At 34.0% G+C, this 72,089-nt stretch overlaps 4 protein-coding genes and 1 non-coding gene across 9 annotated transcripts; all 5 read left to right on the top strand.

Annotated features, from left to right (window-relative positions):
- The first annotated feature begins 2,322 nt into the window (after positions 1–2,322).
- Positions 2,323–2,430, top strand: LOC148563450 (small nucleolar RNA R71). Its single transcript, XR_015884102.1, has one exon. It is a non-coding gene; the product is annotated as a small nucleolar RNA R71 (small nucleolar RNA).
- Positions 2,431–30,654: 28,224 nt separating this feature from the next.
- On the top strand, positions 30,655–38,070 carry OWL1 (DNAJ heat shock N-terminal domain-containing protein). Of its 2 annotated transcripts, XR_002362434.2 has the most exons (14): positions 30,673–31,030; positions 31,127–31,413; positions 31,777–31,974; positions 32,073–32,187; positions 32,488–32,574; positions 33,780–33,868; positions 34,304–34,388; positions 34,694–34,747; positions 35,343–35,423; positions 35,810–35,887; positions 36,529–36,768; positions 37,365–37,472; positions 37,578–37,722; positions 37,848–38,070. XR_002362434.2 is itself a non-coding variant. In XM_016346580.3 (13 exons), the coding sequence occupies exons 1-13, from the start codon at positions 30,887–30,889 to the stop codon at positions 37,632–37,634; spliced, it is 1,623 nt and encodes a 540-aa protein (XP_016202066.1). In that variant the 5' UTR covers positions 30,655–30,886; the 3' UTR covers positions 37,635–38,070. The 2 variants fall into 2 exon arrangements, 1 of the variants encoding a protein (XP_016202066.1); XM_016346580.3 differs by having other exon boundaries at positions 30,655–31,030; positions 37,578–38,070.
- A 1,750-nt stretch (positions 38,071–39,820) lies between these two features.
- Positions 39,821–41,702, top strand: HINT4 (histidine triad nucleotide-binding 4). Of its 2 annotated transcripts, none has more exons than XM_016346577.3 (6): positions 39,821–40,133; positions 40,201–40,247; positions 40,325–40,401; positions 40,480–40,546; positions 41,216–41,293; positions 41,384–41,702. In XM_016346577.3, exons 1-6 carry the CDS (start codon positions 40,056–40,058, stop codon positions 41,463–41,465), a joined length of 429 nt encoding a protein of 142 aa, XP_016202063.1. In that variant the 5' UTR covers positions 39,821–40,055; the 3' UTR covers positions 41,466–41,702. The 2 variants fall into 2 exon arrangements, with proteins under 2 accessions (XP_016202063.1, XP_016202064.1); XM_016346578.3 differs by having other exon boundaries at positions 39,911–40,133; positions 40,210–40,247.
- Positions 41,703–45,485: 3,783 nt separating this feature from the next.
- Positions 45,486–47,575, top strand: LOC107643041 (Eukaryotic aspartyl protease family protein). The gene has a single exon (XM_016346576.3). It carries the CDS (start codon positions 45,854–45,856, stop codon positions 47,306–47,308), a length of 1,455 nt encoding a protein of 484 aa, XP_016202062.1. The 5' UTR covers positions 45,486–45,853; the 3' UTR covers positions 47,309–47,575.
- Positions 47,576–65,247: 17,672 nt separating this feature from the next.
- Positions 65,248–68,240, top strand: LOC107643040 (phosphatidylinositol/phosphatidylcholine transfer protein SFH11). Of its 3 annotated transcripts, XM_021123114.2 has the most exons (12): positions 65,248–65,444; positions 65,571–65,778; positions 65,859–65,958; positions 66,040–66,306; positions 66,390–66,467; positions 66,536–66,661; positions 66,894–66,943; positions 67,047–67,155; positions 67,271–67,360; positions 67,449–67,589; positions 67,686–67,727; positions 67,891–68,152. In XM_021123114.2, the coding sequence occupies exons 1-12, from the start codon at positions 65,384–65,386 to the stop codon at positions 67,933–67,935; spliced, it is 1,317 nt and encodes a 438-aa protein (XP_020978773.1). In that variant the 5' UTR covers positions 65,248–65,383; the 3' UTR covers positions 67,936–68,152. The 3 variants fall into 3 exon arrangements, with proteins under 3 accessions (XP_020978773.1, XP_016202061.1, XP_088344525.1); XM_016346575.3 differs by having other exon boundaries at positions 65,248–65,778; positions 66,560–66,661; positions 67,891–68,240; XM_088488399.1 differs by having other exon boundaries at positions 65,248–65,778.
- The last annotated feature ends 3,849 nt before the right edge of the window (positions 68,241–72,089 follow it).

Here is a 72,089-nt window from a genome sequence, read left to right as displayed (position 1 = left end):
AATAGTAGAAGAAGAAGAAGATATGGAGGAGATGGAGGGATGTGTGTATTCGGCTATTTGGGTGGGCTTGGGTGGGAAAGAGATTTTGAATTTTGAAGGTAGGTGGGGTGTATGGATGTGAGTGGTGAATGGAGAGAGAGGGTGATATAGGATTATGAGGAGGTAAGGTGAGTGGAGGTATGTGGGGATCTTGTGGGGTCCACAGATCCTGAGGTGTCAAGGATTTGCATCCCTGCACCAATTAGGCATGTAAAATGCCTTTGCATGTAATTCTGGCGTTTAAACTCCCAATTGATGCTTGTTCTGGGCGTTTAACGCCCAGATGCAGCATGTTTCTGGCGTTCAGCGCCAGCTTTCCTCACTGTGCATTTCTGGCGTCTGAACGCCAGGATGCTGCTTGTTTCTGGCGTTCAACGCCAGATCCATGCTCTATTCTGGCGTTGAACACCAGCCAGATGCTCCTTACTGGCGTTTAAACGCCAGTAAGATCCTCCTCCAGGGTGTGATTTTTCTTCTGCTGTTTTTGATTCTGTTTTCAATTTTTATATTTATTTTGTGACTCCACATGATCATGAACATAAGAAGACATAAAAAAAACGATAAAATAAAAATAAAATTAGATAAATAAAAATTGGGTTGCCTCCCAACAAGCGCTTCTTTAATGTCAATAGCTTGACAGTGGGCTCTCATGGAGCCTCACAGATGTTCAGAGCTTTATTGAGACTTCCCAACACCAAACTTAGAGTTTGACTGTGGGGGCTCTGGTTGACTCTGCTGTGAGAGAAGCTTTTTATGCTTCCTCTCCATGGGTACAGAGAGAGATCCTTGAGTTTTAAACACAAGGTTGTCCTCATTTAATTGAAGGATCAATTCTCCTCTGTCCACATCAATCACAGCTCTTGCTGTGGCTAGGAAGGGTCTTCCAAGAATGATGGATTCATCCTCATCCTTCCCAGTATCCAGGATTATGAAATCAGCAGGGATGTAAAGGCCTTCAACCTTTACTAACATGTCCTCTACTTGTCCATAAGCCTGTTTTCTGGAATTGTCTGCCATCTCTAATGAGATTTTAGCAGCTTGTACCTCAAAGATTTCCAGTTTCTCCATTACAGAGAGTGGCATGAGGTTTATCCCTGACCCAAGGTCACATAGAGCCTTCTCAAAGGTTATGGTGCCTATGGTACAAGGTATTAGGAACTTTCCAGGATCTTGTTTCTTCTGAGGCAATCTCAGTTGATCCAATGCATTTAGTTCATTGGTGAACAGGGGAGGTTCATCTCCCCAAGTCTCATTACCAAATAAATTGGCATTCAGCTTCATGATTGCACCAAGGAACTTGGCAACTTGCTCTTCAGTAACATCCTCATTCTCTTCAGAAGAGGAATACTCATCAAAGCTCATGAAGGGCATAAGGAGGTTCAATGGAATCTCTATGGTCTCTAGATGAGCCTCAGATTCCTTTGGTTCCTCAGAGGAAAACTCCTTATTGATCACTGGACGTCCCAGGAGGTCTTCCTCCTTAGGATTCACGTCCTTCTCCTCTCTTGTGGGTTCGGCCATGATGGTCAATTCAATGGCCTTGCACTCTCCTTTTGGATTTTCTTCTGTATTGCTTGGGAGAGTACTAGGAGGGATTTCAGTGATCCTTTTACTCAGCTGGCCCACTTGTGCTTCCAAATTTCTAATGGAGGACCTTGTTTCATTCATGAAACTCACAGTGACCTTAGATAGATCAGAGACTAAGTTTGCTAAATTAGAGGTATTTTGTTCAGAGTTCTCTGTTTGTTGCTGAGTGGATGATGGAAAAGGTTTACTATTGTTAAACATATTTCTTCCACCATTATTAAAGCCTTGTTGAGGCTTTTGTTGATCCTTCCATGAGAGATTTGGGTGATTTCTCCATGAGGGATTATAGGTGTTTCCATAGGGTTCACCCATATAATTTACCTCTGCTATTGCAGGGTTCTCAGGATCATAAGCTTCTTCTTCAGAAGATGCCTCTTGAGTACTGTTGGATGCAGCTTGCATTTCATTCAGACTCTGAGAAATCATATTGACTTGCTGAGTCAATATTTTATTCTGAGCCAGTATGGCATTCAGAGTATCAATTTCAAGAACTCCCTTTTTCTGAGGCGTCCCATTACTCACAGGATTCCTCTCAAAAGTGTACATAAACTGGTTATTAGCAACCATGTCAATGAGTTCTTGAGCTTCTGCAGGCATTTTCTTTAGGTGAATGGATCCACCTGCAGAAGTATCCAATGACATCTTAGCTAATTCAGACAGACCATCATAGAATATATCCAGGATGGTCCATTCTGAAAGCATGTCAGAAGGACACTTTTTGGTCAGTTGCTTGTATCTCTCCCAAGCTTCATAGAGGGATTCACCTTCTTTCTGTCTGAAGGTTTGAACATCCACTCTAAGCTTGCTCAGCTTTTGAGGAGGAAAGAACTTGGCTAAGAAAGCCGTAACCAGCTTATCCTAAGAGTTCAGGCTATCTTTGGGTTGAGAGTCCAACCACACTCTAGCTCTGTCTCTTACAGTAAAAGGAAAAAGCATGAGTCTGTAGACTTCAGGATCTACTCCATTAGTCTTAACAGTATCACAAATCTGCGAGAATTCAGTTAAGAACTGAAAGGGATCATCAGATGGAAGTCCATGAAACTTGCAGTTTTGTTGCATCAGAGAAACTAATTGAGGTTTAAGCTCAAAATTGTTTACTCCAATGGTAGGGATGGAGATGCTTCTTCCATGTAAATTGGAATTAGGTGCAGTAAAGTCACCAAGCATCCTCCTTGCATTATTATTATTTTCGGCTGCCATCTCCTCTTCCTGTTCGAAAATTTCTGTAAGGTTATCTCTAGATTGTTGTATTTTAGCTTCTCTTAGTTTCCTCTTCAGAGTCCTTTCAGGTTCAGGGTTTGCTTCAACAAGAATGTTCTTGTCCTTGCTCCTGCTCATATGAAAAAAGAGGGAACAGAAAAATAATAATAATATGGATCCTTTTTACCCAGGTATAGAGGTTCCCCTGTGTGAGTAGAAGAAGAAAAGAATGTAATGTAAAGAAGAGAAGAAGAGAAAATTCGAACACAGATGGAAGAGGGGGTTCGAATTTGGGTGAGATGAAGTGTTAGTAGATGAATAAATAAATAGAAGGATATGAGAGAGAAAGAGAATTTTCGAAAATAAAATTTTGAAAAGGGGTTAGTGATTTTCGAAAATTAGGAATGAAATCAAATTAAAATTAAAAATTGAAACAATTAGTTAATTAAAAAGAATTTTTGAAAAAGAAGGAAGAGATTTTCGAAAATTAGAGAGAGATAGTTAGTTAGGTAGTTTTGAAAACGATAATAAACAAACAAAAAGTCAATTAGTTAGTTGAAAAAGATTTGAAATTCAATTTTGAAAAGATAAAAAGATAAGAAGTTAGAAAAGATATTTGAAAAAGATAAGATAAAAAGATATTTTTGAAAAGATATGATTGAAATTAGTTTTGAAAAAGATTTGATTTTTAAAATCACAATTAATGACTTGATTCACAAGATATGATTCTAGAACTCAAAGTTTGAATCTTTCTTAACAAGCAAGTAACAAACTTGAAATTTTTGAATCAAAACATTAATTGTTGATGATATTTTCGAAAATATGATATAAAATTAAGAAAAAGATTTTTGAAAAATATTTTTAAAATTTTCAAAAATAAATAAGAAAGATGAAAAAGATTTGATTTTTGAAAAAGATTTTGAAAAAGATAAGATTTTTAAATTGAAAATTTGATTTGACTCATAAGAAATAATTGAGAGAAATGAGGGAAAGATAATTTTTTTTATTTTTGAATCTTTAATGAAGAAAGAGAAAAACATGAAAAAGACTCATAACATAAAAATTATGAATCAAAACACACAATGCATGCAAGAACACTATGAATGTTAAGATGAACACCAAGAACACTTTGAAGATCATGATGAACATCAAGAACATGTTTTTGAAAATTTTTCTATGCAAAGAAAACATGCAAGACACCAAACTTAGAAATCTTTAATGCTTGGACTCTAACAAACGAAAAATGCATATGAAAAACAAGAAAAGACACAAAACAAGAAAATTTAAAGATCAAACAAGAAGACTTACCAAGAACAACTTGAAGATCATGAAGAACACTATGAATGCATGAATTTTTCGAAAGTTTTATGCAATCTTTAAAACATGCAATTGACACCAAACTTAAAATCTGACTCAAGACTCAAACAAGAAACACAAAAATATTTTTGATTTTTATGATTTTATTAATTTTTTTTGGTATTTTTTTTTCGAAAATTATTTGAAAAAGAAAAATAAGGATTCCAAAATTTTTAATATGAATTCCAGGAATCTTGCACTCTTAGTCTAAAGCTTCAGTCCAGGAATTAGACATGGCTCACTAGCCAGCCAAGCTTTCAGTGAAAGCTCCGGTCCAAAACACTAGACATAGCCATTGGCCAGCCAAGCTTTAGAATACACATCAGGCATACAGCAGCAGGTGGATCAGCAACAGCTAGCTTGCTCTTGTGATGGTGGTTTGGAAGCCTCAGTCTAAAAGAATTTAGACATGGCTTTACAGCCAGCCAGGCTTCAACATGCTTCATGAAACTCTAGAATTCATTCTTAAAAATTTTGAAGAACATAATAAATTTTTTTTTTTCAAAATTAAAAGGCTATAAAAATAAAATAAAATAAAATTACCTAATTTGAGCAATAAGATGAACCGTCAGTTGTCCAAACTCGAACAATCCCCGGCAACGGCGCCAAAAACTTGGTGCACGAAATTGTGATCCCTACTTAAATTGTTGTTCGAAATTGATTCCCTGGTAATGGCTCCAAAAACGTGTGCACAATACCATGGTCCAGACATAACTTCACAACTTCGCGCAACTAACCAGCAAGTGCACTGGGTCGTCCAAGTAATAAACCTTACGTGAGTAAGGGTCGATCCCACGGAGATTGTCGGTATGAAGCAAGCTATGGTCATCTTGTAAATCTCAGTTAGGCGGATAATAATTGATTATGGAGTTTTCGAAAATATATAATAAATAAACAGACATAAAGTAAAGATAGAAATACTTATGTAATTCATTGGTGAGAATTTCAGATAAGCGTATAGAGATGCGTTCGTTCCTCTGAACTTCTGCTTTCCTGCTATCTTCATCCAATCAATCCTACTCCTTTCCATGGCTAGCTTTATGTAAGGGCATCACCGTTGTCAATGGCTACATCCCATCCTCTCTGTGAAAATAGTCCAATGTACTGTCACTGCATGGCTAATCATCTGGAGGTTCCCGATCATACTGGAATAGGATTTACTATCCTTTTGCGTCTGTCACTACGCCCAGCACTCGCGAATTTGAAGCTCGTCACAGTCATTCAATCCCTGAATCCTACTCGGAATACCACAGACAAGGTTTAGACTTTCCGGACTCTCATGAATGCCGCCATCAATCTAGCTTATACCACGAAGATTCTGATTAAGAGATCCAAGAGATACTCATTCAATCTAAGGTGGAACGGAAGTGGTTGTCAGGCACGCGTTCGTGGGGGAATGATGATGATTGTCACGTTCATCACATTCATATTGAAGTACGAATGAATATCTTAGAAGCGGAATAAGTTGAATTGAATAGAAAACAGTAGTACTTTGCATTAATTCATGAGGAACAGCAGAGCTCCACACCTTAATCTATGGAGTGTAGAAACTCTACCGTTGAAAATACATAAGTGATGAAGGTTCAGGCATGGCCAAATGGCCAGCCCCCAAACGTGATCAATATGATCCAAAGATGAACTAAAAAATCATAAGATGTCTAATACAATAGTAAAAAGTCCTATTTATACTAAACTAGCTACTAGGGTTTACAGAAGTAAGTAATTGATGCATAAATCCACTTCCGGGGCCCACTTGGTGTGTGCTTGGACTGAGCTTGAAGTTTACACGTGCAGAGACTTCTTTTGGAGTTGAACGCCAAGTTGTAATGTGTTTTTGGCGTTCAACTCTGGTTCGTGACGTGTTTCTGGCGTTTAACTCCAGACTGCAGCGTAGAACTGGCGTTCAACGCCCTTTTGCGTCGTCTAAACTCGGCCAAAGTATGGACTATTATATATTGCTGGAAAGCCCTGGATGTCTACTTTCCAACGCAATTAGAAGCGCGCCATTTTAAGTTCTGTAGCTCCAGAAAATCCACTTTGAGTGCATGGAGGTCAGAATCCAACAGCATCAGCAGTCCTTCTTCAACCTCTGAATCTGATTTTTGCTCAAGTCCCTCAATTTCAGCTAGAAAATACCTGAAATCACAGAAAAACACACAAACTCATAGTAAAGTCCAGAAATGTGAATTTAACATAAAAACTAATGAAAACATCCCTAAAAGTAACTAGATCCTACTAAAAACATACTAAATGCCAAAAAGCGTATAAATTATCCGCTCATCACCGGCTTAAATTCCGCGAGTTGTGGCTAGATCCTTATGATATTATACTATGATATTTTGATATAAATTGTATCTATTCCTTGTGCTTTAAGTTAGTTGCTCCGTTTATGCGTTTTGCGCTTTTCATACCCTAACTTTGAGCTTTATTTCTTCATCAGACTTCTAAATTATATTATTCTTTCTATATAAATATGTATAAGCCTTAGAATTGTGGTAACCTTTGGTTAACCCTTACTTTACGGCTAGAGGTAAGGCTTGAGTTAATTGGGGTGTTACATGTTCCTCCTCTCATGTTGCCACCCAAAACAAGGGCAAAGGTGCTGAAATAGCGCCACCATCTCCACCAGCCCTTCGCATTCTCAATCAAGTCAATGATGAAGTCATTGATGATTCCCATTTGCAAGCTAACGATACCAGAATCTTAATCCCCTTCACAATCGGTGCAGATACACACTGCTTCCTCGGACCGATTGAATCTCTTGAGAGAGCAAACAAAAAATCTTCTTTCTTTCCAAGCATTGAAGGGGAAGATTTGTTAATAATCTAAGCTTTTAATATCTCTCATTTCATCAATCAAAAATCCTTCAGGAATAATCTAAAAATAAATCCTCGAGGATTCGATTTTACAACTTGGTACCAACGCCTTGAACCTACAAAAAGTGCTGACTAGGGAGCTTTAGGAATACACGAACTACTAAGACTCTCTCATTTCTCACTTACAACATACCCTTGGATGATTGGAGCTGTGACCTATTTCTGGAATAGGACAACCAACAACTTCCACCTTCCTTGTGGAATGATCGAAATGTCTCTCCTCGATGTGGCTGCTATTACAGGACTCCCAATCAATTCTCCAGACTGTACCCATGACATGCAACCCAAGCGCCAATATAATGTTATCTTAACCAACTCCTACAGCGACTTCATTGCCCATAACATGGGTGCAGAAGGTACGAGAATCACAGATGAGAAATACGTAGCCTTCTTGTTTTATTTGTTAAACGCAATTATGTTTTGCTCTCGAAGCGTACAAATGTCGAAGCTTTTCCTTCCCTTAGCCACTCTTCTTCATGAAGGAAAAGTTCTCAATTTAGCCAAACTCCTTCTAGGGCACATTTTTGAAGAACTTGGTCAATTTGTTTGTGACCTCCAAGACAATAAAATAATCAGTGCAGGAGGCCATCTGTGGTTCCTTCAATTATGGCTCAATGCCATTTTTGAAAATTTTATGACAAAACCTGTAGGTGGCAGTACTGACAAGCAACACATTGAAGGTTTTCGATTGTCTAATTACAAACCCAAATTTCTAAACACCCAATCAGATGAAGACAGATTCTGGGCTATTTTCTCTCTTTTTCATTCTTGCAAAGATTTTGAAAATGATCAACTCAGTTTCACTCCTTTTCTACGTTGCAATCGCGGCCCTGCCTGGCTTGATAGTTTACTCTTCCCAAATACCAATGAAGAGAGTGAGCTTGCAAACCGAAGTTGGGCAAACCTGCTGGCTGTTCAAGTAATTCCGATAGGGCTGCCTTTACACAAAAAGGAAAGGTTTAAAATAACCCTATATGCTCCTCATTTAACAGCCAGACAGCTGGGGTTTTCTCAAGCCATTCCAACACCACAGCCTCGAAATGATGATCCATTCTGCCATATTTCTTTAACAACTCAAGAAGATTTCAGTACTTGTTTAGGGATCGTTTCAATTTCTTGATCTACGAACGCAGCTCCTACATCACCAAATCCTGTTTCGAATGGTGGACTGCTTACTATTCAAGGTACACTCATACCTTAGAAGAAATTTAATAAACTGTTGTTCGAACAATCCCTATTGCCGAGAGTTCCCCAAAAAGAACTCACAAGAGAAAAGCTGATACTGCTCGGCCACCACCACATAAAAGCAGAAGGACTCTTACCAGAACTTCTCGAAAGGTAACTTACTTTTACTCACAACTTTTCCTTTTAACTTGGAATGTTCTATAAATTGTATTTTCTTAACCATACTCAATTCTATGCCTCTTACCAGTTAGTGCTGCCATCATCAAGTGAGAGTTCTGATGAAAGTGAACCAACCAATAAGGATACTTCTGCTGCCTCCTCCCAATCAGAAGACATGGTCGATTCGGATACCGGTCCTCAACCAATTCGGCAACAAAGACTTAATCTAGTAACACTTAACATTTTCATGTTTGTCTTATTTAAATTGAAATGGTTTTTAACTCACAATTATGTACCTTTCGTATCAGCCTGTAACTGCTTCTCATTCAATCACATCTTCTGTGATACCTGACCAGCCAATTCTGCAACAGCATCATGATCAAGGGCATTCTTCATCCCATGATTCCATTCAAGCTACAAGATCCATTCAACCACTCGACGCTATTTTTCCACCTTCTCATGTAACATCAGTGGTCGATTTGACAAAAGACCCTCCACAGTATTCTCCAACTCAAACTCTCATACTTGAATCAATTTCACCCAACAACCAGGCCGCACTTTCTGCGGAGAACCAAGTGGCTTTGGATTTTGACTCTCCCTCTCGAAATGTTGATACAACAAATTCAGATTCATCTCGGTCCAGAGTCTTGGAAACCCCTCCAAAACTAGTCCTCCTCACCAAGTTGATTTTCAGATTTCTCCTGGTCTAAGACCTGAAATATCAAGTGCTTCTACCACTCCTACAAGTGCTACCTTAGCTAACTTGATCTCTGTTTTAATCAAGTTATCCAAAAAAATGCAGTACCTATGCCAGTGCCAACGCTCTCAAGACCTGCTACATCAAGGCCTTCCTTCGAATTGAATACTGACACTCGAGAGAAGCTCCAATCACTCATAAAGCTCTTGGATCATCCACCTATTGCATGGGTTAATGACACAATTCTTAACCAACTCTTGGCTGATCTTTTGAGTTCTTCCTTTGAACTCCCGGCTAACACACCAAATTCTGCCTCAATCTAAGAGTTTAAACAACTTCTTAATGAGAGCGTCGCTTCTCAATTCCAACTCCAAGAGACTGAAATTGAGGAAACTGAAATCAAAACCAATACTGAAAGTTGTTTTGCAGCCGCTCAACCAATCCAAGCTTTCCGTGAAGAATTTGATCTGAGAATCTCCCATGCTATTTTTGTTCAAGCTTTTCATGACAAAGAAGAAGAAAAACTCGAAGCGGAATTGGCTCGAATCAATGAAAAGCTTGCAAAAGTACGCCAGAGTCGAGCCACTATAGTTAAACCTCTGGCAGCTGCCCAACAAAAACAACAGCACCTCATTCAAGAGTTTGTTTCAATCGAAACCAAACAGGAAGAATATGAAAAACAACTTGAGAAAGTCCAATTTAACAAATTCAAACAGATGGAGGCACTTTCAATTCTGGACAACAAAAGGGCAAAGCTACGCTCTGATCTAGCAAAACTAGTAACACCTTGAATTTCTTTTTTATCTCAAGTTTTACTTCTTGTAATGGTTTCCATCTTGTCTGGACTTATGCATGTTGAATTTCTACTTTTGCCAATAATAGAAATATTTCAAGTATTTTCCATTAATCGAGTTAATCACCTTTCCTGACTCGATATCTTTAATCTGGTAGGCATTTCCAGAATACGTCCCTATTACTTGAAAAGGACCTTCCCAAACATGGGACCATTTGCCTAGAAATCTCGATTTCTTTTCCATCGGTAAAATGACTTTTAAAACTAACTCACCTATCCTAAAATATTTCCCTTTGATTCGACGATTATAACTTTGAGCAATACTTTCTTTTTGTCGAATCACATTATCGAGTGCCAGGATTTGTTCTGAGTCTAATTCATTTAACTCATCAAACATTGCATTCCAATAATCATCAACTGGCAAGCCATTCTGTCTTGATACTCTTAAAGTATTCAAATTAATTTCTAATGGTAACACTGTATCATGGCCATACACCAATTTATAAGGTGAAGTTCCCGTCAAACCCCTTGGCGAATTTCGATAAACCCATAATACTTGGCTCAAAGTTTCATGCCATGTTCGAGGCTTGTTTCCGATATGTTTTTAATCAAGCTTATCAGGATCTTATTTGCTGCCTCCACTTGTCCATTAACCTGTGCATAATAAGGAGTTTAAGTAACCATATTAATACTCCTCGAGGCCGCAAAATTTTTAATTTGCTGACCAGTAAACATAGTTCATTGATCAGTACTTAATGTCTGAGGAATTCCAAATCGATGGATAATATGTTCCTCGACAAAGTCTATTATTTCACTTTGACCGGCTTCTATTAAAGGGACTGTTTCAACCCATTTCATGAAATAATCAATCGCTACTAAGATAAACTTATGTTGTTTTGATGAAGGAGGGTGAATCAACCCAATCAAATCTAAAGCCCAACCTCTAAACGGCCAAGGCTTTATTATTGAATGGAATTCAGCCGCTGGGATTTGTTGTATCGAACCATGTTTCTGACATTCTTGATATGCCTTCGCATAATCAATACAATATTTTATCATAGATGGCCAATACACATGATTGTGATATAACACCCATTTCATCTTTTTCCCTGCCTGGTGGGCACCACATATTCCATTATGGACCTCACCCAAAGCAATATTCTGATCGTCTCGGCCTAGACATCTCAACAAACTCCCATCGATCCCTTTTTTTATACAATTCATCAGCCATTAAGACAAAATTTATTGCTTGTAATTTTATCTTCCTATCGACTGCAATATTGGGATCCTTTAAATAATGAGCAATAGGCTTTCTCCAATCAGAATCCTCCCATTCATCTATACACAAAACTTATCTTTCATTCGCTGGCACTAAAATTTGATGGATACTAGATAATTTCCTAATAGTTTCTGGACCAATCCGATACCTCAAAGCAATTTGGACTAACTCATTAGCAATTTCATTATGAATTCTAGGGATATGCACCAAAGAAACTTTTCAAAAAGAGTCAATAATTTCCAAGCAGTTACTAAATATTTCTGTAACGTCTCATTATTACACTTAAACTCCTTCGATAACTGTTTTAAAACTAACTGTGAATCCCCTAAAATTTGAACCTCTAAATCTTCTTTGCCGATTAAAATTTCAAGACCCAAAATCAGAGCCTCATATTTGGCCACATTATTAGAACAAGGATACTTTAATTCAAATAAGAATTCCGATGGAATACCTTCTGGCGAAATAACAAGGATTCCAACCCCTGCACCATCTTTATATTTCGATCCATCAAAATATAATTTCCAATAGTTGACTTCCACATCGATTATATTTGCCCCCTGGTCATGCAGATCTTTCGAATTTTCCACAAGAAAATATGCAATGACCTGTCCTTTGACAGCCTTTGCTGGTACATATTGTAAATCAAATTCTGTTAACGCCAGCATCCATTTCCCCAAACGTCCCCTTAACATAGGAAAACTCAACATATATTTAACAAGATCAGTTTGTGCTATAACTTTCACCGATTTAGCCACCATATAACACTTTAACTTCATACAAGCATGATATAGAGACAAACACAATTTTTCGACCGGGAAATACCTTGTTTCAATATCAATTAAAACTCGACTAAGGTAATAAACTATCCGTTCATGCCCGTTTTCATTATCTTGGGCTAACATATACCCTATAGTATTTTCAGATGCTGCAATATATAATTTTAAGGGTTCAGATGGACGAACATTCGCCATAATCGGGGCTTTAGACAAATAAGTCTTAATCGAATCGAACGCCAACTGATGTTCCGTTGTCCATTCGAATTGTGAACCATTTTTCAGTTTCACTAGAGGTGCAAACACTCTAGTTTGATCTGAAAGATTCGAAATGAATCTTCGAAGATAATTTACCTTACCCAAAAAAGATTGTACTTCCTTCTTCGATTTGGGTGCAGACAACGCTAATATCACATCTGCTTTATTTTTATCGATGGCAATCTCTTTTTTATGAACAACAAAACCCAAAAAAATTTCAATCGATACACCAAAAGCACATTTCAAAGGATTCATTTTTAATCCTTTCTTCCTCATAGTAAGGAATGCTCTCCTTAAATTATCAATATGTTGAATCACGAAAATCGATTTGACCATCACGTCATCGATGTATACTTCCATAAATTTCTCAATAAATTCACGAAAAATGGCATTCATTGCCCGCTGATATGTTGCTCCAGCGTTCTTCAAACCAAAAGGCATAACTACGCATTCATATGTACCTAATGCCCCAGGACAACGAAAGGCAGTTTTAGCCACGTCATCTTCTGTAATGAAAATCTGGTTATATCTAGAATAACCATCCATGAAACTAAGAATTTCATTTTCCGCTGCAGAATTGATTAACATATCTGCGATAGGCATAAAATATTCATCTTTTGGAGTAGCATTATTCAAATCTCAAAAATTGATGCATACTCTTAACTTTCCATTCTTCTTCATAACAGGGACAATATTCGATACCCACTCGACATAACGTGTAGTTCGAATAAATTTTGCTTTGATCAAGCGTTCTATCTCTTCTTTAATTTTTATATTGATTTCAGAAGCAAAACGTCTTGGAGTCTGTTTCACAGGTTGAGCATTAGGTTTCAATGCTAATCAATGTTCCACTAGTGAATGATCGAGACCAGGCATCTCATGATAATCCCACACAAAACAATCTTTAAACCCATGTAAAAGATTGAAGAGTTCAGTTCGAAAGGGATCTACAAGATCCTTACAAATATATGTAATTCGAACATCATCAGGGGTTCCCAGGTTAATTTCTTCTAAGGGATCTTGAGACTCAAACCCTTTATAATAATCATCCTCTTTGATTGAGTATTTTTTGAAACCTAATGGTTCTAAATTATAGATGCAATCAAAAGTGAAATCAATAGAATCACCAGAAATAGAAGAAACTTGATCTTTTATTAAATTATCATTATTTTTATTTTCTACACAATGAGCCTCTACTATTAAATTGGCAGTCCGGCTCGCATCATTAGTTTCATTACAAGAAATAGGGAAATCATAACTAAATTCGACTGAAGATGTCGAATCGAACATATTACAATTAATAAGATTACTAACCCTATCTGATTCAACTTCATCAGAAGAATCATCTTTATTTTATAAAAACTGAAAATTATTTAAATAATTATGTAATGTTACCAGGTAGTCGGAAACTTCCTCAACCTGGTCCATAGAGCAGTCTTCAAGGTCTTCAAGAAAGACAATCCTAACCAGTCGGCTCGAAGCCCAATTCGGGGTAATGAAGCTTTACCGAAAAGCTTTCCGAGGACAGGTAACACCCTTCACAATTATAAGGGTTCAGTGATAGGTCAACATTTAAGGGTTTTAACTTACGACTATACATCCTGAAATCGACATGCAGTTGTTCGACATATAAATTCGAATCTGGTTTGACGACCTCAGGCTTTCCGTCCTTAGTCCATAGAAGCACACTTTGATGCACGGTAGAAGGTACAGCCCCTACACCATGAATCCAATCTCGTCCCAACAAAGCATTATAACTGGCCTTTGATGGAACTACCACAAACATAGAAGGTCTTTTAGACGACCCAACCTTCACAGTCAAGGTTACCAACCTTTTTGCCGGCGTAGAAGCCCCACTAAAATCAGTTACAGCAATATTTGTAGGGACCAATTCCTCAAAATGTTTTCCCACTTTTCCTAACATCCTCTCAGGCAGAAGACTAATTGCTGCCCCACCGTCAATCAACACTTTGTTTATTTTGAATCCATTCAAAATAGCGGCAATATGAAGTGGGCGTAAATAGGATATTTGTTTTTCAGTAGGCCGAGGAAAATACCCCGGTTCATCTTCAATTCGAATAAAAGAGAAAGCCTCCTCATCTTCTTGATCATAATCCTCATCTGGATTACTCTCACATTTCTCAAGGTATTCAGTTGGAATGATCGAGATCGTCCCTATCATGTCATCATCCCCTTCATCAAAATACTCTTAATCAACATCGACATCTTTATTTTTATCATTCCTGAGGACTGAGCCACTGCTTTTCCTTTTTCCATCTTTTCAGGTGATGTAATTTCCTTGGGATAAGTCTTTCCATCAGAAGGAAAGACAATTCGAGAATGCACAGAAGGCGTTACCCCCTTGCTTACCTCTTTTCCTGCCTCTAGTTGAAGTTTCTTATTCTGATTGAAACTTCTCCTTCCACCTCTTCCTCTTGGATAACCCCTGGCCCGTCCTCGATAATAGGCATATTGATTTCGAAAAGGTGCCTGATGCCCCCATTGAGGATTATGTCGATACAGATGGTCACGCCTCTGGAAGTCCTGACAATTCCTAATCCACTGAGCACCTATAGCCTGGGATCGGCTTAAAGGTGTAGTCACATCATGCTGAGGGATCTTTGAACTAGAACCCTCCACACGTCGAATTGGCTGCCTCTGGCGCACTTACTCCTCCCTATGAGCCAATTCTTTCTTCATCCTTTCTTTTTCAAAGATTGCTGCTGCTTCAGCATCAAAGACAGCATTGCATTGAGGACACAGAGATACGTCCCGGTCTTTGATCTTTTGCTGAACCAAGAAATCCAACAAGTCATCTCCCGTTCTGGGGTATACAGATCTCACATGTGACTCAAAATCATCAAGAGTCACATGAAAGTCATAGGACATGCCAACCATATTCACCCCTAAGCAAGGTTCGACATAACTAGCATCGACCTCGAAGGGATCCACATCAACCTTCATCTCTTTCTTGCCATCGTTAAATTTCAACCATCCTTCCATTATTGCTTCTTGAATCAAGTCCCTGAAACGGACACAACTGTTAGTCGAATGACTTGTTGCTTGATGAAATTTACAGTAAGGCTTTCCTTTTAAATCTTTCACGGAAAGCAATGTTCTACCCTCGGGCAGAATCAATTGTTTATCTTTAAACAACACATCGAAAATTTGATCAGATTTTGAAATATCAAAACTATATTTCTTTCCACTTTTTAATTTTGAATCATTCGACTTTTCATTACTAGACAGTTTCTTCAGTAAAGAACAAACATATGGAGGACCTTTCTTAAGTTCAGCCAAATCGACTTCTGTTTTGAAATCGAAGTCCTCCTCTGAGGACTCCATGGTTACATAAGCAATATTTTCTTTTCGAGTAAAAGGTTTACTCTTTGACCTCTGCTCATTTTTATACTTTTCTTTCTCTTTTTTCATGAGTTCGGTCTGTCGAACTTTTTCTACCAAATGGGCCAAATCAGGAATATGCACATTAAGCAGTTTTTTGCGCATATAGAATCCTAACCCCATGGTTGCTATTTTCACTATCTCACTTTCGGGTAATGACACATAGCATCTACTTCTAGCATTTTTGAAACGTATTAAATAATCATCGATGGTTTCACCATCTTCACGTTTCAAAGCCACTAGATCAGTAACTGCTACATTTATCTCCCCTCAATAAAACTGAGCATGAAAAGCAGTTTCTAACTGATTCCATGTTGTGATCGAATTTGGTTTGAGATTCCAAAACTAAGTAAATGCATTCTTCGTCAATGAAGAAGGAAAAAACTTCATTTTCAAGTTTTCATCATTAGCTAAGTTCCCAATCTCGACCAAATAGCGAGCAACATGTTTAGTAGTTGACTCTCCAACTTCACCAGCAAATTTTGTGGCTATCTTTGGATTCTTTACCCCTCTTGGCACTTCGGCCATGTGAACAACTTGGGGGACAGCAGATGCAAAATGTGGTTGATTCATAAAACCAACATTCAACCCTACTCGATTTAGTACTTCTTCCACAATTCTAGTGATTTGATAACGTTCACCACCATGTAACCTGGCTAATAGGTCATCAGCATTTTGACCTCGGGGAACCACATAAGGATTTTCTCGATTCAAAATATTGTTTTCATTTTGAAAAATATTTTCTACTCCTTCGTTATTTTCCCTGGCATTATGCCTTTCATCTTCATCATAATCAACAATTCGAGCAATTCTTTCGACTTGTCTAGCAAGACGCTCGAATTTTGATTCATGATCAGCCATCATGGGATTCAGAATCGTAGTCATTTGTTGGGTCAATAAATTGACCAAGTCATGGTGACTTTCCTCCACTTGTTGTCGATATACTGCCATTGAATTAGCAGCATTCGAAGTGGTGCCTACATTATAATCGCGAGAATACTCGGAATGTTGTTATAGATTTTGAATATTATTCACTCCATTTGCATTCCCAAAACGGATAGGCGGAACAAAATCACCCACCGGTGGGGTATAACCAGGAGGAAGACCATAAGGAGGCCAACCAGCGATTAACGGAGGCTGATATGGTGGCACAGGGCCACGTGGACGAATATTACGTCCCACATTTTCAATCTGAACAGTTGTAAATGCTATACTTTTAGTTCCGATTGCACCTTCCGAACGTGAAGATACATCGGCTTGTTGCATAGATACTGGTATGCTATCATTAGTGGATGAACCACCATTCACATTTGATAATTCATCAACCATGTGAATGATTTTCCCACTTCGTAATCGCATACACTAAGACACACTGGAAAAATATTTTTTTGACACACTTCGATTTCAAAACTGTCCCACCGGGCGTGCCAATTTGTTTTGTCAATTTTTAGCAAATCGATGGTGGTTCGATTCTAATGGTCTGGGAGCGAAACCTACTCCTCTTTGCAGGTACCAGTTCTTCTAAAAGTGCAACAAAGTGTCTTCCATTAGATAAATTTTAGGAATAAAGATAAGTAAAACGTTGTAAATTGAAGAAGAAATAATTTCCAAAGAAGAAATTGTTCACAAATAAAGATAATTTGTAATGAAATTAAAAGAAAAAAAATAAAATGCCTTCGATTGTATTAAAGGACTTCAACACAAAAGATTAAAATGCAGAAAGATAAATTGAACAATGAAAATAGATAACACTTGGAAAATAAAATTACTTGAAATGTAAATTTACAGAAAAGTAAATTGAAAGAATAAAGAAGATGGAAGGAACCCTACAGAAAAGTTACTCGATTGCAGACTCAGGAATTCACAGGGATGTAAGTGTGCTTGAGTGTTTTTCTGAGTAAAAGTTCTAACCCTTAATCCCTAATGCTTCCTAGTATTTATAATCTATCTTACATAACTAACAATTAATTACAAGATTTACAACTTTGAATACAATTTCTCTTGGTAACCGTTCCCACCGCGTGATTATAGACATTTTCTATGATTTCCTCGTGTGATAGAAGCCACTAACCATTCCACTTCCATAACTATTCGACTAGCTCATCGAATATCTTACTCGATTGCTCAAATCGAATCTCTCACTCGATTAGGCTTATTTAATTAATAAGTCAATCAAAATCTAAATCAGCGCCAATCACTTTCAACCTCGTACTTACGCATACATCTTCTCGAGAAACTATTTCCGACTCATTCTGAATTAATTCACTCTCATCGAAAATATTTTTCGATGAACAACAGGTCAAATTCTATGCACAAAAATTAAATAACGTGCTATATATATTTAAGCGTTTTTTAGTTTTTTTTCAACTAAGTTGAATTAAACTAATTTAAATTTAACAAAAATTATTCATATACGTTAGGTGTAAATCATAATTTTTTTTGCTTTTTTTCCGTATATTTTTTTTATCGTTATTTTTTTATTATTGCTACTATTGCCGTTTTCTTTTATTTCTTCTTTTTCTCTTTCTATTTTTGATGGTTATTGCAAATTTTTTTTATTGATTTTTCTCATTTTTTTTGTTTTTATTTTTGTTAAATAAGTGAAACAAGAACTGTAAAAAAAGTAAAACAAGATGAAAAGAAGAAGAAGAAAAAGAAAAAGAAAAAGATGATAATGACAAAAAAAAAGAGGCGAGTTTTGAATTGTGTAGAATTTATTAGAAAAATAGTTCCAAACTTTTTTAACCGTGATAGGTGACACCAAAAGTTTTTAAATTTTAATACAAAAATTTTTTAACTATGACAAAAAATTTTGTTAAGAGAGTAAAATAAGACTTATGAGACGGTGAAACAAAGAAGAAAAAAAAAAGTAGTTTTGAACTTTGCAGAAGCACCAAATTTTTTTTAACCGTGACACAGGAAGTTCTTTAATTTTGACATAGGATTTTCTTAATCATAACACAGAAATTTTTTAACCATAATATTTCCAATTAAATAACGTACTTTTCTTATCACTGAATTAGTTGAGTGGTATTGAATTCATATATAAGAGGTTTAATTATTTTTGTGTCATTTATAAAAAATTGATGTATTTTTAGTTTCAAAGCACATTTGAATGTATTTCGTTGGTTGAGTGAGTTGGACTTGTGATTATTTAAAAATTTCTTTTGTTATTTACCAAAAATTCATGTATGATTTCTAACTAAATGGTTTGTTTTTGTTATTATTGAATTGAATGTATGGTATTGAACTAATGTATAAGAGATTTAGTCATTTATGTATCATTTGTAATAATTTGATGTGTCATTTGAATCTAAAATACATTTAAATATATTTTGCTAATTGAGTGAGTCAAAATTCTAAAATTGTGATTCTTTAAATTTTTTTATATTATTCACCTAAAATTCCTATATCATTTATATCTAAATGATATATTTTTGTTATTATTAAACTGATTGTCTGATATTTAACTAACAAAAAAAATGATAATGGTGATGATGAATTGAAGGAGGAGAAAAAAATCAAACAAAAAAAGAAGAAGAAAAAGAAAAAAAATGAGATAAAGATGATGACGATAACAAGAGAAATATAGAAAATAAAAGAAAATAAAATAAACATCAGCAATGCATGTACGGAAAAAAAAGTGCGTAAGTACAAAAAAAAAAGTGTTCAATAACTTAATTAAATTTAATTAAAAAATTACTTAATTTTCTATTTTTTATTAGATAAATCTTATCACTAAAAAAAATTAGATAAATATAAAACAAGTATTTCTTATCCTAAGAGTATATATATTTTATATTTTGGGTTAGTTTGTGCTAAAATAAATTTTCCTTTGGTCATCTTCTAATTGTTAGTGTTGCAAGTGTGAGGAGTGTTGAAGTTAGTCCCACATCAAAAAAAAGCATGGAAGAGTGAGGAGTTTATAAGATGAGAGACCCATTAACTTGACACCTTAAGGTTTTGAGTTGGATGTGGTGTCTTCTCATCTTATGTTCTCTCACTTGATTCCTCCCTGAATTCTCCCCGGTTGTCAAGAGCTCCCCACGGTTGGCCCAACAAGTGGTATCAGAGCCGATGGTTTAATCGGTCTAGTTTTAAAGGGTATTCAAGGTGAAGCATCGAAAGTCTTCCCGGCAAAGGTGGTCCGGGCGGCGTGTCCCGCAGTGTTTTGCGGCGGTGTGATGGACGAATACTCGTGGTGGTGGAGGAGCTAGAAAGAGGGGGAGTTGGTGCTTGATGTGGAGGCTCACACTTGAGGGGGAGATTGTTAGTGTTGCAAGTGTGAGGAGTGTTGAAGTTAGTCCCACATCAAAAAAAGCATGGAAGAGTGAGGAGTTTATAAGATGAGAGACCCATTAACTTGACACCTTAAGGTTTTGAGTTGGATGTGGTGTCTTCTCATCTTATGTTCTCTCACTTGATTCCTCCTTGAATTCTCCCCGGTTGTCAAGAGCTCCCCACGGTTGGCCCAACAAGTGGTATCAGAACCGATGGTTTAATCGGTCTGGTTTTAAAGGGTATTCAAGGTGAAGCATCGAAAGTCTTCCCGGCAAAGGTGGTCCGGGCGGCGTGTCCCGCAGTGTTTTGCGGCGGTGTGATGGACGAATACTCATATGTGGTGGAGGAGCTAGAGGGGAGTTGATGCTTGATGTGGAGGCTCACACTTGAGGGGGGAGATTGTTAGTGTTGCAAGTGTGAGGAGTGTTGAAGTTAGTCCCACATCAAAAAAAAGCATGGAAGAGTGAGGAGTTTATAAGATGAGAGACCCATTAACTTGACACCTTAAGGTTTTGAGTTGGATGTGGTGTCTTCTCATCTTATGTTCTCTCATTTGATTCCTCCCTGAATTCTCCCGGTTGTCAAGAGCTCCCCACGATTGGCCCAATACTAATACTATAAAAGGAAATCCCGTTAGCACAAAGTTTAAGTTTTATTGTTTTACTGTGAAATAACTTTGCATGGATTATATATTTTAGCATTGAAACGGGGCCAATACTCAAAAAAGAGAATATTGGGAGGTACATCTATTAATTTTTTGTAATTAATTCTGTAAAGCATAATTTTTTATTTTTTAAAATTTTTATATAATATGAAATCACATTTTATAAAATCAATTAATAGAAAAGAAAAAATGAAAGATCTATGGGTACATTCATTCCAATATCCCATGGATTCATCCATCCAAATGAAAAGATTTATGATCCATCCATCCCATGTTCATTTTCAAATTGAAACAAACACGTGCTATTGATTTTTTGTTAATAGCGTATAATCTACTTTCAAGTTTTGGGAATACGTTCCTTGTGCTTTTTTGGTAAGGTAAAGGGGCTTAAGCCCAAAAAAGGAAAAAACAAAAAGAGATATTACTCTAGAAGTACAGGGTATAAAAACCCCATTGGCATCATTTGTTTATCTGGGGCGTGTCTGTGAACATGCTTTGCCAGTGCATCCGTATGTAACGAATCATATCAAGTAATATTATGGGAGTAAATTATTATTTCTACAAAAATTAACATATTGAGCATATAAGAGTTAATCGATTATTCTAACTAAATAATTATAATTTAGAGTTTTAGTAATATCAAATAGCAAAAACAGAAAATTAAATAATGAAAATTTATAAACTATTAAAAAAATAGTATGAATAGAATGCTAAGATTTCGAAGGTGTTTAAAATTTTAAAAAAATATATTTTTATTATCTACTTTGATTATGCAAAGATGTATCTTACGGTGAATCCTAATTAACTAAATCCCAATCTCTTGGTAATATTGCTTTTCTTAACTTAACAAATCGTCAATTTTTTTATCAATTAATTATGATATGATTTGGATCCTCTAAATTTTGAATTTCACTTTAAAGGGTAAATTGTGATCTCTCACAATTTATTTTATAGGTGGGACCAAGAGAAAATATGAGAGAGAAACTATTTAAGGATGAGAGATCACACTTTACTCTCTAAAGTGAAAATTGAAAATTTAAAGGATCCAAATTCATTATGATAAGAGATAAAGCACACATACTGATTCATAAGCCACACAATTCTTAAAATTTAAACCTAATTGATTCAATGTCACTTATCAAGCCAAGTTCAAAACCTTCAGAATTGAGAGAAGAGGTTTTCAAGCTAAATTCTATCAAACAATCTTTTTCAAGATGCATATAGAATTTAATTCAGATTCAAGCTATTCCCAATAAACTCAAACCCTTGTGATGAAGAACGAAAACCAAATTCTTAAGAACAACATCAATGCATAAATCAAGAATAGAAAAGTAATAACATTAATCCATGGTAATAAATAGAGCTTCTAACCTTAACAGAGGAGATTAGTTGCTCATGATCAAAGAAAAACCTAGAATTATGAATTGTAAAAACGGCCGGAAGACCAGAACTCTGTCTGTCTCCTTTCCCTTATATATTTTAACCTAAAACCTAAAATTCAAAATTCAAAACTGAATCAAATTAAAATAAAATCAAATACAACTAATTAATGTTCTCCTTCTCAAGTTAAGCTTTAGATCCTTATCCTCATAATCCTCAATCAATGCTAGATAACATGGGTTTTGTGCCTAATTTTTACTCTCTCATTCAAGCTTAGAGGCTTAGAGATTCAGATTAGTGAAGAAAATTAAGATGCCCTGAAGGTTGGCTAGCCCATGCATTGGACGTGCAAGCAAACATGTTAGATGTGTGGTTGGAGTTGAGCCCCTGGAGGGGGCTTTAGGTGGCACGTTGAATGTTCCCTAACTCACGTTGGACGTAAGCTTTGGAGGCAAGTCCCTGGGAGCTCCTCTAGTGGCACGTTGGACGTGCCTTCCTTGAGTTAAACGTGAGCTTGAAAGCAAGTCTCTGAGAGTGTTTTAGATTGGCACGTTGAACGTACCAGGAGGCACGTTGGACATGGAAAGATATTGGCATCCCTGGGAGTCTCCCTGTTTGGTACAGTAACCTTACATGCTTGGTCCAGAGAGCTCTCTGTTTGCTTCCACCTTCTCTTGCTCTTGAGTGTTCCTCTTGCTTGCTTCTTTTCATCCTTATTCTTTCTTATTTTCAATACTTTCCTACATGTAACTAGTAACGACCCAACTTTTAGCATGTCATGACCAATGCTAGCCACTAGGCGCTACTTCATGGCTTTCTTTAGAGACTCTAGACCTTATATTAAATATAGACATACGAGCCTATAGCGCTAGTCGAGATCGTGTGTCAGATATATAGATATAATGAAATAGGTAGTAGATAAATAGATAATATATACATGAAGCATAGAAAATATAGAAAGCATAATAATATCAAACATATGTGCCTAAAGGCTCATTTAGTACATCATAATTCACATCGAGTTACGTCGTTGCTTATCCATGAAAATATTTACAGACTCCATATTTATACTAACAGGCCTTGATTCACAAGAGTCACTCTAGTCTGGGACCTGTTACAGGCCTTGATTCACAAGAGTCACTCTAGTCTGGGACCTGTTCTAACTTGTTTATATAGGTATTTACAACAGTATCTAGCCCTCTAAAAGCCTATACAGAGCGAGGGTAAAGACTACTACTACTGCTACTATTATAACTACTGCTGGTCATCGATCATTGGTAGCTAAAGAAACACGGAAGTGCTATATAGAAGTAAAAGAAGTCGCTCTGATCCTCCGGTAATGCTACTGCTACTCGCTAGTTCCAAGGGTGGAAACTCAAAGAAGATCTCGCTGGCTTGCATCTGTGGAATGGGGAAGTAAGGGGTGAAAATCTAAGGTTCCCAGTAGGGTACTACACAGGAATCCTAAGGGGTTCCGCAGCCTAAGTTTAAGACTTCGCGCAGTTAGGTCGGTAAGTCATACAAACAAGCACAAGCATAAGTATATAGCAGAATAGTAAGCAAACACAAAGTACAAGAAGTAGAGATAAATCATAATCACAGATAAATGCAACAACCAGGTATGATGCATGCCTGGTCCTATGCAAGCCATGAGCTCATGCGTCGGTTGACTACCCGCAACCCAATGCTACCTAGGAACTTGTCCTAGATATGGTTTTCCAATTTGTGTTCGTCCGTGCATACATATCGATGTGGTTAAGAATACCACCAATTCGTGACAACAGGCAATCGTCGCAAAGCCTGACGCCGTAATATACGCACAAAGAAAAAATAGAGTTTTAGCAGTTAGTGGGTAATACACGCCTCCAAACAACCTCAAGCACCTTGGGGTTTATAGTTCTTTTTTCATAGCACATCTCAATAAAATTTATCAGTAAGAGACTTCTCTGCCCTTCTTTTTGAAAACTTGTGCCCGATTCCTTCTTAAAAATGTCTCAACCTTATCACATATTTTACTATTTTTTCCTTGGTATTTTTGTACATTTCCAATTTTACTCTTTTTGTACATAACTTCATTTTTATAGTTTTCTTTAGGCTTTTAGTGACGCTTTTACCACTAGTGTTATTACTTCACCATTTTACCCTCATATTTTTTTTAAAAAGACCTTCTTACCCTTCATTAAGTTAATTAATAATTTTTAATTTGACTTTATGCCAAAAATTACTAATATGCCCCTAAGTACTCTAGTTTTATCGTTTAACCTGATTTAACGTCAAAATATTACCGGATTAATCTTAATATTTTTCTATGACTAAATTATCTATAATACTTTTAATTAAAGCCAATTATACTCTTAGGGACCTAAAAAAATATTTTATTCTTTATTAATTTATTTATTTATTCTAACTACTATTTTTTACTGTTTTACTTCTAATTTTTACTAAAACTTCTATTTAGTCCTAAAATTTTATTGTAATTATAATTTTGATCCAATTAATTTATATAATTACTAACTTATCCTTGATGACACTAAGTATAGAATTTTACTTATTTTTCATTTAGATTACATTTTTAACCCTATTTTTGCCAAAAAATGACCATTATACTCTTTTTACTTTTTTACCTTTGTTTCATAGGATTAAAATCAGTTTTATAAACTCTTTTTAACCCTTATACACATGACTTTCATGATCATTTAGTTGCTGGATTTTTAGGGGTGCAGTTTTTTATTTTTATCCACTTTTAGTGACTCTTAAAGCTTGAAACTTAAACCCCAAGTGCTCCAAATAATTTCAGTAGTTTCGTATAATTTTTAGAGGCAAATAAACTTCATATATCACTCAAATAATAGTCCAAAAATAGAGAAGCATTACTGAATTTTGAGAATTAAGAATCAGCACAAAATCACCACAAAGTGGCTCATATGAACACTGAAAACAAGCACAAACATCCTCTAACTAATCCTAACCCTTACCTCTTATGTAGTTCAGTTATTAAACCTTACACACAAAGTCAGAGGCATGGATGGTGATGGTGCAGTTTCATTTGTTGGCCAAAAGTGTGGCAAAAACGTCAAAATTCAACCACTTTGAGCTCGAATCTCTCTAACTCCTTACGCGTGCTCTATGGGTGCTTCAAGAGGAGTTCTCTATATATGGAGGAGAGTAAGAATTCATCATGGCTAATGTTTGAATAAAAATAGAAAAGGAAAGGAGAAAGAACAAGTGTTTACCTAGCCAAAATTTTGATATAAATGCAAGGATTAGCGAAAACGGGCAAGAGTTTGTGTTTGTATAGTTTAAGTTATTGAAGAACACATGAAGAACAATGAAAGAAGAGTTGAATTAGAGGCTGGGTTGTAGAGAACAAGTGCAATAATTTTCTCTCTTTCTCTCTAAAAAATTCGGTCAAAAGAGTGTAAACATGTGTAAAGCGTTTTGTGAATTTTGAGGCTAATGCTTCTTTAAATAAAAAAATAAAGTCTAGCTGAATTTATGATGGTAAAAGAGGCTGAAATTTTCGTGATCAAGGGCTGGGCTTTAATGAATAAGGGGCGTGAAAACGAGGAAGCTTGGTCAGCGCTTGCATGTCGAGCTTATCCGCAATTAACCTCGGTTAGTTACTCGAGGTTGAAAGCACAACAGAAAGGGGTTAATGGCTGAGATAGTCTCGGCCAAAAGGCTGAGAAGGAGAGACAAGTTACTTGGGTGGCATGTAAGAAAATTTGGGGTCTCTAGGAGTCGTTTGCGGAATACTAATCAGAAATTCTGTTCGGAGTAAATTTTACCATGTGGTGAAATAATTAATGGCTAAGATTTATTCTTACAGAAATAAATCATGAATGGATGGCTAATATTAATCTTGGGACACAATTTTCAAGGTAGAAATTATTTTTACCACTGGTTTCGAAGTTTTCGGTTACAAAAATTTTTCTCAACGCACGCAAAATCATCACTAAAAGTGAATTTCTTGCTCAAAAAGTCTCTAGTGAGAAAAATAAATCAATGGTAAGATAATATTTATTATTTACTAGTCAAATTTGACTTAGGTGGATTAATTACCATCATATAGTCAATTTTGACCTTATTAATGGTCTTTTTCTATTTAATTTTTTTATTTTTTATTTTTTCTTTAATTTTCGTTTTTTTTCTATTGGGTCAGCCTCACTATTTTTTGTTGGGTCGTGGTTCGGGATTTTGCGAAAAAATTTTTAAAATAGCCAGAAAATTTATTTATTAAAAATTGGATTCTTACATTCTACCCTCCTTAAGGAAAATTTTGTCGTCAAAATTTCAGCTATGCACAAGGAATTATAAGGACATCTATATCTTGTGTTACGATTAAGGTTCTTAATTAGCGTAACACTCATCTCAAGTGAAGTGGCTGGGTCTAGTGGCACTTGTTAATAGTCACAGTAAAACTCCGCCCTGTTGATGAGGTCTAGAGGCCCTATCAGCAATCCTCTTGCGGTAGTCCCTTGCCAGATGTCTCTCCTTACTGCAGTAGTAGCATATATTTGTACCAAACCGACAAGGCCTACCACCATGATCTTTTCCACACTTCGGGCATATGAGGCCATCTTGAGTTTGCTGAGGTTGTTCTCCCTGTACCCATCCTAGGTCATGATTACTGTTACTACCATTGAAACGAATAGGAAGGTCGCCTCCAGGTTGGTTCCAGTGCTATTGCTGCCATTAGATTTGAAATCTCTAGCCCAAGGGGCTAGTCTCTGATTGAAACTTTGTTGTGCAACCTCTCGACAATTTGCTCGTGCAACTGCCAACTTCTATGAATATTTCTCTGTCAGTTGACTCTTATTGACTAATTCAGCAAAGTTCTTGATCTCCATTGGACCCACTAAGGCTAACAACTCCTCCCTGAGATCTTTCTCGTACTTAATACACTTTCACTCCTCATATTCTGCAAGATTTTTCTGGCACACCTTCGAAAATCGACACAACTCCTCGAATATTTGGGTGTACTCAGCCACCGTCATGCTTCTCTGCCTCATGCAGCAATTCCAACTCCTTGGCAGTACAGGCGGATGGAGAAAAATACTTCTTGTAGAACTCAGTGCGAAAGTCAGTCCAAGTGATCTTAGCACCTCCTTGTTCCAACAACTGGCTCACTCCCTGTCACTAATATTGTGCATCCCCCTTCATCATGTAAGTGGTGAACTCCACTTGTGGTCCTTATGGGACATGTTGCACATGGAGAGCCCGTTCTATGGCATGAAACCAATCATCTACCCTGGTCGGATTGGTGGTTTCAAAGAAATTGGGAGAATTAACTTTAAGGAAAGATGCCAAAGTCCTTGGCCTATCCCCCTCGGGTACGCTGTTTTCCAATCCATTTCCATTTTCATGGCCGTTCTCATTACCGTTCTCCTGCTATCGTTCCATTCTTTCCACCGCTCTGTTAGTTGCAGTGACAGAATCGTGCACAATTGTAGCCATTGCGTTCATAGATTCTAACAAAGAGACCGAGTTAAATTCTGGCTTGGAATTCGGACTTGATTGACGGGGGCTACGCCTATTCGCAGACATTGAGGTCCTATTAACACCAAACGATCAACGTTAAGGTGGTCAGTCTTAACATATCCAATTTAAGTGCTAACATTTCCAAAATGAATGCTCATAGACTATCATGCAAAATGTATCATTAGAGATACCCTAGCAGCATGGAAATACACAAGCAGAGCATGCGGTGAAGCATGGTCAATCCATCCCCAAGCTCTATCACGGACGAACTGCTCTGATACTATTTGTAATGATCCAGCTTCTAGTATGTCATGACCAATGCTAGCCACTAGGCGCTACTTTACGGCTCTCCTTAGAGACTCTAGACCTTATATTAAATATATACATATGAGCATGTAGTGCTAGTCAAGATCGCATGTCAGATATATAGATATAACGAAATAGGTAATAGATTAATAGAAAATATATACATGAAACATAGAAAATATAGAAAGCATAGTAATATCATACATATGAGCCCAAAGGCTCGTTTAGTACATCATAATTCACATCGGGTTACGTCATTGCTTATTCATGAAAATATTTATAGACTCCATATTTATACTAACAGGCCTCGACTCACAAGAGTTGGATCCGTTCTAACTTGTTTATATAGGTATTTACAAAAGTACCTAGCCCTCTAAAAATCTATACAAAGCGAGGGCAAAGACTGCTGCTACTACTGCTACTATCATAAATACTGCTGGTCATCGATCCTTGGTAGCTGAAGAAACATGGAAGTACTGTATGAAAGTAAAAGAAGTCGCTCTAACCCTCCGGTAATGCTACTACTGCTCGTTAGTCCCAAGGCTGGAAACTCAAAGAAGATCTCGCCGGTTTGCATATGCGGAATGGGGAAATAAGGGGTGAGAACCTAAGGTTTCCAACAGAGTACTACAAAGGAATCCTAAGGGGTTCCACAGCCTAAGTCTAAGACTTCGCGTAGTTAGGTCGGTAAGTCACACAAATAAGTACAAGCAAAAATATATAGCAAAATAGTAAGCAAACACAAAGTACAAGAAGTAGAGATAAATCCCAATCACAGATAAATGCAACAACTAAGTATAATGCATGCCTAGTCCTATGCAGGTCATGAGCTTATGCGTCGGTTGACTACCCACAACCCGATGTTACCTAGGAACTTGTCCTAGATATGGTTTTCCGATTTGTGTTTGTCCGTGCATACGTGTCGATGTGGTTAATAATACCACCAATTTGTGACAACAGGCAATCGTCGCAAAGTTTGACGCTATAATATATGCACAAAGGGAAAATAGAGTTTTTAGTAGTTAGTGGGTAATACCCGCCTCCAAACATCCTCAAGCACCTTGGGGTTTATAGTTCTTTTTCCGTAGCACATCTCAATTGGACAGAGACAATAGGACATAGACACTAAAAATTATCCTTTGTGTATTGTGTTTAGATATGGTGTACAAGACACTAATGTAATGTCCAATATTATGTTTGGATACACATGGACAAGACTAAAATATTATTAAAATGACTAAAATAGCCATGTGTTTCCAAATTTTTCGCATCAAGTACAAACTAATTTAACAGAGAATGAGAGTATGTAGGAGTACAGGAGATTACAAGAAGAATTGGTCTATGTAAAAATGGTATTGAAGTAATAACGATAACATAAGAAGGAAGGAATTATCCCGTCAAGTAAAAAATTCTACAAGAAGAAGAGAGTACCTAAAAAAAAAAAAAGAGAAAGAGGAAGAACACTCAGATTAGGAAAAATAAGAAGGGATCATAGTAGAATAATAAAACATATCTATAGACAAAAATGGAAAAAATTTTTATAAAAAAATCCATGTCCACCTTCGCAAATCCCGTGTCTATTATTATCCTTCATAAAAGAGCGGACACAAAAATATAAAAAATTGTTCTGGAGACAATGTGTCCAGTGTCCATGTCTCTGCCTCCAAACACTTTTTAAATATTTGTTGTTCATGTCTCTATATCATGTTTCCGAAAACAAACGCTATCTAAGGGACTTTTCTGCCCTTATTTTTGAAAACTTGTTCTTGGTCCCTTCTTAAAGCCTTATCACATATTTTACTATTTTTCCCATAGTATTTTTGTACATTTTCAATTTTACTCTTTTTGTACATAACTTCGTTTTTATAGTTTTCTTTAGGCTTTTAGTGACGCTTTTACCACTAATGTTATTACTTCACCATTTTACTCTCATAATTTTTTTTTTAAAAGACCTTCTTATCCTTCATTAAGTTAATTAATAATTTTTAATTTGACTTTATGCCTAAAATTACTAATATGCTCTTAAGTACTCTAATTTTACCGTTTAACTTGATTTAGCATCAATATGTTATCGGATTAATCCTAATATTTTTCTATGACCAAATTATCTATAAAACTTTTAATTAAAGTCAATTATACTCTTAGGGACCTAAAAGAATATTTTACCTTTTATTAATTTATTTATTTATTCTAGTTACTATTTTTTACCGTTTTACTTCTAATTTTTACTAAAATTTTTATTTAGTCCCGAAACTTTATTGTAATTATAATTTTGACCCAATTAATTTATATAATTACTAATTTATCCTTGATGACACTAAATTCAGAATTTTACTTATTTTTCATTTAGATTATATTTTAAACCCTCTTTTTACCCAAAAATAACCATTACACTCTTTTTACTTTTACATCTTTTTTTCATAGGATTAAAATCAGTTTTCTAACCTCTTTTTAACCCTTATACACGTGAATTTCATGATCATTTAGTGGCTGAGTTTTTAGGAGTACAATTTTTCATTTTTATCCATTTTTAGTGACTCTTAAGGCTTGAAATTTAAACTTCAAATACTCTAAATAATTTCAATAGTTTCATACAATTTTTAGAGGCAAATAAACTTCATATATCACTCAAATAACAATCCAAAAATAGAGAAGCATCACTGAATTTTCAGAATTAAGAATCAAGCACAAAACCACTACAAAGTGGCTTATACAAACACCGAAAACAAACACAAATATACTGTATCTAATCCTAACCCTTACCTCTCTTATGTAATTCAATTATTCTCGTCTTTACGTTTCTTGGCAATTCTGGACATACGAGGCTAATAACCAATCCAAAAAACTATTAAATCCAAAACATAGAAATTCTACAATTGTGGGCTTCGGCCCTATAATCCATGACCACAAAAAAAAAAAAGAGTCTACAATTGTTGCCGTCACTATTGTTTTTCTTATCAGCCGTTGACGTTGGGAGAAGGAAGAGAGTGGAGGCTTGACTGTTGTAGCGTGACTAGCCAGGGCTTTCAACCGAATCTGCACCTTGCAATTTATGCCTTGGTTAGTACCAGTGGGTGACGTAAGCCGAAAACCCCCCTTAAACCCCTTTCCACTTTGAAAAGCATACACACATACTCTCTCTCTCTCTGCAAAAACCCTAACTGAATGAAATGGATGAACCAAATGAAGCACCAGAAAACCGAGAACTCTACGCACTCCTCAACTTGTCTCCAGAAGCTTCCGATGAAGAAATCCGCAGAGCTTATCGCCAATGGGCGCAAGCATATCACCCTGATAAATACCAATCCCCTCACGTATGCTTCTTTTCTATCTCTCTTTCTCAGCTGTTTCTTTGTTGTTTTGCAATTCCCTCTCAATCCGTTACTTGTTTTGGTCTTTTTCTCTCTCAGATGAAAGATATTGCTACGGAGAATTTTCAGCGCATATGTGAGGCCTACGAGATACTGTCAGATTCAAATAAGAGGCAAATATATGATATATATGGCATGGAAGGTGTGAATTCTGGTTTGGAGCTGGGTGCTACTTTGAATAGAGCTGAGGAGATAAAGGCGGAGCTGGAGAGGCTCAAGAGGATGAAGGAACGGGAGAAGATGGCCGCGCATTTTCGATCTTCGGGTACAATTCTCGCCAATATGTCTTTGCCACACTGTCTAAATGGTGATGGTCTCTTCAGAGGGTAGGCTGTTGCTGTTGCTGTTGCTCGGTTTCATCATAGTTTTTCCTTCTATTTTCTCATCACTCTAAATCTGGTTGGTTAAGTTTATAAAATTATTGATTAGGATAATAAGATTCAGTGAAAGAACCACTGAAAAATACCACTGAATAACACAATTGTGGAAAATGAGACTGGAAAATATAGCTGATGTTGTTGTTACTGACTGTAATTTGAAACCGTTAAACGTATGGTTGATTTAACTTTTTTCACAATGTTAACACCTTTCTAAGCATATCTGTTGCTCATTGCAATTTGTGAGTTTAGAAACTGCCTTTATGATTTCATCTGACTGTTAACATCATTTATTATGTTTCTGAGTACCAGAATGGCCATGACAAGCGAAATTCAGTCTGACTTATCGAAGCGTGATGCTATTACAATTGGTGGCAATTTAGCAGTAGATGGAAATGAAGGTGGTGGAGCTGCCACTGCAGTATTCAGGCATCAAATTTCTGAAGCTTCCTCAGTAGAATTAGTTGCTTCAGCTGGTTTACGTGCACTAGTTGGAGTGCAAGCATCTCGGTCTGTGATTTGCTTTCAAAAATCAAATTCTATAGTACACTTTGATCAGTTCTGGTGATGCTAAGATGCTTACATGTTTGTTGTGCTTTGTATTTTAGTACTTTATCATCACACTCAGCTGCAACAATGGGCCTTGCGCTGTCTTTGCAAGATGGTTCATTGAATCTTTCAAATTTATGGACCCGCCAATTGTCAGAAACTGCAAGTGGACATGTATGCTACTTTCATGGAATGATAAGTATTGTTTCAGGGAATTGAAATGAAAAACAATACATATCATTGTGGGACATATTTTTAAAGTTGTAATATAAAAACACATGGAAACATTGTATATTCAATACTCTTAGATAGCCAAATCCCTCAAAAATAATGTCTTACTTGTACCAGAGTTTAGCTATAGTTAGGAAAACGTTTAGTGTTAAAGCGTAAAATTAGGCATTTTTTTCTCCACTTTAAGAATTTTGAAGCAGTTTTACAATCTACTATATTTCATAGCTTCCCTCTTGCTTACAGATACAGCTTGCTTTGGGAACACAGTCGTCTATAGCTGTCGGCTGGCAAAAGAAAGACGAGAGAAGGTCTGCTTCTGGGGAAGTAAAGGTACTTTTGTGTTTCCTGGTCTGCAAAATAAACTCGTCAAGTTGGATAGGAAATTTTATTACCCTAAGCACAACCCGCTCTAATCATGTTAACTGAGTTAGCAAGTGATTATTTTGTATTACATTCAATTTGGAATCATTGTATCGTTATTCACTTACTCTTATTACTTAGTGCGAATTAATCTTATTGCAAATCTCCTCATCCTCTCAAAATGTAATAGAACTTTTTTGAGGTTTTGTTTATGTGAACTTTGGGGTTAAGGTATTCTAAGGTCAAAAATTCATTCTCAAAATAGTCGAGAAGTTGCACTGCTCATGATTGTTTGAATGTAAAGGAGTGTTTTCATGTTCCATTTGGACAATAAACAACATACACACACATATGGTTCACTGCTCTAGGATTTTGTTCAACTGGTTTTTAGAGTTGCATGATTAGTACTTTAGTAGTGGGTAGTGAACTAATTTATGCATACAACTCTTATGAGCAGTAAGGTAGCGTTTGTTTTGAGGTACTGAGACAGAGACTGAGAGACTGAGACTCAGTATCGTGTTTGTTAGTTCAGAGACTGGTACTAAAATTTCTGTCTCTGTCTCTAAAATTTCAGTATTTCAGTACCTCCAAAAAGTAGGGACACAGGGGACTGAAATTTTTAGAGATGGAGATTGAAACTTTAATAACATTTTATACCTAAAATATTTTCATTTCAATTAATTAATTCCAATTTTACCCTTTGTGCAAATTAAATTAGAGTTTCATTCTTGTTTTAATTCCTGTCTCCCATTTTGCACCAAACAGAATACTGAGATTTATTTCAGTCACTGTCTCTTAGTCTCTGTCGCTCAGTCTCAGTCTTTTCGTCTCTGTCTCTCCACCAAACGCTACCTAAAAGAACTGAAGAGGTAGTTATTTGAATCACATCACTATTTGCCTTAGCTCCAACAGCAAGTATATTTACAATCTGGAAGTCACCTAAAACTGCTCATATTTAATTTAATTTCTGGAGGAACTTCTCTTTTGATGCATAAATGCAGTACCTCTAGGCTCTAAATAACACACGAAAAAATATGAAACCAAAATTACAATATCTCGTGTGCTTCTGACTTTTTAGTGGCTTAGATTTTGGCCATTTCTGTATAAAAGTTTGGGACTTTTTATTTTTATTTTTTCTGTCTTTTCCTATACTCAATTGACTTCTTTCAACCCAGTTTGGCACAGGTTCCTTTGATACATCAGTTCATTATACTCATCGCTTTTCTCCTAAATCACTTGGCTGCATTGGAGGAAGAGTAGGAAGGTATGCAAAATCTTATTGCACGTGGGTTTTGCCACTTTCTTGCTTTTGGTTTTGTTTAAGGAGAAAGTATCTCATGGCATCAAAGTTAGAATTTGATTATTGGATGCTCATTATGTTTAATGATATTCTTGGCAAAGGTTTTTGTTGTTATATCTTATGAAACCTTTGTTAAATATATATTCGTAGATTTGATCTTGACTAGAATCCTTTTTTTTTTTATTATTATTGCCATTGTTTACTATGAATTGTTTGATGTATACCAAAATAGCAACGCAACATTCTTGTATGATTTCAAGTTTAAGCCACTCAATTTTTTTGGTTGATAACTATGCTAATGACTATTCAGACTGAGCATCAGTTCAAGAACATTGGCAGCCAATATCCTAATTAGTTTAGATGTTGTCTTTTTTGACATAAAGCAATTTAACCTTGTAGTTCTTCCCTTGAGATTGAAGTTGGTGGTGGGAGGAAGATCTCTAAATTCAGCACCGTGCGCTGGTTGTATACAATAGGAATTCAGGTAAAGCAGTTAAGGAGAGCCTTTCCCCCGTTATAGTGTTCGCATCTCAACATCTACTGTATAAAATCAATTTTCTACCTTGCAGCTATATTCCATTCTTTTTCCATCAGATTAATGGTTTCTTGCTTTCTACATTCCACCAATGGAATGAATGGTTTCAAAGATTTCTTTGCATATGTTTCTCCCCTCCTCATTTGTTTCTTGTGATTTAATAACAATCTGAAGTTAAATACTAAGCTAACTCGCCCCCCTTGTTTTCAATTTGTTTATGTAAGCTATCTTAATATGCTTCTTACATTTTTCAGGGTATTTTCTGGAAATTTGAACTACATCGTGGGGGCCAAAAGTTGATTATTCCTGTAAGGACAGTCTTGGCTTTTTATGTGTTTGGTCCTATATATACTGGGCTTTGACCTTTTATTTAAATATTTTACACAACTACTCAAGTAGTCCAATCTAGGTAGACTTGTTCCCTCTCACTTAGAGAAATTAAGAACAAAGGTTTGTTTGTTATAAGCCATGCTTTTCTATATTGATTTCATTATTTGGCTAATGAATAAATATACATAAAAGTTTGCAGTAAGTTTTTTCTGTACACATACATATACTGCAAACTTTTATATATATATGTATGTGTACAGAAAAAACTTGCAACGGCCCAGTAAGGAAAGTGGATTAGTTGGAGGATAATAAAATAGAGGTAGCGAAAGACCTAGAAAAGCTATAGGTGAAATTATTAAATAAGATCTGTATATGAACGGTTTAGATGCAGAATTACAAATCCCAAATATGATCCATGGTATTCGAAGTGCCCTCAATGAATGTAATGTAAGAGCAGACACGACCCTTTTTTTTGTTTCTTTTTTTTGTGGGGGAAGAGAAAAGGGGGGGGGGGGTGTGAATATATTGTAAGGGGGGAAAACTTAATATTAACAAATGAACTATTACCTGCAGATTTTGTTGACAAAGCATTTGAACCCTGTGTTTGCATCTGGAGCATTGGTGGTTCCAGCATCTATGTACTTTCTACTGAAGGTCAATAAACTTGACATTAATAATCAATAACTTTGTAGATCACATAGTTATCTTTCCTTTTCTATTTTTTTTTTATTTATTTTGTATTTATTTGTTTTTTTCTATTTTTGGGTTGCTCCTTATACTATGTGCCTAGTGCCTAGTTATGCTACAGTCATAGATAATGTCATGTGTTATCTTAAGCTTCACTTCCAAGCATTTTAGGCCTTTCTTGCTAATTTTCACTATCTGGTATTTCTGTTATAGAAACTCTTTGGTAGAATTAAGATAAATAATTATTTTTCATCCAGTGTGACAAAGGTTATTGTTTGGTTGATCAAACAATTTGATGATGTTTCCTTCATTTTGTATTTTTCTTTTAATATTTGAGTTCTATGTGTTTTCAGAAATTCATCATTAAACCCTATTACCTTAGAAGGAATAAGCAGAAAGCTCTAGAGAAGGACGAGAAAACATCTTCACAGGTATGGGTGATCATGTAGTGGTGCCACTGCATACTAGCATTGGCATACATATTCTCTAATCGCTAGTATTGTTTTTTGTTTGCGACTATTAGCCTTCTCATCTCAAATATGCCAATGTGTCATTTGTTGTGTGATAGTGTGACAATATACGTACCCCAATAATTTTAGATCTTTGTGCAATGCGCTACACACCTTCGTCTGCTTGTTCATATGAGTACTTAATAATAGCTGATGAGTTATGACGCCCCATTAAATATTAAACAATTGGATAACAGTTGGGTTCTTGAATCTCTTGTATATCCCATATCCAAATATCTTTCAATAGTACAAAATACCTGATGACATAGAACTCTGTTGCACCAAATGTCTACTTGTAGCTTGCACTGTCCATGTGTTGAATAGTGGAACTTGGAATAGACCAATATTCTTGAAGCCTATGGATAAGATTCTTTCTGTGTTTTGAAAATAAAAAAAAAAGTCATTTCTCTTGTTTACTCTTTTATGGAGCTCATACATTAATATACTACAGAAAAACGTAAAGATGATTCTTTTGAACCAGACATTCTCATCTCTCCCCTTTTGCAGAATTCCAATTGACATCCTGGTTAATATTTCCCCCTTTGGGGAAATTAATTCTGCAGGTTAAAGAAGCAAGGGCAGCAGCAGAGAAAGCTCAGAAATTACAAGAAAATGTGGCTAACAGGAAAAGAAACAAGCAATTAGAAACAGGTGGACTGGTTATTATGAGAGCACTATATGGAAATGAAAGAGTTTTGTGCAACTTAAATTCGTCAAGTGAGACAAGTCTTGAATCAACTTCAGAAGTCATTGATGTCACCATTCCTCTTAATTTTCTAGTTAATGATTCTGGCCAACTCAAGGTATGTTTCTTTTCTGTTTTCTCTGCATGCTTTACAAAAATAATCTGATTGTTAGCTACCATGATTTATATTTGTCAATTTTTTCAATTTTCCTGTCAACTTATCCACATGAATACAGAGATTGCAGTAAGTATAGGGTAGAATGTGGAAAACTTCTTTTAGCTGACATGGCAAAACTGCAGATAGGATATCCTTTTTTAAGGGTTTTTTTTTCCTTCCTTGGAATGAAACCAAATTTCTGCATCAAACATGTGCAGGGTGCAAAGATGTGTGTTTTGTATCATAAATGTCTTCTAACAATTCCTTAATTAGATTACTGTGAGAGATGAAAGAAGCAACTATAGCTCGTACTCTCATAGTGATCAACCGAGATGACACATCTTTCTAACAAAACTATTTGACCCTTTTCCATAAATAACATATAATATCATTGATGTCATATCATGATTTTGCCAAGTGTGTTTTGGGATCCATATGGTTTATACATTTTGAGATTGCTAATCCTTTTTTATTAAATTCTGATTGTGCGATTGCTGTGTACCTTGGGATACTTGTGTGCGGGGCTTCTCTTATGATTTTGCGATTGGTTGATACAGCTTCATGAAGGTGTAAAAAAATCGGGCATCATGGGGTTTTGTGATCCATGTCCAGGAGAGCCTAAACAGTTGTATATAGAGTATGCTTATGCTGGCAATGAATACAAGGTAATATTTCCAAATTTTTCGATAGTGTTGAACTAGTATTATTTAATAATTTTCTTGTATATGGTCGATGCAATGATACATGGGCTAATTCGAAATTGGAAGCAGGTTTCGGTTGGTGATTATGAAGAATTAATAATACCCCAAGGCGCCCACAGGATATAGTTATTATTTTCGGCATGAGGACTATTTTTACCCCATGAAGTTTCCCCTTCGATTACAACATTTTCTCCTGTTAAATTGAATGCAAGAGGTACCTTCTACAATTTTTGGGCCATTGGTACCTTCACTTATTTATATTTTTAATTTATTTTTTGTTGTGCCCTTCTTTTTGTTATTCCCCCGGAAAAAATAAATTGTATAATAAGGTCATTTTAGGAGGTGATTGTAGAATTTCGTCAAGGCATTGCGCATTGCAGTATGTTACGCAGCTGCTAAATCACAATTTTGATTAGTGTTACTCTTGCTGATCGGCTACCCAATTTTATAATTTCACTCGAGGGAGGAAGTTCGATCCCATGAATTCATTGTTAGTTTTCATTTGGATTTGTACTTAGTAGTCGTGACAATAACTGGGAATAAAAATGACAGTTGGCTCTTTGTTTTTGGGTTGGGACATTTGTATTGTGTTTGTTTATATCGGTTACCGCAGTACTATTAGCTTTGACACTAACGATCGGGTTGCAACTCTGCAATTAAATCGCTTGCTCATGCAACTTCCAATTGGTCCGAGAGAATGATTCTGATTGGGTGAATAATTTCTTCGTAAGATAAGCTTTTTTATTTGGGCGTTTTAGATAGTTATTGTAACAGTTTTTTAAATTATCAGAAACTAGATTAGCCTCTGATCACCAAAAAAAAAAAAAAAAAAAAAAAGAAACTAGATTAGCCTCAGGTAATGTATACTTGAGGTTGGTTTGTTTACACGAATAAGGCAGAACAATACACCCAAGACATGGATATAATGAATAGATTGTAATGCGTATACAATATGCAAAAAATACTACTGGCATAGCAAGAATCTCTAATACATGAATAAAAATATGGTTATTATCAATTAATTATGTATTAAATTATTTTTAATTAATAAAATAAAAAGAACTGCTATAAGAAAACTACTTTCACCTCACTACTATCATCACTCCTCCACTATTGTTTTTCCAATTCTTCACTCTATGCCTAACCCTCGACAGCCTTGAGCAAAATAGAGAGCAAATCTTAAAATCCACAACTTTAACATTTTTCATATATGGTAATTCATAATTGACCACTTTTTCGTATATGCTACTACATAATTGAATGATAGCATTGCATGTAAACTAAAACTAAATATTTAACATGATTTCCCCAACTTAAAATTCTTATAAGTTATAAATAAAACTATGAAGGCATGTGATTAAGTGATTATGAAAACTTGTTTCTCACTTATGAGTATTACGCCAATTACTTGTATCTATGAACTTTTTATTTTTATTTTTTTTGTTAATTATTATTGACATCAAATTAAAATATGCTAGATAATTGTGATTTTATTAGATAGTAAATATGGAAATTGGGACATTTTATTTAGAAGACAACACACTTTTAGTATTGATGGTACTAAAAATCAAATTTATTTATTTTTACATGAAAATCAATTTATATATATATATATATATATATATATATATATATATATATATATATATATATATATATATATATATATATATATATATATATTCAAGACATTATATATGGTTATATTTGTGTTTTTTAGTATTATGTTTTTCTTAGAATATAGTTATGAAATTCTTTTTAAAATCATGTGTAATCAATCATGGCAGAAAGATGTACTCATACTTACAGGGAAGGAAATAGAGATGCCTAAATATCCAAGAAGAGTCTCAAAACTAACTTAGGGCATAACTTTGTGAATCAACTCACGAGGAACTAGCTCAAATTATCTTTAATGATGTCCGACGGATTTTAGTGTGGTTTCGATCGATTTATTTGATCCCAAAAAAAAAGATTTTTTGTTAAAAATAAAATATTTTTATTAAGTTTTTAATATGTTTGAATATATTTTTTATTCTTATTAAAAAAATAAATTATTTTTTTTAAGTCAATAATATTTAACTTTTAAGAAGAACAAAAGTAAAAAATATATTTAATTATTTGAAATTTTTTTTAATTATTTAAATATAAAATAACTTTTGTTTATTATTTTTTTTTAAATATTTTTTTAATCAAAAACCAATTCAATAGTTCTTAAATGTCTCGAAATGTAGTTTTATAACCAAATTTTGTTTTTTCTTGGGCTTTTAGCCCTGTTATTCACATAAAAAAGATGGCAGGAAAGATGCATGAACAGTGGAACCGGTTGCGAATAGGCAATAGCCACTGGAAGTTCAAACAAATGAGGGACCATGGAATTTGAATATTTGATGGAGCACGATTCTTTCTTGTTTACCTGTATGGATCAATGAGGAGAGGTCGTTGAGTGGTGCGGTTGTTTGACACGTGGCAGATGTCTTACAATAGTAGATGAAAGCTGCATCCAAAAGTCCAATCGAATCGAACCAGTGAGCTGAGTTTCAGGAAGAAATGATGGCGGCGGCAAGTTCCTCATGCGTTTTCTGTGAGATAGCCACCAGATCCACCGCCACCACTCTTCTTCACTCTGTACGTCTCTCCTCTCTCTCTCTGGATTGTGATTTATGAATTGAATCTGAGTATTAAAAAATTGCAGGACGATAAGGTTGTTGCTTTCCAAGACATTAGGCCTTCTGCTTTCAGGTACAATACCTCTGTTGATTACTCGAATCTCAAATCTCAGAGGTTACTAATTCTCTTTTTGTTTTTTTTTTTTGTAGGCATTACTTGGTAATCCCTGTGCAGCACATTCCTACTGTGAATGATCTCCAAAGGAAAACTGAAGACTATGCTTTGGGTAAACAAGATTACTCGTAATCTCTAATCACTTTCAATTTCAAGTTCTTTATTTTATATGTCATGAATTATTCAACAGTGACTCACATGTTAGAGGTTGGGAGAATGCTATTACTTAGAGATGCACCTCACTCTAACCACCACAGGTACTTCCACCACTTCTAGTGTTATTATATTTGGTCTAATTTACATTCAAGAGTTATACAGTAGTAATAATAGATGGGAGATTGAATGTATGTATTTCTTTCTTGTAATTTGAATTACTCGTATTCATCAATCACATTGTGTTATAAACCCATTTTTGTGTGTCCATATACAAGATTATTCCATTCCTAAGAGAGTTACATATTCGGTTTTTAATATGCTAGTAAAAACTTAATATTACAGTGAGGAAGAGTTTTTTTCTTGTCCATTATCCACCAAGAATACTTAATATTACAGTGAATAAACTATTAAAATTGTCTCCGATATTTTAACACGTTGATAAAAATATTCTCAAAATATTTTAGAACACAAGTCCTTTTTTATGTGTTTAAGGATTTTGGGTACAAGTAAATTCAAAAGTAAGATGAAGTGAAGAGGAATAAATCATGATTATCTCCATTTTTGTTCTTTTATACTATGTTCCACATTGAAAAAAAATAAGAGTGGGTTGGAATATGATGAGATTAAGAAGCACTTCGATTTGCCAATCACAAAAGCTGCTAGCAAGATGAACATTGGTTGAGGTTAACTTGACTTGAAGTTAGTTGCTGTAGTTAAAAAAGAAGCAAAACATGACCATGTAATTGTTTCTGTTTCCTTCTTTTTGATAGATTTGGCTTTCATCAGCCTCCCCTGAATTCTGTTAACCACTTACACCTCCATTGTTTGGCGCTTCCCTATACACCCAGGTATCTCTTCATCTTGTTGATTACTATTTTGCATAAGCAGCTCGCACTGCGTAGATACTAAAACCTTTTTCCACTTTCGAGCTTAAGCAGATGGAGATTCCTAAAATACATGCCTTTAGGACCAATTGGCTTCATAGAAGCAGAGAGATTTCTGGAAAAGATAAAGCCATAGCCCATTCCCTCAAAAAATATAAATGAACGTGGAGTACTTGATTGTTCTTTTGCTATATTTTGCTTTTCCCTCTTCGAAAACATGCTAGATATAGGATCAAATTCAAAATTACATCTGTTCAATTTTTTTATCATTAAAGTGTGTAGTAACAATTATACTCCACTTTGACCTGTAGATCACAGTAGATGATATATAAATATGAATAAGAAAAGGATTACACTTGCCTAAACCCTAAAACCCTAGATCTGAGATGCTCTTTGTTGTTAATATGCTAGCTTTGGCTACTTTTTTCGGCTTTCAGAAGGGAGCATACAATGCTTTGATAAAGAATACGCGTTTTAGTGGTTTGCTTACCAGCAATTCTTTAATAAACCTTTCCAAATAAAAGGACTTACTACTTTGTGGATTTTGTCTTAAACAAAATCACTTAGCCAGTCCTCATTTAATGGAATTGGAGAACTTTGGGATGTCCATTACAGTTAGGCATTATTTTATACGGTATAGGTAAGTAGGTAATACTTATAGCATATTCACAGCATATTTTGTCTGCTGGGAAAAAGCATTTGGACCCAAAGATCATCTTGTAAATAAAATGGATTAATTGAGAAATATTTTTTTACATGTATATAAATAAATTTTTTAGTGACATTCTTGTTGATGTTGATTTTTTTTTTTAAATGTGGTACAAATATAATCAATTTGATAGATAGTGATAACCTGATGGTTGAATTAATGAAAATTATATTCTAGTGTAAATGTGTGAAGTTTTGTATTAGTCTCAATAAATATTTGCTTGTGCGGGTTTGCCACTTTTAATTATTTTATTAAAATTTTATAAGTCTTTTATAAGTGTAAACTATTTTTATCTTCCAAATTATTTCTTTGATTGGTCTACTTAATTTTAATACAATGTTAAATCTCATCCTATAATACTATCGAGACACTCTGCACATATTCAATTGGTCTAATCTCACTTCAAGTGATTGTCTATTTCTAAGTGTAAGAGAGTATTAGAGATTAACAGTTTTTATATGTACCAAGACAACTCTTGTTTCTTGAGTTAATTTTGAGTTGTGTGAGGTCCAGTGAATTTAACATTGTTTCAGGCTCTCATTTTCACATTATAACAACAGCTCTCTGTATCAACATATTTGTATCTAATGAATAAATACATGTAATGAGTGTGTGTATTATATATTGAAGGAGAAAATATAAGAGACCAACACTTTTGTTGAAATCTGGCCAATATTTAACTATCAAAAGAAAAATGATTAATTCTACACCATTAGATATCATTTCATACTATTGAAAATATTGATGATGGCTAATTGATGGTTAAACATCACAAATTCTGTTGGTCTCTTGACACTCCTCATATTGAAATGGTATATATTTTTAAGGTTAACTATTTTGTAAGTAGGTGGAGTAATGAATGTATAGTATTATAACATGTACTCTAGTTAGAATGCATCAGTTAATAAATAATAAATAAGTCACATTTGACAGTGGTACTAATGAGTACTGTACAAAAATAACAATTAACATACTCCATTGCATGGATATATAGTAACAAATTGAGGACTTTGTAGTAAATATGCCTTCATGGATACCTTGGCTGAACTGAATATAGACTTTGTAGTAAATACACCTTCACAGCCTCACAGGTAACTTGGTTGAACTGAATATACACGTTCCCTATTCAATGCCTTGCCATAATATTTTTGAAGATACTTTGCAATGCTAAACAAACAAGTCAGCTCAATCAAAATCTCATAAATAGCACCCTCCCCCGGCTCCCACCTGATTAAAATAAAATTGCATTTAGGACGGGCATGCTGCTTTTTGGTTTCACAAGAAACAAAACATTGATAACCACTTAAGTCATTGAGTTCAAAATAATATATAATAAAAAAACAATTACCAACAGCTGTGATAGAAACATCTAGAAAATAATTGTGAATAGAAACATCTAGAAAAGAAAAATAAACAAAAAAGGGAAGGGGTATAACTTGTTAGTAAAATTCTTTCGCCGAGACGAAACTATCCAAAATATATGGAAATTTAGTGACTAAAACATCATGAGTTGTGGGCAGTATTATAATATTTTATTGTTACGTAAACAAAGGATTTGGCCCAATATTATTTAATGCGGGAAATGACTTCAAGACCATTCCAAAATGACCAGATGAGTTGGATTAAGTCGAGATTGGCCTACACAATAATTGATTCTTAAAAGCTTGTGAATTGTCTATATATTCACCTACATCGCCGAATCCCTTTCTAGTCGTCCTCTACTACCCTTGGAAGCATTATAAATTAAACTTTTAATCTAGTTCCTATACTTTGTAGCAAAAATTCCTCATCTCCTTAACCCCTTATAAATGCTAGTTGACATTTTTGGGCAGAAGCAAACAATGGATATCTACTTTATAGGATTGGTGTACCCTCCAATTCCATCCATTAGGTAATGAGTCAATAAACATTAGATGCCTTTCGGTCTTTCATACTGTATGGCCAAAGCAGCCAATCTTGTGGTTGTGTTATTCTGCTGTTGACCACATTAGCATCACAAGAATTATAAATAATAATAAGTTCTTTAATTTCAATAGCTGTGGATACCAAATCCAACTATAATGAAAGGAAAGAATGGATATTATACTCACGTAAGCTTTAGTGGAACCAAAGCGTGAGGAACTAAAGCAAGGGAAAACTATATGTTATTAGACTCAAATGGCTAACCTCCACTAATGCAATGAAAGCGACCCAATTAAGTTGGTAGGACGCATATATAGCAATTTTAGAAAGCCATTATTTGCATCTCCGCGTTGAGGGTGTAGGGTGTCTATTATTTTAGTTACATTATGTGGTGTGTCTCTCAATCAATGGCTTTAGACCACTCCATGATGATCTTGACGGGTTTAATTTGTTCGATAACTAATATTATATACGTGTTTTTAATGATGCTTCATGCTTGTTAGTAGAACAATTTATTCCTTGTGAATGATACCTCGCTTTCAATGATATGATTCATCCTTCTTTTTTTTTTTTTTTGGTAAATATGTTTTCGTCATTTGATGTGTTATATTCTCGTTTTAGCTATATTATCTTTTGTCTACTCTTCTCATTTGTACACATTCACTGTATAAAAAAATTGCATTAAAATTAAATAATCATGTAATATATACATCAAAAATAAAATTACCTAATTAATTTAGTCATTAATTTTTAGAATGCACAGTATTTAAAAAAAATATTAGATAACCAAAATTTTTTTATTATTCACATATAGTTATCTTCGTCTAAAATTGATAGCTAAGAACTATTAGATGATGATTTAGTCAAATTTATCAAATTTTTACCTTATATTAGAATTAATATTAATGATTTTTCACTATTGTTAAAAATATTAACCGAACATTCTTTTTAAAAAATCAAATTCTAAAATAAAACACCTACCAAAAGGTTATTGGAAAAGAAATGAAAAGGTTGGCAGGGAAGACAAATTTTGAAATGAAATGGAAGAAAAGTTGATTTTGACCAATATACGTCATTAGGTTAAGTTAATACATGAAAATAATTGAACTCTGACCCTGATTGACTTGATAACTACGTTGCTTTGAGCGCTTTCTCTGTTCTTTGCAATCTTGCTAGACGTCTCCAATGTATTGGTTCGCACATCGCAGTCAATTTTGACGTTGATTGCATTTTCCACGTTTCCTTTTATTTTACCTTTTATTTTATTTATTAGTATTTCGAAAAATAAACAACTAAAAATAGTTGAGTCTTTCACTTATCTATGAGAATAGGACTTTAACCTAATCAATGAAAAGGCTAAACATCATTTTGTACAGTTAATTCATCACAAATGCTGATTAGCATTTTTCAACTGAAATAAAATATGGAAGTTAATTGGTCGACAATTTTATGAGATATATTGAAGAGACTAATATGTTTCCGTTGAAGCATGAAATTTGGATTTAGTTAATTTAACTATGCCAAGTGGCCAATTGAACTATTTTTCTTCTTTTAAAAAGATTTAACATTCCTTGGATTGGAAAATTGGAACCACTAAAGGAAGGTGAAAACAGCAAATCAAAAAATGACTGTCCTAAACAAAACCTGTTGGCAGCAAAACCATCAACAAAATAGCTATCACCCTTCCACATTAACATCAATATACTTACACCCTTAAAAGACATTAAAGTATTATAGTATATCACTATTGAATACTGATTAATTGGGATAATAACATTGTCCTAAGTCCGCAGAAGCGGCAACTTCGTACCATCAGTAATGAATTCCATTATAAAACCCGTCCTTCTCGTAAGTCTGAGTCTCAATTAATTTGAAAATCAAAATTTCATTCTCTGCCTGAAAAGTGAAGAGCAATGGCATCTTCAGCAATGAAGCTTGAGCTTCTCTGGTTCATTCTTATCTTCATTTGGGTTCCATCATCATCATCACAGACACTTGTATTGCCCCTCACACACTCAATCTCCAAAGAGCAATTCAACAGTACCCACAACCTCCTCAAATCCACCTCCACCCGTTCCGCCGTCCGCTTCCACCACCAACGCCAACGTCATCGCCACCACCAAGTTTCCCTTCCTCTCTCCCCCGGAAGCGACTACACCTTGTCCTTCACCCTGGGCTCTGGCCCGGCCCAGGCCCATCCCATAACCCTCTACATGGACACAGGCAGCGACCTTGTCTGGTTCCCCTGTGCCCCCTTCGAGTGCATACTCTGCGAGGGAAAGCCCAGCCCAGGCCCAAGCAGGCCACCAAACATCACACGGGCCCACGCAGTGTCATGCCAGTCCCCTGCATGCTCCGCGGCCCACTCCTCCACGTCATCCTCCGACCTCTGCGCAATGGCACGTTGCCCCTTAGACGCCATAGAAACTTCTGATTGCAGTTCATCGGCGTGTCCGCCATTCTACTACGCTTACGGCGACGGAAGCTTAATCGCAAACCTCTATCGCCACACACTCTCTATGTCTTCTCTCGTTCTCAAGAACTTCACCTTCGGTTGCGCCCACACTACCCTCGGTGAGCCCACCGGCGTCGCTGGTTTCGGCCGTGGTTTGCTCTCTTTTCCGGCCCAGTTAGCCACCTTCTCACCTCAGCTCGGTAATCGATTCTCATACTGTTTGGTATCTCATTCTTTCGACGGCGATCGAATTCGTCGCCCGAGTCCACTCATTCTCGGCCGTCGCGACGGCGGGGACGAACACGGTGAGTTCGTGTACACGTCCCTGCTTCGGAACCCGAAGCACCCGTACTTTTACTCCGTCGGGCTCGCTGGAATCTCAGTCGGGAAGAGGGATATTCCGGCGCCGGAGATACTGAGGAAGGTGGACGCAACAGGGAGTGGTGGTGTTGTAGTTGATTCCGGGACGACGTTCACGATGTTGCCGGCGAGTTTGTATAACTCGGTGGTGGCTGAGTTCGACCGGCGAGTGGGGCGAATTCACAAGCGGGCGAGTGAGGTGGAGGGGAAAACGGGCCTGGGCCCATGTTATTACTTGGACACTGTGGCCCAGGTTCCGGCGGTGACGTTGCGTTTTGCGGGGAATGATTCGAGTGTGGTGCTGCCTAGAAGGAACTACTTCTACGAGTTTTTGTACGGTGAAGATGGAGCCACGACGAAAAGAAGAGTGGGGTGCATGATGCTGATGAACGGTGGTGATGATTCTGAGTTAAGTGGTGGGCCCGGGGCCACGCTTGGGAATTACCAGCAGCAGGGCTTTGAGGTTATTTACGACCTCGAAAAGCAGCGCGTGGGATTCGCCAGAAGGCAGTGCGCGTTGCTTTGGGATAGCCTGAACCGTGAGAAGAACTAGTGTGCTCTATTCTGCACTGGACCACCAGAACTCTCAGTCACGGGTTCGGTTAACTGTAAATGGGAATAAGGCGGTGGCGGGCTTCGGTGCCCACTGCCCATGTCCTTACTCTGTATAGCCGAAATTTGTACTTTTTGTGTTAATATTGCTCTTTATTTTTTGGTTGGTGTATCCTTGTAAATCTTTTCACATTTTTATTTCCATCACTAGGCAAAAACTAAAGTGGAGTTTTTACTAATTGATTACATCGTTGATTTGTTCTATTAATATTTTCTCTACTTTTAATTTATGTTCTGTTTTACTACTTTTTGTTTTGTCGATCGTATGTGTTATCGCTCTATATATAATTTTACCAACTTAAGTTTGAATCAATCTGTAATTGAGAAGTAATAATAGATCTATTACCAGGTAGCAAATTGTGTAAGTACAAAGCATAAGCTGATAAAAATGTACAGACGAAGATTGAAACCAAGTAGGATCGGCAAAAAGTAAACGATCGAATCATGGAAATTATTACATGACACGACGAAAAGTCAACTTGAGAGTTGTTAACTTGTTATGTCTATCTTTCGCACAAGATCCTATATACAACAGATAAGGATAATGGATAATTTAGCTTCCCTTTTACTAAACGTATGTAAGTTGTGGTAATACTAGCATATTCAGCTTCCACCATACATCAAGTTATTCCTACCCTTCTACTATTTTATTGTTCCATTTGAACATTTATATATATATTATGAACTTATATATTTAATTGTAGTTTAGTCATCTATACAGCAGCATCTAAATCAAATCACTTAAAACTTGACTAATCTAATTTAAAAATTTGTAATTATCTGACTACAATTCAAAACCGCCTTTTTGCCCCCTACTTCTAAAAAGTTGTAGTAGCAGGATAGAACCTAAAATTACATTTTATCATGAACCCGGTTTCTGAAAAATACACACAACTTTGTTAAAAACCGTCCATAGATATTATTCTATTAATTTTAAAATAATTGTAGTTTTGACTTTTTTTATATATATTTAAACATTAGGTTAAAAAACGTTATTAAGCCATGGGAGGAAATAATTTACGCAATTCAACCAAAATGAATTCTGATACACCATTCCACCAAATATGATTTTTATATAATTCGAATCAATAAAATTCGAATTATATTTACACCTAATTCGAATTGAATCACATCGAATTACTCCCAAGCAATATTCGAACGTAGTTCGAATCAAATTGTATCGAATTTTGCATGCATAGTTCGAGTTATATTAACTCGAATTACTTGGAGCACGTGGCCTAGGGTAGGGTAGTTCGAATCAAATTGATTCGAATTACTCATATTTCGAATCAAATGGCTAATTACACATTGTACAATAAGATACTAGAAAAAATACTATATAATATAAAAAATATATACTAAAAGAAGTATAAAATAAGATTATAGTAAATTAACTTTAGTATAAAATTATTAAATATAAATTAATTTTAACTCCTATTAGTACATTGAATTAAAAATAACATATAAAAATGACTTTTTAAATATTTTTTTATAATAGGAGTACATTTTTATATACTTTAAATACTTTGTATAAAAATGTACTTATATTTATCATACAAAAATAAAGTGTTGTGCCAATATAATAACATTATAACATTTTAAATCAATTTTTTTCTAGGATTTTAGATTAAAAGCAGCACATGAAAAAGCATTATTGGTATTTTAAAGCTAACTTAATTAAAAAAGATAAAACTGTATTTTTTAGGATTTTATGTACATAATTAGGCTAATTTTTTTTAATAATCAAAGATGTGTGTTACACTATATTATTTGATTTCAAGTAAGTTTTACTCTACTATATTTTTTTTTTTTTACTTTTCAAAAGACACAAATCTAAAAAATTTTATAAATTAATTTAAAAGAAAATATCATTGACATTTTATAAAATTTTATAATTCAAAAGACACAAATCTACAAAATTTTATAAAACGTCAATGATATTTTTTTTAAAATTAATTTATAAAATTTTTTAGATTTGTGTCTTTTGAAAAGTAAAAAAAATAAAAATATAGTAGAGTAAAACTTACTTGAAACCAAATAATATAGTGTAACACACATTTTGATCAATATTAAAAAAATTAGCCTAATTATGTATATAAAATCCTAAAAAATACAGTTCTATCTTTCTTAATTAAGTTAGCTTTAAAATACCAATAATACTTTTTCATGTGCTGCTTTTAATCTACAATCCTGAAAAAAAATTGATTTAAAATGTTATAATGTTATTATATTGGCACAACACCTTATTTTTGTATGATAAATACAAGTACATTTTTATACAAAGTATTTAAAGTATATAAAAATGTACTCCTATTATAAAAAAATATTTAAAAAGTCATTAATTTTTATATGTTTATTAAAATTTAATAAATACAAGTACATTTTTATATGTTATTTTTAATTCAATGTACTAATAGGAGTTAAAATTAATTTATATTTAATAATTTTATACTAAAGTTAATTTATTATAATCTTATTTTATACTTCTTTTAGTATATATTTTTTATATTATATAGTATTTTTTCTAGTATCTTATTGTACAATGTGTAATTAGCCATTTGATTCGAAATGTGAGTAATTCGAATCAATTTGATTCGAACTAACCTAGGCCACGTGCTCCAAGTAATTCGAGTTAATATAACTCCAACTATGCATGCAAAATTCGATACAATTTGATTCGAACTACGTTCGAATATTGTTTGGGAGTAATTCGATGTGATTCAATTCGAATTAGGTGTAAATATAATTAGAATGTTATTGATTCGAATTATATAAAAATCATATTTGGTGGAATGGTATATCAGAATTCATTTTGGCTGAATTGCGTAAATTATTTCCTCCCATGGCTTAATAACGTTTTTTACCCTAAACATTAACGTGTTTAGATGTAGAATAAATTTAAAATAAATTACTATTTCTACTCATAAATATATTGATAAATTTACTTACAAACAAAAAAATTAAAATTTTATCTATAAAAGATAGATTTAATGCCACAAAATTATTCAAATCTTAAAAAATTACTTAAAAATTTTAAATTACTTTTCTTAGCGTAGCCTAACTTATTCTAATCTCTAACTTCTTTATTACTGCTCAAATTCTTCTCCAACTCTCATACATATTTATTACAACTGCCTGTGTCACCGTCATCACAAGCATCACCGTCCTTGTCTCCTTCTTCCTACGTCATCACCATTCTCCCAATAATTTAGGGTGTGTTTGGCAAACCCGTTTGAAGAATAAAAGTGCGTTGAAGTTCTTTGAACGTCTATTTTTTTATATTTGACAATCTTTTTTTTCTCAACGCAGGAGTGATTTACAGCTTAAAAGCGCGTTTAATAGAAACAAAAAAAAATTGTTACTTTTACGTTCACTTCAACATGAATTCACCTTTGATGATCATTATTAGTTTTCTCCAAACGAATTTTCATATTTGTTCAAAATCATTTCAAATATTTTAATTTTTTTTAATTTTTAGTATTTTTTTTATATTTTGATTTTTTTATTAAATTTGTTATTGTAATTCTATTATAATATGAATTATTGATCTTATTAAATAAAAAACTAATCATACATAACAATGGAATCATAAGTAATAAAATTTTACTGTCTAAAATAATACTAAATAAAAAAATACTGAGAATACTAAAAAAATTATAGAATATTTTTTTATTTGACATTGTAAAATTTATTATTATAATTCTTGTTCATTGTTTATTATTCTAATTTGTTATAATATGTATCATTGTTCCTATTAAAAATGATAAATTAAATAAAAAATTAATCATACATAATAAAAAAATATAATTAGTAAAAAGTTAGAATCCAAAACAGTAAACAAAATAAGATTATTGAGAATACTCATAAAAAGTACTAAAATATATTATTTTATATGTTATTTTTAATTTAATAAATAAATATTAATTTTTATTAAAAATTATAACAAACTAAAATAGAATTTTATAAAAAATATACTAAAAGAAGTATAAAAGAGGATTAAATATACTAAAAAATAATATTATAATTTAATATTATATTTTTTTAATAATTAACTAATTATCTATCTAAAAGTGATTTTAATTAATATTATTCAAACAATTTTATTTTATTAAAATCAATTTTAATATAAAATTGTCAAACATAAATTATATTGACACAAACTCACTTATATTCAAAATCAATTTTATAAAATCACTTTAATCCTATCCTACGATACTGAGCCAAGAAATTCCAGCTTTGCGCTTGGTCTTATACGTCCCCACGTGGTTGTTCTTATTCCAGTTCTGAACTTGCAGCGTCTCTTCTCTTCTCGCTCGTGGCGCGAAGAACATTGCTCTCGATGCAGCCACCACAATTCTCGGCAACTCGAGAAAAAATTATTCGGATCCAGACGTAGAAGCAACTTTTTCCTTCGGCGAAAACGCCGACAAAAATACATTTTTTGATACTGAATCGACGTACTGCGAATAGGGTATTCAAATTTAAACCTATAATTTAAATTAAACCATTCATCCAATGTAAAAAAAAAGCTAATTAAATTCCTACTAAACCGATTGAAATCACGTCAGACTTGGAATCGTATGATGGGTCATCATATTATTATCAATTCTTCTTCTTATATGTCATTATTTTTGTTCAAGGAGTTAAGAATAGTAAATAGCGTGCTCCATCAGTCAAGAAATAAATAAATGCGAGCTTTCTCTTTGTCAATTATTACTATAGAAAAATTTCATCATGACAGATAATAATAATATCCACAAGCTTACATCAACATCCACAAGCTTACATTAACTTCATTTTTATTTGGGTGTAACATCGTACATGCTATAACACGAGGCACTGCAAATGCGCATCCTCAAATCATAAAATAACAATGTTGACTTGTACCCATGTTGTTCAATTTGATTTATCTGCATACCCGATTGCGATACGGGAGTAAATACTAAATTGTTATTTATAATATAATATGTTGTCTAAAATTAAATAATTAAATATATTCACGTGACATGATTTTATTGATAATACATACATGATACAAAGACAGTGGCGGTTGCTGGGTAGAGGAAAACGAATTAAACGACACACAACACCCGCATGAATACATGAATGACAAGAAAAACTGAAAAAATAAACTGGAAGAATTGAAGTATGAGAGGTTCAATTCTTCTCCCCTGGAGAAGCTGCAAAGAGTGTATAGTACTTGGTTCGTGTAAACCAGCTGTCCACAGCTCAAACTTATGCCAAGTGGATTACACACAACCCAACACACGGAACTATTAATTCCGCATCCCCCTTTCTCTCTCTAGGAAAATCAGTTGCATTTTGCATATTAGAGAGAGATACATGTATTTATTAATAATTAATTAGAAGACATAGTCGCAACCTTTTTTTTTATTTTTTTTTTTTATTATTATTTTTTTTACCAAAGATATGAGACTCGAACCTGTAACCTCTTAATTGAGTATGGAGAGACTATGCCATTTGAGCTATTACTCATTGGCGAACCCACAACCTCTTAAATGAGTATGAAAAGACTATGTCATTTGAGCTATAACTCATTAGTTTTCATTTCATATATATACACATACATAATTTAATTATTTAATATAATATATATTAATTAGTATATTTATAAAAATATTTTATACGAGTAATTTTTTTTTTGGTGTTTAAACATACAAAAATAGACAAAGCAAAACGCTATCCTAGATCAGAATGAATAATTTGCTGAAGATTAACTCTAGACTCAAACTAAATAACATGATTAGTATTACTCTTAATTCTATATTTAGCCATCCAATTCGTAGTTCTATTAGCTTTTTAGACTACCCATTCAAAATGAACAAACTAAGGACGAGATAGAAGCTCTTAAATCTTGTGCACCAAATCATATCAATAACTTCATAATGAAACCCACTAGTAATTAAAATCATGCATGAGGTGTAAGAGATTAAGGCAATCCGTTTCACACATAATATCGTGTAATCCACACAATCCCAATCTAAAAAAAGACCCCTTCAAACAGCAAAAAGCTCACATCTGACAATAGATCAGGGGGAGAACTTCCAAAACAACCCGAAATTCAATTATCATTAGAATATCTAATAATACACCCAAATCTTGTTAAATTCAAATTAAAAAACAAACTTGCATCACAATTAACTTTAAAACTATTATTTGCTGGTTATTCCCAACATAACCGATTCTTGAGAGTTCTAAAAGACGTGCTTCTACTCATATATAATGGTAAATCATTGGCGGTATTCCTTGCCAACGCAACAACCTTGTAGACTGACAATTTATTTTCAAGATTAAAAATATCGTTACACCTATGTTGCCATACCCACCAAAACTCCAAACTAAAGAGTACCTCATTATCATGTATGATCTTCCGAAACCAATCTTTAAGAGAGGTACCAGTAGCTAAGTCCATGATAAGATGATCTAACATTTGACAAACTGCCTTAGATCTTGTAACACATTACCACACAGAATTTTACACTTAAGTTCGTAAATCAGAGGTGGTGAGGTATTACGACCTCTAAAAGAAAAATGCGTACGTAGGCATATATAAAAAGAAGTTTAATTAGGAGCCTTAAAGAAAGTTGAGCAAAATAAAACTCGAAACTCGCATCACACTCGAAACGGTTAAGCATAGAAGAATAGATAACAGCGTATGGAAGGATAATATACATATGATATAGAGTGTCAAAGATATAAATAACAAGCTCCAAACTTGACCTGCGAAGTAAAGGCCGGCCAGAGTATATATATATATATATATATATATAATGTTTACCAAAATATAAAATATAAATCATGTTTCTCCAAGTCAACCTCTAAAAGAGACAAAATACAAATATATACAAGTGGAGAACCTATATATATATATATGAAATACAAAGCATAAAAATCCCAAAGTAGATCTTCACTTCAACAGAGCCTCCATCACGCTCAACGAGGTGCCTGACGTCCTGCATCTGAAAAACAATAGAATATGTATGGAATGAGAATCAGGGATTCTCAGTATGGTGAAAGTGCCCGTGTAGATAATAAATAATGTTTCGGAAAGCCAGAGGCGTTCCAAAACTGTAACAACCCATTTAAATCCTAGAGTTTCACTAAACCAGAAACATGGTGACTACATCTAAGGATTCTAGTCCAACACTTTATTTCCCATTCTTTGCAAACCTCCAAATCACCAAGTGAAACAACCATCAGCGCCTCCTCCAACCGCTAGCGGGATCTCTCAGAAACAAACACAAACAAGACAGACAAGGAAAACACAAATATAGAACAGATACAACAAATAGAACAAGTAGCAGTTAATTACAGATAAGCAATTAGGCAAGCAAAAAACAAATGCATACTCAAATAAAATATACAAGTGCATATGATGCATGCGTGCCCTATGACCGATGATATCATCTGTCGGTTATACAGCCAAACTCAACATGTCCAGTAGCGAACCCTGGACAGAAACACCACATCGTGAAGCAAGTGGAACTAAACCACCACCCTTGCATACTTCCCGCTTAACCCAGAGCATGTGGAACGAACCATTACTCATATGTACTACCTAGGCGGGTGTTTCCAAACTCAACCCGGAATAATTGGGACGAACCACAACCCTTACTACTGTCCAAGTGTTTCAATTACTAACTTGGAGCAAGTGGGACGAACTACAATCCTTACTTACTGCCCAGATGTCTCAAACATTAACCTTAACTCATTATCACTCAATCAACTTCATTCTTCCTCATTTCTCAACATCATAAATGTTCTTAAATACACACTTGATTGCCATCACCATCATCTCATTCAACAATATCATAATCGTCCTCATCACATAACTCGTTGAGCATTATCAGCTCATCTTTAACTCAATTTTTTACTTCACAATCTCCTTCAATCTCAATTTAACTCCTTCAACATGTTCACACTTACTCCAAAGGCTAAAAACTAGATATCAGACCTTAAGCAAGATTTACATAGGTTTTGAAAGCTAGATGAATAGTTGAAAACTCAAAAATAATAATTTTAAGCAAAACAAGGGTCATGCGTACGCGAGCTTCCTGACGTGTACACGAATATTTTGAGCAGAAGAAAGGTTGCACGTACGCATGCACGTTTTTGCATACGCATGAGTGTAAAATTGAAAATGTCACGTATCCAGCCGTGTTTTGTTACACGAATGTGTGATAGAGCCTAAAACTTACATTGCGTGAAACTATCGCGTGCACAACCATATTAGATTGCCCAAAAAGCTGTGAAGTTCAGAAAAACTAGTTTTTCACACCAAACTTTCGACGCGCATAATTTTTTTATTAAAAATTATTTTCATTCTATTCTTCGAACGTTATAAACTTCTCAAAATTAATTTTTATTCAAAACAAGTTTCACAAGATTTGGGGGTTCGAAAACTAAGTTATAGCTCGCCGAAGTTGGTCAAAAATTCAGTTTTTACCAAAGATTCAAAACCTCTAATTTTTCAAAATTTCCAATCCAAAACCAACCAATCCGACACCGATTATTATTGCACAATATCACATACTCAATATCCAATTCACAATCACTTCAACACCTAAATTCATCAATTCTTTCAAGCAATTTTCATACATATTTCTACCAAATTCACCAATCACCATCAGCATCACATTTATACAATTTTAATTTGCCAAATCCAACAATTCCGAACATTCAAGCCTATCCTATGACAACTAGCCTAAGTTTTCACGTAACATTATAGATTAACTACAGGAAACCAAAATCATACCTTGACCGTTTTTCTCCCAAACAACAAAACACCTCAAGACCATGTTTCCACAAGTTTTCAAGCCTCCAAAGTCCACTTGGCAAGCTTCCAACCACCAAAGTTCCAATTCAAGCACTTTATTTCACCAATTTGACATCAACTTCATATATATTTAACCTTTATCCACAGAGAAATTGGATAGAACTCAGCTATATCTCGCACCAGAGTACCCCACTTTGTTTAGATGGATTTGAAGAGTTCAACGAGACAGTCGTGTGGCCGCAAACGGTATGACGATCGGAGCTCCGAATTGAAAATTATGGAAAAAAAAAGATTGAGTTGGGATGGAGGTTAGGGCTTTGCATTTTTCTTCTCTTCCTCAGCGTGAGTTTCATGAATGAAGGCAAGGAGTGGCTGTTATGAGGTTATATATATTGGGCCTAACTGGTTCAACCCGATTTTGGATCAATATCTTTAAAATTAGTGTTTTAATACGCATTCTAAATTTTTTTACTTCTCTGAAATATAAAATTTAATCTCCTGATTTCTTGGCCTCATAATTAACTTATTAGTTAAATATTTATTAATTTTTAGAATTTTACAGATCTCACAGAGTCTCTCAGACAATGCTCTATAGTTTCTTGCACCTCATTGCATCTCGGGCACATATCTGAAGTAGCTAAGTGACGCCTAAACCGAAAAACCTTAGTTGGAAAAGCATTATGAAGACCAAGTCACATGGTTAATTTGATCTTTTCAGGAATATTCGAATTTCACAGCCAGTTCCAGTTGCTATTGACATTCTAATTCAATTTGTTCTTTAATAATCTATAGTCCTCTTTTGCATTATAATTTTTTGTTGCTGCAGGCCACCAGTTTCACTTTGGCTCCATCTTCGCCATCTTAGGATGGCTCATACAACGAATAAACTACTTGATCTCATGAGAAAGTGGCGTAGTAAATCTATCAACCTTTCAAGATCCATCCCTCCATAAACCAGCTATTACAATACTTGACTTAGAAATGTGCACATAAAAAACAAGATTGCAGAACTCTTCAAAAGGAGTCCACTCATCATATCAAACTGATTGATGCAAATTCCCAACATTTCATCGAAGTCTTTTCTTAAGAGAATCATAAGCTCTAACAATGTTCTTTCAAGTAGCCAAAGAATTATATCTACAGTTGTTGTCTAGATTGGTAGGATTTCAAAGATATTTATGCTTCATAATCTACACCCATAATTTCTCATCATTATTATTGAGACAATCCCAAATCAGTTTGCTAAGAAGCGTCGTGCTTGCACAGTAAGTATTCCGAACAACCAATCCTCCTGTCCTTTTAAGAGTTATAGCCACCTCCCACTTAACTAGAGGCAACTCTTTTTCATTCTCTTTGCCTTTCCACAAAAACTGTCTTATATCAAGGAATCTATCTTATCGCAAGCATATTTCAGAAGAAGAGAAATCTGCATGTTATAAATTGAAATAGAAGTCATAAGTGATTTAACTAGGCAAAGCCTTCTCGCCTTATTTAGCAGGGACTCCTTCCAACCGACAAACTTCTTTTGAATTATTTTAATAATATCTTGAGTCGTCTTTCTGGATGTCTTGATGTATCCGATATTAACTCTGAGGTGTTTACCCAAATCTTGGGAGAATTAGGTACTAAAAATTTTTAAGAGAACCTCTTTTTTATACTGTGATTCGTGTTCGTTTAATTTTATTACTCCTAAATATAAAAATAAAAAATATTATATATATATATATATATATATATATATTAATTATATTTGAGTATTTTTTTTATAAAGTTTTTGTTTTCTATGTTAAAAATAATCGATAAAAAATGAAAAAGATAAAAAATTGTAACTTATATGATAAAATACAAAAAATAAATATACAAATAAATATCATTTTTAATAAACATAAAATGATTTTGATTATTAGTAGGGAATGATTTTAGTATTTTATTATTACAAAATTTAATATTTTTTTTACTTTTCAAATAAATTTTATATCAATTTTGTTAAATAATCAACTAAAAAAATTGTCAACTACCGTCAATTAGTAAAAAAAGTCCATTAAAAAAAATGATTTGGGATATTTTTTGTATTTTTTTTTTGGAGAGAACGTGAATTCAAATTGTCATGATAAACATCCAAAACTAAATTAAAAAAATATCTAAAATCATTGTAAAACGAATATTCAAAACCTAATAAAAAAAATATCTGAAACGTAACAAAATGAACATCTAAAACCTAACAAAAAATATACAAAATCATTGAAAAAATCCAAAACTTAACAAAAGCGACACACCCAAAAATATTAAAAAAAGAACATCCAAAATTATTAAAAAAGTAATCCAAAACCTAAAAAGAAAAACCATCTAAAACATAAGAAAAAACATCTAAAATGTTTAAAAAGATATTTTCAAAACTTAGGAAAAAGAATCATCCAAAATCTAAGCAGCTGCCGACGGACGACTAGTGCACAAGTGATAAGCGGGACTGTGCGGTGTGCGATGGACAAGAAGGTGATAGATAGCGCGGGTGCGAATTTGGTGAAGAAAGAGAGAAAGAAAAAGAGAAAAAAAGAAGAAGACAAATGACGTGCGTGATGCAAATACTAAAAAAATATTTTTTAAAATCTAAAAAATTAGTTTAAATTTATTGCATATACATTTATTTATTTATATTTTTTTATATTATTAATATTATTGTTTAGAATGATAAAAGAAACTTTATATTAAAGATTTATTAAGAATAAAATATATAATACTTTTAAGATATTTGTTAAAAAAATTATCACAAAAATAGGCTATTTTTTTAGTTATGAATTTGGAGGACGTATTATACTTGGATATGAAAAGTTACTGTGTTTTTGAAGAATATGGAGTTGATCTTTTTTGTAAATTGAAAAATACAAATTAGAACCTCAATTTTACAGGGATAAAAAAACTGAGGGTCAAATTTGAGAAATGTAAGAGTTAAATTAGGGAGTATATATATCGGTGTCTTTGATTTGTGTAGATTCAGACTTTTTTTTTAAATAGAGCAAATCGGAGGGTAAGTTTTGAAAAAAAAATCATAAAATGCAAAATTGAAATCTGTGGGTCAATTTTTTGAATTAAGAAAAATTTTAATTCATTGAAATTAAAAACTGAGGGTTAGATTTGTAATATATATAACTCCACTTCTTGTTTGCACAAACTTGATCTTCTTCAATTTATTTTCTTTTGTTTTTGTTCTCTCACTGCGTTCACTTTGTTTCCTTTTAACTTTTGCAACTTTGAACTAATGATGAGATAAGAGACACCGTTTTAAAAAAATAACGGAAGATAGAATTATGTTAAAATTATATTATCATTGTTAGATATTATTACAAACACCTGAGGAAGTAAATTTTGTATGCAAGAATCCATGTGATGTTATTGTTCCTTTTACAATACCATTTGAAGAATTAAAATGTGTTATTTATGAAAGAATAGATCCGCATATACCGAAGATGGTATCGAAGATTTTGTACCGGTATCCTGTATCAGTGTTTGGTGGATTCGTTCATTTCCAAACAGAATATGTCACAGATGAAAGGAGCATGCAAAAAATGTGGATAGAAAAAAGAGACAGCCTCGTGTAATTACTTATCAACTCCACCCTTTCCATGTGCATGTGGTACACGTGGTTATTGACCGCAAAACTGAGGGTCAGAATTGTGGAGTCTTCCCTCACCGTCGATCATCGTTGATATGCTCCTATCCATTAGATTGATAAGTGGTGAAATCTAAGACTCAGATTTCGGGCATCAAGCATTCACCATTCGATCTCCACTCATTCGTCTTTGGCCGTCCGATTGCTACAAAAACGTGTTCCAGTTACAATTAAATCTAAAAATCCGATTTGAAAAATATTGACCCTCCGATTTGTAGAACTGTAAATCTGAACCTTAGATTTGTCTTTCGCTATCATTTACACTCAAAGATTACACACACAATATCAATAATGGTGAAAAATACTAGTTCAGTCTCAATACACAAATTAAAAAGTGCACAAAAATATTATTAATTTTTTTATATGAAAAAAATGTTGGTATTTTTGTTAAAAATTGGATTATTGAATGTAATTACAGATGAGTGAATTTTGTAAGTGAGAAGTCAACACGTTGGGGGCGTGTTGCAACACGAAGGGCGTGTTGGATACGTGGCAACATTCCAGCCAACACACAGGACATGTTAAAACACATAGGGAAGCATGTTGAATATTTTCACAATAATATAATATATTTCAAATATCAACATTCAAACAAAACACCATCTTTACTAGGGGTGTTATCGGTTCGGTTTTGGACCAAAAACCAACCGAACCGATATGTTCGGTTCCTACAGACACACAACCGTTCGGTTTGTTGCTTTTACAACAACCGAACCGAATCGAACCGAACCAACAGCGGTTTGGTTCGGTCGATTTTTTCGGTTTTTAATTTCTAATGAGCAAAATATGAATCACAATAATTAGAGGTTTAAAATAGTCAATAAACTAAAATAATAAGAGTAAAACATTGAAATGGTTAGGGGTTGAAAATTTTTGTTGTTAGGTTAAAGGTTAAAATGGTTAAAACATTGAAATAGATGCATATCTTCGGTTCGGTTTGGTTTCTATCGAGCAAACCGAAAACCGAACCGAACCGATCGGTTTTGTCAGAAAAAACAAAAAAACTGATTTTTTCGATTTTTAAATCGGTTGTTATAATTTTTGGTTCGGTTTGCAATAATTTTTGGTCCAATTCGGTAACTTACACCCTTAATCTTTACTTCTATATTAAAAATAATTTATGTAAAAATACAAAGGAAAATGTGAAATAGCGAGTAAAGTAAAATACTTGGGAAAAAAAAAGAAAAAATGGTCCACGGTGGTGATGACGTGGAACAAGAAGTGTAGTAGTGGACAGAAATAAACGATTTGGTTTTTCATAAATGACGTCAAATGAATTAAGAGGGTTCAAGTACAAGCTTGCATCACAATTAACTTTAAAACTATTGCCTACCGGTGGTTCCCAACACAGGCAATTTCGGAGAGACCTAAAGGCATTGCTTCGATTCCTGTAAACCTGTAAGTCCTTGGCGGTAATTCTGGCCAAGGCAACAACCTTATGGTCTGTCCAAGGGTTGTCAGTGTTGAATATGTCATTGCACCTATGTCTCCATACACACCAAAGCCCTGCACCAAAGGACGCCTCATTGTTAGCCAAGGCCTTCCGAAACCACTCTTCAAGAGCAGTACCAGCCGTCGAGTCCAGGATACTAGGATCCAACATATACCAGATTGCCTTTGATCGTTCACAGTCTCTAAGGCAATGCTCCATAGTCTCCTGCGCCTTGTTACATCTCTTACACATATCTGAAGAAGCTAAATGCCGCTTGAATCGAAAGGTCTCAGTTGGTAGAGCATCATGTAAGCTAAGCCACATAGTAAATTTGAACTTCTCTGGAATGTTTGTGTTCCACAACCAGTTCCAATTACTGTTGGCATTCCAATTTGTATATGGATTCAAATTTAGCGGGATTTGGGTGTATTATTAGAGATTCTAAGGGAGATTGGATCTCGGGCTGCTCTGGAAGCATTCCCCCTTGGTCTATAATCAGATGTGAATTATTTGCTGCTTGGAGGGGGCTGGTTTTAGCTTGGGATTGCGGTTTGAGGGATATTATATGTGAAACAGATTGCCTTGACATTCTGCCCATCATGCATGAGCTTACAAGTGGGTATCCATCTGAAGTAACAGATTTGGTTCACAAGATTCAGGAGCTTTTATCTCGTCCTTGGCTTGTTCACGTTGAATGGGTGTCCCGAGAAGCAAATAGAGCTGCGGATTGGATGGCTAAATATGGTGCCAAGAGTAACTCTAATCATGTTATTTGGTCTGAGCCTAGTGTTGATCTCCAACGAATCATCCGCTCGGATTTAGAATAGTTTTTGCTTTGTTTCTTTCCTTGTTTAGTCACCAAAAAAAGAGGGTTCAAGTCCCAACAAGGTGCCTCAAACTCTGGATACAGCTAGCTTATTTGTCCTCTCCTCATTCTCCAATCCACACGTGTGTTTCTAGATTTTTTAACTCCGCCCCCACACGACTGTACTAACACCCATCACCATGAGATCAACCATATAAAAATGAAAAAGCTTCATGGATCCTGGAGCAATTCGAATTCTCAACACACATGCCTTTTGTTTTTGTTCACAATAAATCAATAATACACATTTTAAAGAGATTCATCAGGGACTTGCCCGAAAAGTAGTAATTAAAGCGAAGAAGCATTATATTATTAATATAAAAAAATTTAAAAATTAACAGATTTTATTATTTTTTGTTAATATTTTAAATTATTAATTCAATTTTTTTAATTTAATAATTTAATAATATATTTTTAATTTATATTTTTAAATATTATTGATTAATTATGAATTAAAAATCAATAAATTCTATTAACCTATTAATATTCTTCTTGATATAAATCCAAAAGACCAAAACCCTAGTAATGGACTATATTTGGAGAAAGGGCTTAGATAGGAATAACAAATTGAAGAATCAAACTTTATATATTTTTATAAAATTTTAATTAATATTTTTAATATGTGTTTTTATAACAATGCTCATTGTTCACAACAAAAGATTCCGATACATTAACTAAATAAGACACAACTTAGTCCATGCCACGCGTCAATACCATAATCATACGTGGTTATTAAGGTACGTTTGTTTTGAGGTATTGAGATAGAGATGGAGAAACTTAGATTCAGTATTATATTTGTTAGTTTAGAGACTGATACTAAAATTTTTGTCTCTATCTTTAAAATTTTAATATTTCACTACTTCCAAAAAGTAAGACACAAAGAACTAAAATTTTTAGAGATAAAAACTGAAACTTTAATAATATTTTATACCTAAAATATCCTTATTTCAATTAATTAATTTTATTTTTATTTTTTATACAAATTAAATTAGAATTTCATTCTTGTCTCTTATTTTATACCAAACAAAATACTAAAATTTATTTCGATCTCTATTTCTTAGTCTCTTTTTCAGTCTCACCGTTTTTGTTTCTCCACCAAAAATTACTTAAGTACTGTCATATTCATATACGAAGAAAATTTTTTTTCGGAGATAAAAATCTGATCGCGTGAATAAACGAAGACAGAAACAAAGATTGAGTTATCTACTCTATAGGATTTATAAAGTTTTTGAAAAAAAAAATTATTTAAATGCTCTTACATACATATATATAATTATGTAATTTTAATTAATTTTTGATATTTTTAAAAAATTAGTTTATCTTTTAACTTATATGTTAAAGATATCACGTGTGTTGATTATGTTAAATTTATACCGAAAGAAAACATTGAGATTGATTTATATATTAATTTTTTTAGGGACTAAAATGTCTATTTTTTAAATTTTTGGGGATTGATTTAGATAATTACTCTGTCGAAAAATAAACTGGGAACTGATTTGTCAATCGGAATAAAACCTTGAAAATTGATCTGTATATTAATTTTTCTTGAAAATTAAAATGTCCGCTTTTAAAATCCTTAAGAATTGATTTGGATAATTACTCTTAATTTAATATATTTAATTAAATTATATTAAATTTTATTATAATTGTATTATATTTTTTTAAAAATTTAATATCCGTCAAAATTTGTAGATATCTGCCTCTCTACTCATGGAAGAAAATAAACTGAAATCCGGGATGAAAATAGAATAAAAACAGAAAACATTTTACTAAACAAAAATAAGAAACGAAAAAGGAGTCTCCGCCCCATAAAAACACATTGCCATCCTTACTCACTTTCAAATACACCCCACCAAAATTAATCTATGTACATTGTACTCTATGGTGCATGTACGTATACAATAGATTTGGTCTGAGTACTGGTCCCCCAATGTGACTGGAAAATGAACCACTATATATTGCCTCCAATAATACTCCCAATAAAAAACCTAGGACCACAATTTATTGTCCCCACGAGGGAATAAAAGTTAGTTGTCATTTTGAATTTCAAACCTCAAACCTATTTTACCAATAATTCATCACTTCAATCCGCTTCACAGTCTATCTTGTTGCTGGATCATCATATAGTGGTCAATCCCACTATTAAAACGACGACTATGATTTAGTACGAGGCAAAAACTTATATGGCACACTAATTATTGAAATTGTGTAAAGACACTACATATCTACAATGTATGGCTAAATTGCTTTTAACATAAAGTTAAACCTATAGCCGTAACTTGTATTATATATATAGCAGTCTCACATCTTACGCTTTTAAGAACGTTTATCATTAGGTAATCTAATTTAAAACATCAAGCATGTGTCTCACTATATTTGTACACAAGAAATGAGCCGAGACGCTAATAAAGATTCTTATTGATTGTCTCACAAGAAACAAATCATATTATTCAGGTATGAGTATGCAATATACAATATCGTGACTTAGATGTGTTAATATACAAAAGGATATATTGTAAGGTTTAGGATCACGAAAATTGTACGTTATCCGAGGAAGATAAGTATGATTAAGGTTATCCATCTCACCTAACCGCCATGGTAAGAAGTGGCTTATATTAGCTCATCTTTTCTCTATAATCCCTAGTCTAAGTTGTTTATTCTCTCTAGTCTCAATGCCATCTTTCCATGGAAAATATCAAATTTGTACTATATTGCCAACGTTTGAAAATTTTTCATAGCCCATGAAGATTCAGAATCTTATAGTATAATGAGAGAGAAAGCATAAATTTGAGAGTCATGTTACTCAAATTTGTTGGAGAATTGAATTTTAGTAACGATATGATTTATGACAACAAAATAGTTGTTTTTTTGGTATTAGACAACAAAATAGTTAAAAAAATAAAAAAAATAAAAAGTGTTTGGGCCGGCGCACATTACACAAAATTAGTATAAGAAGCCCAAGTAGCCAGGGTAAGTGGGCCTATATGCACCGAAAAAATAGTGTGTGAATTGGAATCAGATGCACAACTTGTTTGTTTTTCTTTCCTTTCGCGGTTTCTTGGAAACAAAACCATTCCAATTCGATCCTTCGTTGATCAATCTTGAGAAATTCCCTCGCCCTCTTCTTCATTGTACTGTTGTGGTTCTTGTTCCTCGTAAGTAATAACGTGTCTTCTATGTGCATGTTCTTCATGAACAATGGCTAACACATATATAGTTTGAAGGTTGATATTTATTTTCAGGGGACATAACATAATGAGCAGTGTGAAGGGAAAGGAGAAAGAGAAGGATGTGGAAGTTGTAATAACAACAAGAGGTGACACTGAATCATTAACTACTTATTCTTCTTCTTCTGGTGAGAGAGCGTGGTTGCATTCTGCTGATGGTAGAACTAAATGTCTTCATCCCCCTATTGAAACGCATTGGGAACTCCCTTCATCAGGTGCCAAGAAGCCTTCTTCGTCATCATCAAGCTTCAAGTCACTCTTCACCTTCCCTCTCACCAAACTCAGAAGGACCAAGAGCATGCAAACCGTTCTAGAAGGACCTCGCGATCCAAAAGATGCTCAGATTGTTGAGTCCTTCCGCAGAATGCTCTTTCTTGAGGGTCTCTTACCCACCAAGCACAATGATTATCATACTCTTTTGAGGTACCTCTAAGGCAATTGCTCGCATAGTTTCTGGTTTTTCAAACTTTGTTAATTAGTTGCCTTTGTTGTTTGTTAATAAGGTTTCTTCGCATGAGAGATTTTGACATGTTGAAATCCAAAGACGTATTTCTCAATTATCTGAAATGGCACGAGGAATTTGGAGTAGACATGCTTCTTAAGGTGAATAAAATATAATAATCACGTGCATAGGAATAGGAATAGCTTCTTATTGTTTTGCTTTGTTGATACACGATGGATCAGGAATTCAAATACCCGGAGTACACAGAAGTAAAGAAATGCTATCCTCATGGATACCATGGGGTTGATAGACATGGCAGACCAGTATACATTGAGAGACTTGGGATGGTAGACCTTAACAAGCTGGTGCAAGTAACCACATTTGAGAGGTTCATAAAGTATCATGTGTCAGAACAAGAGAAAACATTGAGAATAAGATACCCTGCATGTTCAATGGCAGCTAAAAGGCACATAGCATCCACTACAAGTATCTTGGATGTTAATGGAGTAGTAAGCACATTTTAATTTGGACTAGTTCAATTCAGTTTCTAGCGCTACCTCCAAATTAATGCATATGGTTTTAATTGTTCCAGGGAATGTCTAATTTCTCAAAGCCAGCAAGGTACCTCTTTATGGAAATTCAGAAAATCGATAGTAGTTACTATCCTGAGGTATATATGTATGTCTTTCTAATAATTCTTTTTCAAATGGAAGATTGAACTTACTGATTACAAAACAGTTCGCTACATGGATGGCCTTGCAGACTCTTCACAAGCTCTTTATTATCAATGCTGGATCCGGCTTCAAAATGCTATGGAAAGCCGTTAAGACATTCCTAGATGTTCGCACAGTAGCAAAAGTTCAAGTATGGATCATTATTATATTCCATCATATTATTCCATTGAGTTATGCTACGTGTACATCAAAGTCAGCCACCAATATAAAATATATATTGGAATACAAAAACACATTGAAAATAAATTAAACCATACATGTATTTATACATAAATACAATTTTAGTGGCTGATTTTGGTGTACAAATAGCATTTTCCTATTCGATTTTCAAATATCTTGAACTAACAAGATTCTTATTTCAGGTGTTAGGTTCTAATTATCTTAGTGTGTTGCTTGAGGCTATTGATATAAGGTAACAAAATTTCTTTTCCTTTTGTTTAGTCATCGCATTTTTATGGTAAATGTGATAATATAGTGAACCTATAAGATTTAATTATTGTTTGATTATTATACAGTAATTTGCCAAGTTTTCTGGGTGGTAAATGCACATGTTCTGATTATGGAGGATGCTTAATGAGTGATAGAGGTCCATGGAAAAATCCAGATATAGTAAAAATGATTGAGGTTTGGCAGTACTTGAAAATGGCATCTTTTTTAACTCCTTCAACATCAAAGGGTTGTGCTTTTACTTAACAAGTATGAATAGTAGTTGAGAGAGATATATCACTTAAATTTGCAGGTCATATCCTTGAGAGAAGAGACGGATAGTAAAAATGATTCAAATAATGGTGATGTGGCTTCAGAAGATTCTCCCTCGATGCCCAAAAAGGTGTTGAGTTATTCGCCATTGTTCTGCTTTTACTATATGTTCAGCCTTCTTGCATGACATAACAATAACATAATGAAATATGGGGCAGGGTGACATGGGAAACCAAAATGACTTTGGTTTTAATCTAGCTCCACTTGCTGAGTCAGCATGTGCTGGATCAGACTCAAAATATAAGTTAGCATTGCAAAAAATTAATGGCCTGGAAGCTGCTCTTGGAGACACCAAGAATGTGAGTTGCATTGTCAAATTAATGCATGTAAATTAAAATAATAGTAAATTCTTATATACAATAATAAACTAATTTAAACCCGGATATATATAACAGAAAATCGAGACACTGGAAGAGGCACTTGAGGACGCCAAGATGGTGAGCCTATTAATGTTGTTGACGATAGAGATTTACGTACTATTCTCAACCATTATGTAAAGATAACTGCACGGGAATTTTTACCATTGTAGAATGTTTCCTCTAGCGTTAATGGAATTGGTAGTCTGATTTTTACCCTTCTTATGTTGTTTTTCTCTTTCAGGCCTTGAAAGAGTTCGCACAACATATAATACAGCCGAAGCTATGAAAATGCTAGTGTTGTTGACGTTGTTGAAATGAGAGTTCAACAGAGACCACTGCGTATTCTAAAAATATCGGGGTGGTTTATAGAGAAAGATAAATAAGAAAGAATAGTTTTCCGCAGTTTAGTCGGGGTGGTTTATACAGCAGTGACTAATTGGTTTAAACATGTATCCCATAATGTTCCATGTTTAACATAGGCATATAGCCAACCTGTGTATCCCCTTTTCTCTCTTTTCCTCTTTTTCTTTGGACCAACGGCTACATTCTTATAGAGATTCCTCTCATGAAAATATGCATATTGACCTTTAATATCTTATATTGTTAATTATCTTCAATAAAAAATCTAAAAAATCAACTCTATACGCAGTTAAATAGGTCATTTTTCAAAAAAAAAATATTTTAAAATTCTAAAATCTAATTTTAGACTCAAAAAAATATACATCTTCCTACTTCTCTTCGTTAAAAAGTTTAAAGCATCAATTCTATATGCAACTAAGTAGCTGATTTTTTTTAAAAAAAATTGATTTTAAAATTAGTTTTAGCCTAAAAAAAATGCACCTTCCTACTCTCTTTCGTCACTCTTCTGACACCTATCACCGTTGCTTAGAAGTCGTCAAACCCTAGCAGTCATGTGTCTTTCATTGGAAACGACGTTGGAGATGCCCGTTGTGGTTACATCACATACAGTGTTCCAAGCTCGCGCCATCCATCACCGAAGGTCGCTTAGAAGTCGTCTATCACCAGCATTCATACGTTCTCCACTATAAACAATACAGAAAAACGTTCTTTTCCGCTACTTGCAAGGACTTGCACTAACGTGATAATGCTATTCTTTCAAGTTTTTTTTTTAGTTAGGTTTTAGATGTAGTTTTTTTATGCTTTTAGATTTTTTCTGTTAAGTTTTAGATGTTATTTTTAGAATTATAAAAAAAAATATTTAAAACTATTAACAAGAATCATCCAAAATGTAAAGCGTTTAAAACATAAAAGAAAAAAATATCTAAAACCTAAAAAGAAAAAACGTCTAACATTATTAAAAATAAATCCAAAACTGAATAAAAAGAAACATCCAAAATGATTGAAAAAAATACAGCAATCAGAGGAAGAGACAGAACTTTCCAACGTCTATGTCAACATTCTCCCGCTTTTCAACTCTAGAGAGGTGGACATGACGGCTGAGCCAATTGGAGATGACACTGAATATCACAGCTAGGGAAGTGGGAGAGAAGGAAAAGGATTTTGTAATTTTTTTTTTAACCGTGAATGAGAGTAAAAGTGAAATTAGGATTATTTTTTATTTAGGATCTTTTTATTAGGCTTTTTTTCCTATCCATATACTAGTTGGCTCCAGTTGACTAGTATCCTAATTAGTTACTTAGTAAAGTTGTATCTTAAATAACTTTAACTAGATTTAGTGCCAGAGAATAAAATGGATATACAATTTATAAAATATATTTATAAAAAAAAAGTTTTGATCAACAACTAAATTTTTTAAATACTTATGCAAAACATTAATAATAATAGAAAAAAAAAGAGGCATGAAATTATGTGAAAAGAAGAGATAAAGAGAATATTAATTTATATATGACATATAGGAAAAAGTGGTTATAAAACAAGAGGATGAATTATATTTTATTATTCAATTTATAGGGTTAAGTACAATTTTAGTCCTTAAGATATAGGTTAAAAATTTTTTTCTTTCTCAGTCTTTTTTTACATACAAAATCGTCCTAAGGTTTAACTCTATTTTAAAATTGTTAATTTTACTTAAATATTATATTTTATGACCAAAATACTCTTAAGTAAAAAAAATTATAAAATAAAATAAAATAGAAAGAGAACGACGAGAGGGAGAAAAAGAATGTGTGTGGGGGAGAGGGAAGAAGAGGGAAGGTGGCAACGCCGCTTGTGATGGAGAGGACGGACGTTGACGCCAGCAGATCGGCGAGGGAGGATGTTGCCGTTTTGCTTTTCCTCACTAGCTCGTCGCGTCGCCGTTCTCCTCCTCCTCCTTGCTAGTTCGCCGCGTCGCCATGCTCCTCCTCCTCCTCGCATGTCACCGCTGCTTTGCGTCTGCGCCGTTGCTTTGTGAAGGATTCACATGTGTTCATAACACGCAGCAGAAGAAAAAAAAGTAATCCTAAAGATCTATTTTGTGCTTAAACTTTATTCGAATAATATACAGATCAAATCTAAATACCTTTGGATGCTTTAGTAAAAACTTTATTCTTCAATTGTATGAAGGCTCTATGCGTATCCACACTGAGACCAACGGATATTTGATCTAAATTGAGAAACCTCTTTACAACTCTTTGCACACCATAAAATTCTTCTCCAAGAATTAGACTCACATACATTTATGTGTATAGAGGTAAAGGAATAAAACTCTTGTGTTGGTTTCATCTTTCTCTACTCTTGTCATACATATATATAATATGAGATTTATTACTGATTTCAAATTTGAATCTTTTTTCAAATTTAAATCATATCTTATTATTCTAAACTTGAAAATTTTAAATTTATGAATCATATCATAACTCAATTTGAAACGGAATCAGTTAGAAACTCATCCAAATTTAAAATTCAAATTTAGAAATAGAATAATTAATTATTCTCAAATCTTATTTAATATTATCAATTATCATACTATTATTATATTCTTGTGCTAGCAAAGAATACAATAATATTCCATTTGAATTAATATAATTATTTATTTCATCAAATCAAAATAATAATTAAATAATTCTACAGCAAACATTAGAACACTCGTTAGTGTGTGATCTCATAGGTTCAATACTAAACGGGTAGTAAATTAGTCATACTAAATTTACTAATCAAGGTTGGTATCTAGCAACACTCCTTAACGACCCAATAGTATGAAGTAATATATTTTTACTAAGAACCTGAGAAGAACAAAGTATAATTCCTTCCATCTTTTCAACTCTTTGGTTAACCCTTAGAGTATAGTTTAATTGTCAAACTCTAACTTGTTACCATTATTATAATGAACTGTGAATGACCTAAGAAACTCATTTCTTCATTCATTCAATCTCCTTGGCCAAGATTTTATTCATCTCAGTCATTATAACCATATAGCTCAAACTCTATACCGAGAGTTGACGGATTCCTTTTTTACTAATAATTAATTTTACAAGTATTTAAATCATACCCAATATCCATTCAACTAGCACCCTAGGATATTAGATGTCCGGAATCAAAGTATAATAAATACATTGTTAATTACTATGACAGTCGCAGGTCAAAGGAAAGTCTATTACTATGTTCGTCTTGAAAATATCCTATTGATAAATATACGGTAATTATAACCATTAGGAATTCTCAAATTGAGTCAGTTCAATAGTCATATCTCTATATGTACCATTTATATATATAATTTAATAAATGAGATTTATTAATCTTCATCCAATGAAGACCATTATATATATATATATATATATATATATATATATATATATATTGATCTTTCTTGATTATTAATGTCTTTTTTAATAATTCTATACCCAAGAACAATTTATATTAAATTATAAAAAATGTTATCTCTTAATATTATAATCATTATCACAATGATAAATATCTAAATTTAATCAAAGATTTTATTATATTAATATTTTAATATAATAACAGTAACAAATTATTTGACACATGATTGATTAGATTGTAGTCATATTATTTATTCCCAATACTTTTGAGAGAGGCGTTGATGGAATTTGGGAACGATGCTAATGCCGTTGTTCCTCACCAGTCATCGCTGCTCCTCGCTAATCACCACTGCTCCTCCCTAGGGTTCCAATGCTACTTCTAATTTGTTGATTTTGTTAATTACATTGTTGATTCTGCTTCTGTTTGTTTGGTTAATGACATTGTTGATTTGTTGATTTTATTATTACATTGATTTTGATTCTAATGTTATTATTGATTCTGATTCTATTTTGATTTCATTGTTGTTCTGCTTTTGTTTCTTCTGATTCTGAATAGAGAAGGAAAATAGAAAAAGGAAATGAGAATGCTGAGAGTAAATGGTATTGGAAGTTTCTTTTTTTTGTTGTTGTTCTTCAGAGTTGAGATGGTGATGGTTTTTCTTTTTTTCTTCTCTTTGCTATTGCTGCTAGTTGAAATGAATTGTTGTTGTTGTTGTTA

This window comes from Arachis ipaensis, chromosome B5 (assembly GCF_059453495.1).
Source record: "Arachis ipaensis isolate K30076 ecotype BB chromosome B5, ASM5945349v1, whole genome shotgun sequence".
Lineage (NCBI taxonomy): Eukaryota > Viridiplantae > Streptophyta > Magnoliopsida > Fabales > Fabaceae > Arachis > Arachis ipaensis.
Note: the sequence above shows the minus strand (reverse complement) of the source record. Positions and strands in the feature narration are given on the sequence as shown.

Coding starts and splice junctions, on each gene's coding strand:
- OWL1 (XM_016346580.3), top strand. CDS start 30,887: ATGGATGAACCAAATGAAGCACCAGAAAACCGAGAACTCTACGCACTC. Junction 33,869..34,303: donor ATTGGAGGAAGAGTAGGAAG/GTATGCAAAATC, acceptor TTAACCTTGTAG/TTCTTCCCTTGAGATTGAAG. Junction 34,748..35,342: donor GCCAAAAGTTGATTATTCCT/GTAAGGACAGTC, acceptor TATTACCTGCAG/ATTTTGTTGACAAAGCATTT.
- HINT4 (XM_016346577.3), top strand. CDS start 40,056: ATGATGGCGGCGGCAAGTTCCTCATGCGTTTTCTGTGAGATAGCCACC. Junction 40,248..40,324: donor ATTAGGCCTTCTGCTTTCAG/GTACAATACCTC, acceptor TTTTTTTTGTAG/GCATTACTTGGTAATCCCTG. Junction 40,547..41,215: donor CCTCACTCTAACCACCACAG/GTACTTCCACCA, acceptor TCTTTTTGATAG/ATTTGGCTTTCATCAGCCTC.
- LOC107643041 (XM_016346576.3), top strand. CDS start 45,854: ATGGCATCTTCAGCAATGAAGCTTGAGCTTCTCTGGTTCATTCTTATC.
- LOC107643040 (XM_088488399.1), top strand. CDS start 65,384: ATGAGCAGTGTGAAGGGAAAGGAGAAAGAGAAGGATGTGGAAGTTGTA. Junction 65,959..66,039: donor GAGTAGACATGCTTCTTAAG/GTGAATAAAATA, acceptor ACGATGGATCAG/GAATTCAAATACCCGGAGTA. Junction 66,468..66,535: donor ATAGTAGTTACTATCCTGAG/GTATATATGTAT, acceptor ATTACAAAACAG/TTCGCTACATGGATGGCCTT.